The 72089-nt window shown below is 40.9% G+C and overlaps 1 protein-coding gene across 2 annotated transcripts; it reads right to left on the minus strand.

The window, feature by feature from the left end:
• Nucleotides 1–16281: 16281 nt before the first annotated feature.
• Nucleotides 16282–35619, minus strand: ITM2A (integral membrane protein 2A). Of its 2 annotated transcripts, XM_027839538.1 has the most exons (6): nucleotides 35204–35616; nucleotides 28742–28867; nucleotides 28186–28380; nucleotides 26474–26584; nucleotides 20324–20474; nucleotides 17121–17302 (listed from the first exon to the last, which is right to left on the minus strand). In XM_027839538.1, exons 1-6 carry the CDS (start codon nucleotides 35282–35284, stop codon nucleotides 17214–17216), a joined length of 753 nt encoding a protein of 250 aa, XP_027695339.1. In that variant the 5' UTR covers nucleotides 35285–35616; the 3' UTR covers nucleotides 17121–17213. The 2 variants fall into 2 exon arrangements, with proteins under 2 accessions (XP_027695348.1, XP_027695339.1); XM_027839547.1 differs by lacking the exon at nucleotides 26474–26584 and having other exon boundaries at nucleotides 16282–17302; nucleotides 35204–35619.
• Between the last annotated feature and the right edge of the window lie 36470 nt (nucleotides 35620–72089).

Raw genomic sequence — 72089 nt, forward strand, 5'->3', positions numbered from 1 at the left:
ATGAAGTATCATTGTCTCACTCTCATCTTATTAATGAAGTTCAGATAGAAAAAGTCCTGGGACAAGTAGCTGTGCTGTTATTATTACTGTTTGACATTTAATGTTCAATGAACTATTGCAGAGATGGATAAAATAACTGCTTTTTGTGACTCAATAAAAGTATTAGGAAGAGGGATAATGAATATGATTTTTGTATTGGTCTGTGCTTAGGATTTCACAAGTGTAGGAAGTCCCATTGTGTGTGGAAACTTCTTGGCCCAAGCAGATCAGCAGGTTAGAGAGTTGCCTAGGACACTGAGAGGTTAAGATATTTGCTCAGGATCACACAGCCAGGATATATCAGAAGCAGGACTTTAACTCACTGACTTCCTGTCCCCGAGGCCGGCCCATCATCCATTTTGCCCCAATGCCTCTCACTCTTATTATCATCACCCCTAATTTATTAATGAGGATACTGAGGGTGTAAGGAGGTTAACCAGTCTGCTCCAGGACACACACAGCTAGTGTCCAGAGCAAGATAAACTGCTGATTGCTCTTGTTTTATTTAGCTCCATTTTTCCTAAAGTCCCTTCCCCTCTTGATTTCAGTTTGTCTAACAGGGGTGGGGAACCTGCGACCTCGAGGCCACATGTGGCCTCGAAGTCGCAGGATGACCATCCCTGGTCTAAGAGATTGATGATGATGATGATGATGATGATGATGATGATGTAGTAGATGTAGTAGATGTAAAATAAAGAACCCAAGATTTACGAATGGAAATGGATCCTTTGGTATTGCTAAAACACAAGTGATCTGAATGCTTATATGTGCCCTTGAAGCTATTTTCCTGGCAGGTTTTATAAAGCAGACTAAGGTAATTGGCACTTTTCATTCATTCAATTCACGTAGAATGTAAGCTACTTGAGGGCAGGGACTGATTCATTTTTATTTTTCTATTCCCAATGCCTACCATATGCTTTTGGAAATGAATTATATCAAGTGTGATAAGGTTAAAACTATCAAATGGTGGCTTTATTTGATAGAAGTTATTTGTATTTGCTGCAAGAGCCACCTCCTGGTGAAATTTTGCATTGGAGCCAAATGAAAGATTTAACACCACACTTTAGCCAGATTAGCCGGGATTTTCAGCTTTAGTTTCTGATACATAATACAAAGGAAAGCAAATTTGACATTAAGAAATCACTGCTGGACCTTAAGGACTAGGGCACTGCAACCAATTTCTTCTCTACTATGGACTCATGCACACAATTTGGATCAAGTTCACTTGTGGGGGAGTCTGGCCACTTAGAAAAGAGGTCAGACTCCTTTTCCTCACACTCTTTGGATACTTACATTCCCCAACCTGGGGAAAAATTGCTTAAGGCCTAGGTTTAGGGTCTAGTGTCTCCCCAAAGGAAAGTGGGGTGGAAAGTAGAAAGGTACTCAGTCTACAATATGAATCAGATATGGGACAGGTATTTATTTCTTATAGGCCAAAAAAGACTCAAAGCACACATTGACAGAATAACTTGAAATGGGATTCAGTAACTTAACTTATAACTACTGTTCAATAGCTTGGGAAACTTATACTTAAACCTCATCAGAATGTAAAGTAGTTTGTGAGACCACTCAGTAGGCATGGTCACATTTCACCTCACTTCTGCACTGTCCAAACAACTCATGGTCATCTTCCTGGATAATTTTCTCTGGTGAAGAAAATCCCCTTGATGCCAATCAGCTGGACCCAATGGACCTCCAGACTTCTTGAACTAAGTTGATCTATAAGTCTTGAGAATGATGTTTGCTTCCCTACCTGGGAAAGGAGAAACAACGTGGACAAGGAAGGCAGGCAGCCCAGGCACAAGCTTGACTAGTTGACTCCATGTTCCTTGAGAGAGTAGCTACAAGTTGGAGAACTGCCCTGCTCATCCCCAACCCTTCATGGAAAGCCTAGCAACAGAGAGCTCTACTTGCCACATGGAAGTCAAAGGAAGAGAGTAAGTCAGAAAGAATCTCTTTTTAACTGATATAATGCTTCATCCTCTGCCACTTCATGGGATAGAGAGGAACAAGAGACCACCCAGGGTTTGCTGTTTGAGTCCTTTCCATGCTAAGTTATCATATGGCCAGAAGCAGCCAAGGAATTGTCACCTGTGATGTGCCCAAGTGTTGAGACACCTGTGATCAGCCAGAAGTAAGGATAACTTTGTGAATGACCCTGGGCTGGCCCTTGTTACACAAGCATTACAAAATCAATACTAATAAGAATGTTTATGACCAATGCTTTCCAATAATTAATGAAATGAAATCATTTTCCTCATTAAGGTACCCTGTTTATGGATCAGAGGGTTTGGGGTTGAAAATAGTGGAGATCATCTAGTCAAACCACATTGGGAAAAACCGAGACCAGGAAGGTAAAGTCGCTTGCCTCAGGTCACATATGTAGTGAGCAGCAGAGCCAGGATTAGCACTCAAGTCCCATGACCCCAAACCTGGTACAATTTCTACTGTGTCAAAGCTATAAACTCATCTTTGTTCTGATGTTAGCGTAGGCTTTGATCTAACCTCACAAATAGGAGATATGTTATAGTTTTAGAAGGCAAGGAGTATCAGTAGTCTCTATCTAACTGTCCCCAAACCATATTTTACATCCCACCCCGTCATTGCCATATACCAAAATACCTGAACTTACTCAGTGTAGGTATCTTTTTTTTTTTTGAGGCAATTGAGGTTAAGTGACTTGCCCAGGGTCACACAGCTCTTAAGTGTCTGAGATCATATTTGAACTCAGGTGCTCCTGACTCCAGGACAGTTGCTCTACCCACTGCAGCAACACCTAGCTGCTCCCCCCAGTGTGGGTATCTTGCTATCTGCCCTGTCACCACCCGTCTTCTCTCCATAAAAAACAGCAGCATCTAGATCAGGTCCTCCAAAGGCACCCTGTCTCCCTACTCTCTGTGCTACCCTGGGGGTGAGCTATCCTGATTGGGTGAGCAAAAATGCACCTCAACTCACTATTACCATTGCTAGTAAGCAAGTTGAAGTGCATTTTCATTTACCCAAAGGAGGGCTGATCTACTTCCCAATGGTTCCATTCAATCCCTGTGACTACCTAGACCAAACCTCCCTTCCCTGATCACCCCTCCCCTTTAGGTGTTATATCCCCTCATTGGAATGGAAGCTCTTGAGGGCAGGGAGAATCTTTTTTTTTTTGTATCTTTGGTGCCTAGCATAGGTGCCTGGCACATAGTAGGTACTCAATAAATGCCTGTTGGTTGTTGACTGGAAGTTTGAAAAATCATCTCCGAGTACCAGGGAGAAACGGGCAAAAGTTTCACCAGGATGTCATAAGGTAAAAACAACATAAGAAGGACTAACATTGATGCAGTGCCTTGAGGTTTCCAAAATGCTTTCCGTATAATATCACATGTGAATCTCACAATAACCCTGTGAGGTAGGGTACTACAGGTATTCTTCTCCCCATTTTCCAGATGAGGAAACTGAGGCTCAATAAGGACAAGTGACTTGCCCCAGAAGTGTCTCAGGTGGGATTTGAACTTTCAGACTCCAAGTTCAGGACACTCTACTTCCGTCTTGTGCTGGCAAGTCCTGCTCCTATGCCACATACCCCATTTCTTCTTCCTTCTCCATGCATTTTCCTTCCAACCTTCCTGGGCAGAACAACTTCCTGAGTGATCTGTGCCATTCATTTATTCGTCAAAATTTCTTTAGCCTCCACTGTGTGCAAAGCACTGGGCTGGACTAGGTGTTGATTAAGAAGCCAAATTGTAGACAAGACTGAGTTCCTGCCTTCATGGGACATGTAGTTCAGTAGGGACATAAGGCTCAAGCTCACAAATTCTCTACATTCCTGTTCCCACCCCCCGCCTCGCCTATTTTTATCAATGAAGGCAGGGACTTCTGTACCCAGGAGTACCAAAGCAGAAATGTACAAGTATACAAGTATTCCCAGAACACAAATTGAAGAGCACTTCCCTACACAGTGGCCATGTCTCTAGTCACCAAATGACCTGTGGGCTCTAACAAATCCACTCTCCCCTTCTGCCTCCTGTAACTGGGCAAACTCTCTTTCCACAGCTTGGATTTCTTTTTTCGGACCATTCTGAAAGGGGATCAGCCAGCTGGTGAGCTCTAAGGTGGGAAGTGACAATTTAGGAATGACATGCTTACCCTGTTTGCTAGGTGCAAAGCCCCAGGGACCCAGAAGCTACAGCTGTCTTCTCTACCAAGGAATATGCCAGGGAAATTCTATAATAAGGGAGCAAATTGGGTTCTGAAAGGTTGAATTTAATTGATGAAAAACAATTAAATTGGGGGAAACAGAGGCACTATGGGAGAGACTACTTGCTTACCGGAAGATATCGCTATGAATATTTTGCATTTTAATTTTAAAAAAGAATATAATCTCTGACAAACTGCCTCCTATGTATAGACTCACTCCTACTTCCATCCCCCACAGTGCTTCTAAGCAAGTTTCTCAACCACCTAAAACTCGATGTCCAACTTCTGGACAGTAAAGATGTTATGTTGACTTATAGGGTATTTGGACACAATACCAAGCCACAGTATTAATGATATTTGCCTCTCTTTCTCAAGTGAACACTGTCTCAAGGGAAAGTTCACTTTAAGATCTTTTTGATGGTAAAGCTACATGAAAAAGAAAGAGTCGGTAGGCAAAATAAGGCAAAGCACTATGTAAAATGACCAGAGGAGTCAGTAATTTTTTTTTTTCTGAGAACACTCAGTACTCTTTGCATCTGAACATTCTTGCAATGTTCTTTCATGTCCCTGTTATTTGCGACTGGTAAGTGCCTACAAGGCCAGAACCATGTCTGTTTCAAGTTGTTTTGTTCAATATCTATTTGTAGATGATACATGATGGTTTGTTTTGGAGAAAGCAGCAAAACCAATTTTCTAAGTTATGTAATAGATTACTTCAACAAAGGTACAAGATGAAAGATGAACATTTTCATATATCATCCCTCCAAGAGAACAAATGGTACAAAAAGTATTCAAAATAATGATTAGAGATATATTCAATAGCTGGGAATTAATCAACAAAGCCACAGGGCTTATATAAAGATAGCTATAAAGCATTTTTATAGAAATGAAAAAGAAGAAAACAACTAGAGAGAAATCCAATGTGCATGATTATGTCAAATTAATATAGTCAAGATGACAATTAACCAAAACGATCTATGGATTTAATGCTGCATTGAGCAAAATACCACAAAACTAGAAAAAACAATAATAAAATTCATATGTTAAGAACAAATTGTCAAGAATTTTAAAGAAATATTTTTAAAGGAGGATTTATACTACCAGGATCTCAAATTTATTCTATAAAGCAGTAAGTGCCTAAACTTTCTGGGACTAGATTAAAACATAAGTAATTAGATTAGGCAATATTGAGAGAGAACCAAATACAGTATACATGCATGCGTGCATGCGCGCGCACACACTCACACACATACACATACTATGGGTGATTTGGCAAAATAAGGCAAAGTACTGAATAAAATGGATATGTGTAACTATCTATCTATCCATATATGTGTTGTAAGCTCTTCAACGACAGGGACCGTTTTTTGCCTCTTTTTGTATCTCCAATGCTTAGCACGGTGCCGGCACAGAGTAGACCTTATTAAATGTTGATTGATTATTGATATTTATTAAACATCTCTACATATATACATTCTACTGTTCATTAAATCCAGGATTATAAAACACCCAGGAAAGTATTCATTATTCAACAAAAATTCATAAGAAAACTGGATCAGGATTTGGCAAAAATTGAAAGCAGAGCAATATTTTACATCATTCCTTGCAGTAAAGTCCAAATGTATCAATGATCTAAATATTTTTAAAATGCATTATAAAGAAAATTAGAGGATAATAGGGTACTTTGCTACATCTTTTTGTAAACTAGAGAGGAAATACATTCTTAACTACTTATGACTTAGAAGATATTATAAAGGAGGCAAAATAGATCAATTTGATTATATAAGAATAAAAAGTGCTTTTGCACAATGAAAAATGATGCAGAAGTAAGTAAGGAAAGTAGCATACCAGATAAAATTTTTGCCTCAAATATTTCCAGTAAATGTCTGACATTCAAAGTCTATAAGGAACTGACACAAATTTATGAGACTAAAAACCATTTTCTAATAGAAGGCAATTCTCAAAAGATGCACAAATTATCAAGCACTTAAACATTTAAAATATCTAATAATTGAGAAGGAGTGGCAGTGAGGTGATGCAATGGATAGAGCACCGGCCCTGGAGTCAGGAGGATCTGAGTTCAAGTCCGGCCTCAGACACTTAACACTAGCTGTGTGACCCTAGGCAAGTCACTTAACCCCAATTGCCTCACCAAAAAATAATGATAATAATAACAATAATAATAATTGGGAAGAAGAGGGTGTTAGAGATAGAAGAGAGGAAAGAAAGGAAACATACACAAGCAAGATAGCTTTGAAAGTTACATGGTGAATTTATATATACTTTTAAAAAAAGCAAACTCTACTTAATAGCAATTGGCAATGTCACATCCAATGCATTCCTGTTCTACAATGTATACGGAAATGCACATTTTATTTGTGTTTGTCAAATTCAGAATAAAAAGAAATAAAAGATAAAATCTCTAATAATTAGAGAAATGCATGTTTTGAAAATTAAGATTTTCCTTCATTGCCTATACCCATGAAACTGTCAAAATAATAAAATAAGACAAGATTCATTGCTGGTGTGGCTGTAATAAAACAGGCACAGTAACATGCTACTGGTGAAGATGTGAGTTGGTTCAACCTTTTTTGAAAGCAATATAGAATTATCTGAATTACAAAAATATTCATAAACTTTTGCCTAGTGGTACCACTACTGAGATTATACCATAAGGTGATTACTGGAAGGGAAAAGCAGACCTGTTTAAAAAAAAAATTCCTAGCAGTGCAATTTGTAACAGTAAAACTCTCAAAACAAGCCAGGTACCTGATGATTGGGGAATAACAGGACAAATTATGGTATGATAATATAATGGAATATTACTTTACTATAAGAAACAATGCATCTAAAATTCAAAAAATATGGAAAGACCTCTGAAGTGATGCAGAATGAAGAAAGAAGTAAAAAGAACAATATTCATACAGACGCAATTACATAATTAAAGACAACAATAACAGCATCAACAAATGCATGTTAAATACATGGAAAAGAAATTCAAAGGAGGTCTTGGAAACAGTGTATAATTAATAGGCATTTCTAGTCAATACAATCATTCATGATTTTTATAATTCAGGACAATGACATTAATTATAGTAATTTCATACAGGAGTTCAACTGATGGAAATCAACTGTGGTAACAAGGAGTCCAAAAGAGCCTAAAGGCTGCCTTAGCCAGCAAACATCTGACTCACTTGCCAAGCCGGAGATATGGCAGCCAAGGGCAACACTGGCTTAGAACATAAACTTGTATGTAAAATCTTATGGAGAAGGGTAGTGGAAGATTATGAGCAGTATCACCTCATAAAACAGAGAGAAGCAGTGAAGGGTAAAACCAGTTTAAAGAAAGCTTGGCAAAAGACCCAACTAAGCAAAGTTATCCTGGGGCATTTAAGGTTGAATCTGAAAGGAAGACAACAACCAGACGAGATAAAAAAAAGATCTCCAAAGATTTCTGTGGCAAACCCTTTTTATTATCTTAGACAGTGTAGCTACCATGCTTGGACTTTAACGTCCCAATCCTGGATGTGATTGTAAGAAGTAGAAATAGGACTAGAAAGATGGGGAAAGCAGCCGACTAGGCCAAGTATATACTGAGGAGGCCTGTGATAGAAGGAACATGATTATGTGGCATTAAGAGATCACTTTAAAGGCATTGAAAGGAGGGGAAGATAGCAAGGGAGAGGAAAAAATCTTGGACTTTATTAATGCCAAGAAAAGTAGACTGAGGAAACATCAACAGTCATGGGTTTATTTGCTTACTTTTCCATCTATAGAATTTTAATGAGAATAATTAACCCACTCTTCGAGGACTTCTTTGGTGAGGCCATTAGAAGGGGACAGGTAAGCTTTTGCAAGCAATATTATACAGTAGAACACATAGCTGACGGAAAAATGTAGAAAATACAAGCTTCTACTGTATTCATTGTTTGTTGACTCTAAGAAAGAGTCTCCTGGGATGGGTAGGTGTGGCTGGGCTATGGTCTGCATTGTTCATGGAATACCCACATTGATTAGATCACAGAACAATTTAAGTTTGTTTTTTCTCCTCTTTTCTTCTCATGTTATTGTTTCTGTATTTGCCAACCTGCCACTTGTTCATATTTTAAAATTAAACTCTCGTTCAAAAACTTGCTTTATAGTTTAGCAGAAATGGAGACATATGTGGTCATTCACCCAGCATTGGAGAATAGAAAGAACAAGGACCAGAAATCAGAAGACCTATGTTTCTGTCCATACTCTGACACTGACTCACCGCCATTCGGCAAGTCATGTTCCCCTTCCCTCAGTTTTCTTCTCTGTAAATTGAGGAGACTAGATGAGACTCTCAAGTTCCCTTCCAGACGGTACAAAAAGATGTTTTACAAAGAAGCTGACTTTTGATTCTTTGGGGTTGGTGGGGAGCTCATTGCTAGATTGATCATCCTCCCCTGCCTTCCCTTCCTCTTCGCTGCTGGTCTTTGGGTAGTTTCCCCCAATCATTAGCACTTCCACCAGATGGCAGGCATGAGCAAAATGAGAAAGGCTAAGTCTACAAAACAGAACCTGGAACAGTTCTTAGAGACCCACCTAGTCGAACTCTCCTTTTACTGAGAAGGCAATCGAGTCCCAGAGAAGGGAAATGACTTTTTGAAGGTCAACTAGTAAGTGGGAGACTTCAGATTAGGATATGAATCCAGTTTCGAAGATTCCAAATTTAGTGCTCATCTTGCCATAACTATTTTTCTGCCCCTACCAGACATTCCCATGAGAATTATAAAATGGTCAGTCTAAATTGCACCCCCTTCCTCCCAAAATACCTAGATGTTTGGAGTCAGGCACACAAAATATATAAACAAGTGACTGGAGTTTTCATTTTACATCCAAACATTTTGAGCATAGTATAGACACCCGAAGCGAAGCAAATCAGATTATTTTTGCTACTAATTAGCAGTTGTAATAAAATATTTAATGGGAGATTTTTGGATTTCAGTTAGCCATACTATGCCACTGAGCCTCCATTACCACAGATGACCAATAGTTGACTTTACCTTTAATCTACAAAGAAACTCTTAAGAATTGATAAGGATTATAAGGTTAGTGTAATCCAAGCACTGGAATAAGGGGCAAGAGAGGCTTCCAAAAAATCCCTTCAGATTCCAAATCTGTTACCCTTTGCCTCATTCCATGGCAATTTAAAGAGAAAAGAATAATGAATTTCTAACTTCCCAGGTCATTGGTTTAAAAAGAAAAGGCTCTATGGAGGACAAATCGTATTTAAATCATTTTCATTTTTATTACAAAAGCATTGGCGAAGAGTTGCAGACAGAGTGGTGGTGCAGACGTGAAGACCTGCTTTTGAGTTCTGCTTATGACAAACTAGTTTTGGGACAGTGGGCAAATAGCTCCAGACAATTCTCCAAATTATAGACAGGCTCCAATCTTCACTGAAGGGTGTTTCCACATTGGGAGTTTTCAACACCATTGAAATCATAGGTCTAGACCTGATCAAAAATAAATGAGTAAATCAAGGCATAAGGCTTAATAACAAAAGTGGAAAAGAATGTCGTATCACAATTCTAATAGGCTTCGGATAACGTTCTACAAAATATGCCCCATAAACAGCTTGCTCTCATTCTTTGGCACACATGTAAATGTCTAACTGTGTTACAGCATATCCTATGCTGAATTCCTCCTCTGATGCCTTTGTATGGAATGGACGTGACTTGAGTTCTTGAAGGCCATAACAGTGGAACTCAAGCTCTGACAGGCTGTACCAAGCTGGGAAGACTCTCAGTGCCTGGGAACAGGCTGTCATCTGAGTATCAACCTCGCTAAATTTGGAGACGTTCATCACCAGAAGGTTGGCCACCAGGTGATGATTTTTTTTGGCCATAGGAATGTGGTCAGGCGTAGACAGAGCCCAACAGACGGGCAGACAGATAGCGACAGATGGGCAGAGATGTAGACAGGCAGACAGAGTGTGACAGATGGGCAGAGAGACACAGACAGACAGACTGGTACAGCTACTCAAATTTTATAATGGCGGGTTGGCTTCCTCAAGGGGATCAGGTTAGGAAATGGCTTCCTTTGTACCTAAAACCAAAGGAGAGTCGAATTCTAACTTAGGAGGGGAAAGGCACATGGGTTGATGGGGAGAGAGACATGAGGTACACACACAGGAATGGGCTACGTGGCAATTTGTATAGAAGAGAAGCCAGAACTGCAGTAGGTAGGGAGAGCCTTACTTGTTATATGATGCTGGTCAGGAAGAATTGGCTTTTGCTAGGTACCTGTGCTAGAGGTACTCTCTAAAAGTTACCCAGGACTCGACCTTAACAGAGCAGAGGAGAGAGATGCCATCTTTTCTAGTGACGTCTTCAGGTTCTCTTCTTTTTTGCAAATTCAGTGAGCTAAATTCAGAGTCTATAAAGTAGAGTATTTGCTTATGTGGATGGTGTATAGACCTGTGGTTTTGTTGATGAAAGGATCTCCCGGATGAATAAACTCCTACCAATGCAGTTCTGTACTTTCCCTTCATTTTATCATCCCAGAGAGCTGCCTAGAACATTAAGACGTTAAGTGACTTGCCCAGAGTCACACAGCTAGTAAGTGTCTGAGGCCATATTTGAACTCAGGCCTTCCTTACTCCAGGGCTGGTACTCTATCCATTGTAGCATCACCTAGCTGCCCTTCAATGTCTCCCTCTCTCTCTCAAATGAGGGGTTAGACTAGACCTTTAAGGTTCCTCCTAGCTCTAAATCTGCAGTCCTAGCAAACATGAATAGATGTTGCCATTGTTCAAAGCATGTTTGGAAGCCCTCCGTTGACATTATCTTCAGAGCCAGTTTATTATTTTGTATATTTTCATTTTACTTAAAAATTTTCTTTTTTTATTATGAATGAAACATCAACAAACATGAACATTCCATATACAAAGAACAGAGAAAGGATTGTATATGAAACCATGACTCTTTATTCTGTGCCGCTTGTTTTTTTAAGTATATATTAAAGTTAACACAATAGTAACAACACTGCTTTGCTTGTCTGTGTCCTTTTTGGAACTTCCTTCTGCTCTCTTCTGTGTATTTTTTTAATGTTGCATTAATGTTTTTTTGTACCATTATACTCCCTCAACAACTCTTCCCACCCTCCTCCCCCCCAAAAGCCTTCCTTTTTTTTTTTTAACAAATAAGTATAGTCAAGCAAAATAATTCATACAGTGGTCACGTCTGAAAATATGTCTTGATAAGCAACTCTAGTCCATCACCTCTCTACCAAGAAGAGGAAGAATGCTTCATCATCAGTCTTTTGGGGTCATGATTGGTCATTGTATTGATCAAAGTTCTTAAATCTTTCAAAGTTATTTTCTTTAATATTGTTATCACTGTATAAATTGTTTCCCTGGTTCTGCTCACTTCATTCTGTATCATTTCATATATGCCCTTTCAGAATCTATCCCTTGAAATTCTTGATCTTTCATATTGCCAGAAATAATAATAATAATTATTATTATTGTTGTTATTATAATTATTTTGTTGAGGTCTATCAAGTGACCTGTTGGTAGTTTGGTATGGCACTGAATATGTAAATTACTTTAGGTATTTTTTTATTGCGTTGGCATGACCTAACCATAAGCAATTAATGTCTTGCCATTTTTTTTTATGTTTACCTTTATTCCTATAAAGTGTTTTGTGGTTGTGTTAATATAATTCATATGTGTCTTGGTAGGTTGACTCCCAAGTATTTTATACATTCAGGGGATATTTTGAATGTAATTTCTTTTTCTATATCCTCTTGCTGGTAATTTTGTTGATAGCATAGAGAAAACTGATGATTTTGGACATTTGTTTTATTTCATACTACTTTACTGAAGTTAATGTTTTAATTAATTTTAGTCGTCTCTCTAGGGTTCTGTTAGTGTTGTATCATTCTGCAAAAACATAATTTTGTTTCTTCTTTGGCTGTGCTATTTTCTCAATTTCTTACTCTTGTCTTATTGCTATGCCTAGGATTTCTAAAACTATTTTAAATCCTAGTGGCAATAGTAGACATCCTACCTTTTCCTGGAGACTTAGGTAAGATCAGGATCTTCTAGTATTCCTCCATTACAGCTCTTGGTTTTAGATAGACACTGTTTAACATATTAAAGAAAGGTCCATTTATTGGGTGTTGTGTTTCGTTGTAAGCTTTTTCTACATCTATTGATAAAATCATGTGATTTGTATTGCTTTGTTATTAATTTGGTCCATTACTTTGGTAGTTTTCCTAGTATTAAACCAATCCTACGTTCCTGGTATAAATCTCCAACCTGCTCTCAGCATCTAATCTTTTTCCTCTTATCTTGCAGCCTCTTTGCTAATATATTTCTCAATATTCATAAAAGATATTGGTCTTTAGGTTTCTTTCTCTGCTTTATCTCTCCCCATTTTAGGTATCTGGACCATATATGCCTCATCGAAGGAGTCTGGCAGGATACCTTCTTTCTCTATTTTTGCAAACAATTTGTATAATATTGTCGCTAATTGTTCTTTGAATGTCGTTACATGTTGTTCTTTTTCTTTTTCCCTTTGAGAGTTCATTTATGGCTTGCTTGTCCAATTAATTTTTTTTCTAAGATTGGATTATTTAAATTCTCTACTTACTGCTTGTTAACCTGGGCATTTTACATTTTTCTAAGTATTTATCCTTTCATTTGTGATCTGTTTTATTGGTATTTAATTGGGCAAAATGGTTTCTAATAATATTCCTTATTTCCTCTTTATTGTAGTGAATTCTTTTTCTTCTGAAGTATGTATATTTTGAGTATTTGTTGTTTTTTTAAAACAAAATTCTTTGGAATTAAGCTAGTCTCCAATTACTTTTGATGGTTTTTTTTGAAGGCCTCTTTATTGAATATAATTTTATTGATTTGTAGTTAGTAAAGCACATGTTTACTATTTCTGATTTTCCGCATTGGCTTATGAGGTTTTTATGCCCCAGTACATGGTCAATTTTTGTCAAAGGCACCATGTTGAGAGAAGTATATTCTCTTTTCTATTCTCATTAAATAATTGCCAGAGATCTATCATATTAAACTTTTCTAAAATTCTACTCAGGTCCTTAACTTATTTTAAAAAAATCTTTTTTATTAGATTTGTCTAGGTCACAAAGGGGCACACTGGGTTTCCCAATTCACAGGCAGTTTATGATATATTCCAGAATAGTAGTGCTACTTGACAATTATACCTCATTTTGAGGCAAAAGCTGAATTATCTAAATAGGTTACTCAACTAATTCGAAAGAACAGGTTCTGCATGGTCTTCAAGGGTGGATGTTATTTTTAGAATCAGTCAGAAGTCAAAGATGTAGTGCCTCAGAATATTCAAAAGACTAGGCACCAGAGTTAATCTCCAAGAATTCTGAAATTACTCTGAACAATAGCAGCTTTTTGGAAACAAATGGATAGCCTTCCAAGGTGATTATTTTGAAGGTAGTGACATTCATTTAGTTAAGCTCTGGTGCATGTGTATTAAAGAAAAACATCAGTCTTATTATTTCACATATTCACATAGAGAGGACAAAGTAAATAATTTCTTAGAGGTCTCTTCCAGATATGATTCTCTTGAATAGCAATAAAATAAAAAAAAATCTGGACTGTTTAAAATCTGTGCTCTGTGGTATAAATGGAAATGCTTTTTTTTTTTTAAAGCTGATTTAATGTAATTTTGCAGGCAACAGTAATAGTAAATACCTAGTCAAAACTTCAGTAGAGGGATTTATATAAGAAGACTTGTTTGAACTGATGTAAAGTGAAGGACCAGGAATACCACATATACAATGATGACAGTATAAATAGGAAGAACAATAAAAAAAAAAATGATGTGTAATTATAATGATCAAGTTCAGTCCTAAAGAAGAGAGGAGAAAAATGTACTTCCCTCTCGTTCTTAAAGAGGCGGGAGACAAAGAGTGTGGAACATCGCATAAGCTATCAGAGTCTGTTTGGCCTGTTGGTTAATTTTGCTGAGCTGTTTATTTTTCTTCTTATTCTTCGTTAGAAGGGATGGATCTCTGGGGTAGGAAAGGAGAGGGACACATCTGGAAGTAAAGGTGATATAAAAAAAGAGATCAATAAAACTTTAATAAAGTACAGGGCTTTAATGTTCGTAAAGGGCTTTCCTTGTAACACCCCTGTAAGGCAGAGGATGCTCACTTGACCAGAGAGAGGGAAAAATGTAAGAGCCAATGAAAGAACTCTGTTTAATCAGACTAATGACCGTTTCCCACCCTACGCTATTCTCACATTTTCCCTTCCTGCCATTTAAAACATATCCTGTGGGAAAATACCTACTAAATAGGTAGCTGCAGTTGTCTTTAATGGATAGTTAACTTGGTTCAGATTTCTCAGTGAAGGAAACAAAAAAGGGAAGAATGCTTATTCTCTCGTATGATTGGCACCGTCAATTTATTAAATGGTGCTATCCTTCTGAAAGTGTACAAAGATCAGAGTAAAATATTGTACTTGTCTCAATTATACAATTTATAAATAACTTTAAAAAATACCATCTGGATTTGCATGGAAACTTATAAACCTCAGGGAAAATCAAATTTTAAATTGTTACCACTATTTGGAGTTAAAAGAATGAGAACTGGCTTTCAAACGCACACTACAAAGGATATAACCTAGGCTGAAAAATACACGGGAAAAAGATAAAAATGATTGTAAATTTTAACCAAGTGGGTCCCCCCCCCAGCATATTCTTCTACAAAAAGATTTCTCCAAGTACAAATGAGGGGATTATTTTAAGTGCCTACTACCTGGTTTTTGCCATTTTCTCATTTATTCAAACACTCCTTTTTATCTCGTGGTAAAGGTGATCATTCACTTCTGTTCATAAATATATACCCCACTTAGATAATTTGACACAAAAGCTGGAAACAGTGAATTTGACTTCAGTGGTGAGATAGCTCCGGTCTAGTGCTGGTCAATTTTAGACTGCTTTAGGTCGTAAAAACCTATAGCTAGAGCTCATGTGCAGGCAAATTCTATAACCTCCGAATGAGGAGTCATATACCCTAAGGATTCCTGATAAATGTTTATTGTGCTGTTGATGAAGTAATTTTGAGGCTATGGTTAGGCTGGATTTTAAGAGACTTTTAAACTATTGAGAAGAAATGCAATATAAACATAGCAGAAAAACACTGAAGTAATGTAATTATCTTGGCATAAAATATGGGGAATGAGATTCATACTAAAGAAAATTAGGAATATGATGGTCAAGACTACTAGTTTTTGAAGGTCATGGGCTCCATCCAAGGAAAAGATGTTTTTGGTAGGTTATTAACACTCGTTTACCAACCCTCTTTATTTAAATAACAAATTGAAAAGTTCAAAATCTCAGATAACAAGGGATAAAATGGTGCCATTCTAAGTGGGATGAAAATCATCTGATTTATGCTTCAAGTATGAGTGGTGAGAATCTATTTATAAGGATTAATCTTCTCAGAACAGTTGTACAAAAAAATTATAAAAGATCAGAAGGAAGACACCTTTTTCAAAACAGGAACATAGATACTATGAACAGTAAAAAGGCAACCTGATCCTAGGCACAACAGAAATAGATTACAGTATTAGCCACCTTGGTAGGAGGCCAACTTGGGAGGAAAGTCTATACCCTATGGTGAATGACCAGCAGGGCTCACCCCACATGAGGCTCCTAGAAGAGCAGCTGCCTTGGCTGGGGTTCAGTTGGCAAAGTTAGTCTTATTGACCTACTGTAGCTACATAGACATTTATTTTCCTTATGTGGAGAGAAAGGTTGGAGGACTTGAAGCCTGGAGATACTCTAAAGATAGAGAACACACAAACCATGGACTATTTGTAGAGAGAACAAATGAAGACTCAAAGGGAGTCTGGAATTTGAAAGCTTGAGGGGTGGGGCAGGGGGAAGGAGTAGTAGGCAAAAGGTTTGAGAGACAATATTCCCACTAAAGATGAAAAGGTTTACGTAAAAGTACAAATATTGGCTAGATAGGAAATACTGAATTATTTCTCGTGCCCCAAACATAGCATCTGTGATGAAATAAAAGTAACACTTCTTTTGGAGAAACATTTATTGTAAGGGTATCAAATTTATGTACCCATATAAATGCCTTTACAGTGTGTAGCACACATACAATTCTTTGCTGGATTTACGCTACAGATCTCAGTGAAGAAGAATCAGTTCATTAAAAACAGACCGCAGTGAAAACGACTTGCTCATAAGAAATTCTGCTGATCTAAAAAGTTTACATATAGGCCAGAGAAGTTAGAACTTTACGAATACAATCATGTTCATAAAATGGGCCTTCCTGGAATTAACAAGTTGTTATTAAAAATCCTGTAAGCAAATAGACTGGATTAAAAACTTCTTCAAAGTATCTGTAAGTGAACATAACCGGTGAGCTGAAGAATACTTGACAGATAAAAGATTTAAACTTTTGGAGAATTCAGGGAAGTTACCAAATACAGACAATTGCAAAGTACAGTAAATTGCACAAAATGGAACCCCCCCCCAAATTAAGGTGTGCAACTTTAGGTAGTTTTACATGCCTGACAAAAATCTTATCTGTATTTAACAGTTTGTTATTAAAAGCCAGAGGAAGCACTCTGAGAATTATATAGCATGGGCAAACCAAGTAACATAACTTTATTCTGGTTTGGATTTCCTTTCTTAAGAAAAAAGATTAGAGTTTATTCTTACCAAGATGCTAGCTAACATTTATTCATGTGGTTACTAGAAAAAGCTAATATTAGTCAATGATTAAGTTTGCTTATTTTCTATGTTAGTTTCAAACAACTACGGATGCTAATTATACTAAGTATAGCAAGAACTTGCAGTGGGGAATCTTCTTTTCTTTAAAAAATATAAGCAAGACACACAAAAAAGCGTAACAAATAAGGCTTTTGATTATCACAGCACAATTTAATTTCGAAGTCACATTGTAAAGCCCCACTTTATGATTATTGGAATTCTTTCACTTGGAGGCTTTCACTGCCGACAAATTCTTGTCTCGACAACAAATTCATTGGGAAAATGTCTAATCTTCAGGCATCGTTCGGCAGAACGCTTCTGGAAGCCTATGTGAAAATAAACAAAGTTGAACATTTAATTAGGAAATCTATACATTCAAAGGATTTTCTCTAGAAAAAGAATTCACCTGAGTAACTCAAAACTGTTGCAAAATAGCAATCGTTTATTTTTTTATAAATTCAAATAAGATATTAAGCAAGATATTAAGTGTCTCTCACTTTTTATGTGTGGAGCAACAGAAACTTAGAGCTGAAAGGGACCTCAGTCCAGCCCACTCATTTTAAAAACAATGTGAAGTAACTTGCCCAAAGTCACGAAACACAGCCAGGAATAGCACCCAATTCTCCTGACTGGTGTTCTTTCCAATACACCACATGACCTTCCCTTAGATCTCCAAGGTCCTTCCAGCTCTAAAAATTCTGATTGTAAACATTCAAACCAAATCTCATGGCCATAAAACCAGTCGAAATCTGGGACAATTTCAGTGAACTCATCTTAATTCCTTCTTTAAGACATATTGCAGCTGTCCTCCAAAACCCAAGGAAAACAAAACAAAACAAAACAAAACAAAACTCTTAGCTGGGAAGAATAGAAAACTATTCTACCGTGCTCCTTTGATGGCATTTTTCAGCATGCTTAAGGAGCAGAAATACACTGAAACTGATTAACATCATTTGACAATGTTACACTTTAGTCCTGTAGAGTAAAGATTTGAGTCGCATATGGAAAAGAGCATTTTAGTTAATGCCCAAACTAGAAACGAAGCCATTTTCAAATGGTGTGGGCTATGTGATTAGATGTGAAAATTATATTAGGTGTATTTCACCCATTTCTCTTAGCACCTCTCTTTCTATGAGGACGGGTACCGCCCCTTCTGCTAACAAAAGTCATTCCATCAGCTCCTATGGAGAACCTATTTTGCACTTCAGGACTCTAGGGACAATGTCTCCATTTTCAAAAAAGGGATTAAGAGTAGAATCTTCAAACTGTAGGCCAGTAAGCTTGATGTCAATTCCGGGCAAAATTCTAGAAAATATTATTGAGAGGATGATTTAGAAGCATTATAAAGTGTGCAATGATCATGAAGACCTAGCATAACTTTGCCAAGAATAAGCCAGTTTAAAGAATCCTACAGATAACTGAGTGCCCGGATTTCAGCGACATCTTGTCTTTGTGGGCATGGAGAGATCTTGGCTATGTGGTAGCCAAACCCAGTAATCAGTCATTAATGGGTTGATGTCACCTTGGAGAAAGAGTGCTGTAGGGAGCTGTCTTTGGCTCCACGTGGTTTAACATTTTTAATTAATTATTGCTTCTTTGAAGGTACAAATAGTACACTTAAAAAATCTGGAAGACAGGAAAAAGCTGGTCTAGCTAATGTTAGATGACAGTCAGGATAGAGATAGTTTGGAACAGTGGGCCAAATCTACTGGGAAAAAAGAGAAGAGGTAAATGCAGAGTCTTATCCCTGGGTTAAAAAAAATCAACCAAGCAAGTATAATATGTACAAGATGTGACTAGGCATGTGAAATTTTTAAGGGTTTTAGCTGGACTGCAAACTTAACATATGTCAACAGTGTTGACACAGAAGTCAAAAAAGCCACCTAGAAAGAGAGAGGGGAAAGATGGAAGGACAACGTGATAGCTATCTCCCATGACTATGAAACGGGATTAGATACAAGTCTAATTGAACTAGCAGAAGGTGCAAAGGGGAAGAGTTAAGCTCGATGGAGAAAAAACTTCTAACAATCAAAGCTATCCCAAAGTAGAATGAACTGTCCCTGGAAGTAGGGGATTTCTTTCTAACTGGAGTTCTTTAAGCAAATGCTGCACTGATCATTTGTCTCAGGGATGTTGGAGAGGCAAATTCTGTTCAGATACAGGTTACACGAGACAGCCCCTGGCTCTTACAACTCAGACTCTGTGATTTAACATGGAGGCACTAAGAGAGATGTAAGACAGAGGTTCTGCCCTCAAGGAAGGAATAACAACCTAGAAATGAGGCATGAAACAATACAAGGCAGCAAGCAATACAGATATACCAGAAGGAGCTAGAGAAGGGAAAAAAAAAAAAAAGATGATTTGGGGTTAGGGAGGTTAACAAAAGGAAAGGGGACTGACATTGGCATTTGAAAGATAAGCATGATTTGAACATACGAAGAAGGGGAAGGGGCAGAAGACATAATTCAGGGCCTGAATTCCAAACGGAAGTCACTTCAACAAGTAAAAGATCACTGATCAAACTACCAAAAAAGAGACCATGTTTAGGGTGGTGTCCAAGAATGCAGTTATTTTTGGATACTTAAGCAACAATTCTTAATTTTTGGGGGGGGGGGTAGTAGGAGAATTAGTGTCAAAATATGACTTTGCTAAATAGCTATACGGTATGGTAAATTTTCCACTATGCTTTGGAATTACATAAAGCCCCCTTTTTAGTTCAAACTGCATGCAAATTCAAAAAGCAATAATTAATTAAACTGTTAAATGCCTCTGGTAAAGTTCTGGCATGTACACCACAAGTATTACCAATGTAGCAGCAGCTTCCTCTAACAACAGTCCGTCCTCCTCCTCCTCCCCTCCATTTTCCTGAACACAGGGGTTTCTTGATTCCCAGTCGCTAGTGATTGCTCTAAGACCACCCACCCACCACATATTGCCACAGAATGCTCTGTAGTCTTCCCCACCGCTGGAAACTGAGTCCTTATTTTTTCATGCCAACTGAATGGCCCATGAAACTACACTGCAGTGGAACTACTTAAAAATAAAACAAACCAAAAAAGCCCAAACCACACTCAAAAAAGTATTTCCCATAAATAGGAAACCCAGTGATTTGGAGGGAGGGGAAGAGCTGCTATTGATGTGGTAGCAATGCTTTCACTTTCTGAGCCCTTAAGCAGACTACAGTGGTGACTAGTCTCAACTGAGTCACTGTAACTTCTTTATAGAACTATAGGAAAATTGCTATGACGTGCAGAGTCCAAATGTGAATGGAGGGAGAAATTTTGGTTAAATTGACAAAATGTGAATGGCAGCAAAAGGAGGGCTAAGCCACAAAAACAAATACCCACCAGTTATTGGCTCCCGGCGTTGCAGTCTGAAGGTTTTCTTCCCTCCACAAATCTGGTAAATAAAGATGCCAAGATCAGAAACGTCCTCTATTTCTTCAGCAGCTACCAACTCTTCACGAACCAAGTAAGTCTGAGGGAGGTAAGATCCAGTCTAAGCGAAGAAAACAAACAAACAAACAAACTCAAAATGACGAATTCCTAAAGGCACCGTCATTTCGACTTTGCCCATAATGGAAATCAGCTCATAAAGTTAATATAGAGTAAAGCATTATTACACAAGACTCTTTTAATTACAACAGGACCCATTAATAAACAAGTTAGATCAAAAGCATTATTATTCGAAACTTTTTTTCATACACCAGGGCCCCATTAATAAAAAGTTAGATCATATCTAAAACATGAATCAAATCATGCCCCTCAAAAGGTATCTACATTCTGAAAAACCTTGGATAACATAGCTACTTTGATTATACAGTGTCACCCCTCTTTGGGGGGATTCCACATAGCTAGTACAATTTCTGTGGTAAAATATTATCAGTATAGGCAGTCCCTGACTTATGAACACAATTTTTATATTTAGCCAAGCCAGATGGATGAACAATGGGGCAGTCTGAGTAGAGTCCCATTTCCAGTTCATACCACCTGAGGATACCTTGTCTTATAAGGGCACAAATACTGTTGGGGGTGAGGAGTTGTTTAACTTGAAACAGCAGAGTACTAGACACGGTGACGTCAGCCAATTTGGTAATGGCTGTCACTACATAAGCTGGTCTGATTCGGGGGTAGGGAGCATGTGTCCTTTGGGGCAGATTAGGACTAGGTTAAAGAGCCAAGGTTTGCATCTTGTCAGGCTGGCAGTGAAAATGCTACAGGAGGTTCATGATGCATAACGAATGAGAGAAGAGAATGGTTATTTACATTGTACTTTGAGAGAGGGAGGACATCAGGGTTAAAGGAGATGGGGAATATATTCCTGCCATCCACGATTTTAACTTAGAATGTTAATATATTAGGCTACAAATGGTGGTTTTAAAACCAGAGAATTCAAGTATACTATGGATTAAATAAGCTATTGTGAACTGACCCTTGGTAGCTGGCTGCCATTTATAACCCTGTTCCTATGGGGAAACTGTGTTGAGGGTTCCCAACAAATGTCAGGAACACAATCTGTTGTTTTTTGATGCCTTCTGTTTTTACACTATAATCATTTCTGGATGTATTGCATATCTCCCTTTCTGCACTGCCACCGGCCCACCCCACCCCTCCCCCATCCCTCCTAACAAAGACAAAGTTAAGCAAAACCAACAGACACAGTCACTGCATCTGCCAACGTACACCAAGTTATACACCCATAGCTCACCACCTCTCTACCAAAAAAGTCTGTTTCCTCATCAGTCCTCTGGAGTGGAGATGGGTCACTGTAGCCAATCCAAGTACAGCTGCCTTTTAGGGTTGCCATTTACATTATTGCCTCCTTATGGACATCGTTCTCCTGGTTCTGCATCAGTTCATATACAAGTTTTCCCAAGTTTCTCTGAGTTACTCATATTCATTGTTACTTACAGTGTGATAATGTTCCATTACACTTTATATAATAGTTTGTTCAGGCATTTCTGAAAGGATGGGCACCCACTTTGTTTGTAGGGTTGGTTTGGTTCTTCTTCTTCTTTTTTTTTTTGCAACCACAAAGTGCTGGTCTGAATGTTTTGCCAGTAGACAATTAAAAGCTTTCCTTAAAAGTAGTTTTATTCTCTTAAGTAGATTAGCCTCACTCCCAGAAAGAACATTTATATGCTTAGTGAAGCCTTTTATTATCGATAGCACAGAAGCAACCTTAAGCCTAAGTGAAGGGAGCAGATTCTAAAGTAGTGGAGGGTGTCCAGATTAATGAGGTTTTATCCTGCTTTCAATTTGAACATGCTCTCCTTTGGAATGGAACGATGTATTTCTAGGTTATAATTTTAATTGTTGCATTTCACACCTGAAGTTGTTGGCATTGCTTTTTGGAAGCCTCAAGAAAGCACTGATCATTGACTACTGTAATATCTCTAAGCTGGGCTAAATTCTGGCCTACTGAAAGATGGGTCTGTCCAAGCTTCCAGGAGTCAGAGGGGAGCTATATATCTAGTCTAGATATGCTTCAGTAATATCTTTTGCCAAAGGTACCAACCACCAGATACTGTGCCATGCATTATATACCCTTTCCAGGAGGGCAGGGTTAGCCAAGGGTTGATGTATGTGATTAGGTGAGTTAGTCATCTCTAAGAGCCAGAAGGGGCCAAAACAATCAAAGTCTGGCTTCCATTCTCTAGACCAGGGGTGGGGAACCTGCAGCCTCAAGGTCACATGGGGCCTTTGAGGTCTTGAGTGTGGCCTTTCGACTGAGTCTAAGTTTTACAGAACAATTGCTTTTATTAAGGGGATTTGTTCTGTGAAGTTTGGATTCAGTTAAAGGGCCACACTTGAGGACCTAGAGGACCTATATCTTCTTTCTCAACTGCAAAGACCTTTAGGGGCTGGCTGATTCCCTCCCTTCTAAAACCCTAACGATGTCCTGCCTTCAAGTATTTGGTGAGGGCCTCACTGGCTTCTGCCTCCTGAAGTCTGTGTTGTTCAGTAAATATGACAGCATGGCGATATTACACACTGAAGCATGAAGCCCCCAAGGGGATCATAGGACACACGTAGGGCTAAATAGGGCTCTAAAATAGCAGAACTGTCCCCAAACACTGGAGGGAATTAAGGGGTGAACACACCACTTTGCACATGGTTGTATTTCATTATTATCAAGCTTTTCACTTGGTTCTTTCCAACTCCTCTTTAAACAGACTTGACTCTACTAAAGGGCACAAGCATTTGGGGGCAGGAACAAGAAGGAGAACATGGATAAATTCCCTGGAGTCTGGAGATGGGGAGGGTTGAAAAAGGGAGGGCGTGGAGAAAGGTTCAGGCCATAGCCCTAGTCCCATGAAGCAAAACAAAAAAAAAAAAAATCTCAGGCTGGTTGGTCAAGCTTAAGGATAATTATGGGAAACTATGTACTATCTCCATGGGGCCTGTGTGCCTAGGGCCAATCAGAACAGTGAGTTACTGCCTTCTTGCAGAACAGAGACAGTATGCTTCCTGTCATAGCTAAATCTGGGCCTTGTAGCTTTGGAGACAGAGAATTACGCTTCCCTCGGTGACATGCTGATACAATGGAAAGAATACTGGCCTGAGAGTTGGGAGATCTGTGTTTTAACTCCAGCTCCGGCACTCGTCGGAAGATCTCTCTTCCCTCATGCAGCTTAGTTTGCCTCTAAAATAAGAGCCTTGGAGTAGATGATCTTGAAGATCCCTTCCAGTTCTGATGTTTTACAATTATTCTGAAGTATTATGGAGGCTCATCAAGCAATAGATATTTTGATCCCTCACTTTTAAAGAGGACATTACTTTATAATGACTGCTGCTATCTACAGAGGAAGATCTACCAGGCCTGGTGTATGTACCAGGTGCTTTTTTTTTTATCACTGCCTACACTCAGAACCCAATTGTGGTGGCTCTTGCTACTATTCCTGTTGATATCTGTTACTTTGCCTCAGGTCCACGATCTCTATAACTTTTCATCTCTCAAAGAGCCTCACTTCTGATTTCTGTAGACCTGGCTTGCCATACATCTCCTGTCAGTGTTTCAAAAGACATGATGGTCTTTTTTTTGTTTTCTGTTTTTTGGCTAGGCAATGGGATTAAGTGACTTACCCAGAGTCACACAGCTAGTAAGTGTTATGTGTCCGAGGCTGGATTTGAACTCGGGTCCTCCTGAATCCACTGTGCCACCTAGCTGCCCAGACATGATGGTCTTTGCAAATTTATTTTCAACTCTTTTGTCAGTCAGCTGCTATCTAGTTTATGTGTGTGTACATATACTTTGAGGGCACAATCATCAATATGTATTCATTCCTGGGATTAGTCAAGCCACTGATTTCTGATACTGATCTTAATGGACAGAAAAGAAAGGTCCAAGAGAAGTAGAATCAAGAGAAACAGAGCCCGAGGGCCAAATACTAGGTCCTATGTACTGTCACTTCTTCAGGCTGCTTTGACTAGAATGAATAAAAACAGGTTGATCAAGCCACACCCTCATCCACACCAAAAAAGCAAGCCAGTGAAGATAGCAATACCACCTGCTACTGAAAGGGCAAAGTCTATGGCTTGCCTTGGCTTCAACCTTTGAAGCCAGTGTTGCATCAAAGACATAATAAATAGGAAAGGCCCTGGAATTAATGGCAAACCTGCTGAAATCTTTAAGCAGCTGGGGAGATACTACTCTGATCTATGAAGGCCTGAAGAAATAGCCTAAGGGCTTCAGAGATGCCGTTATCATTTATGAAGGCAAGAAAACTCACCCCAACGATAATTTTGGGCATAGCTGTGGCTAGACGGATCTGGCCGGAATCTTTTTGGATTGGCTACCAAACACATACATTCTTGGAATGGTAACGTACAGCAAAACACACAATACAGTCAATGTGAACTTTATAGCATACTAAACACAGTAAAAGTATTGGGAACACAAAGACATTTAAGTTATATTAATTGATTTTTACCAAAACACCAGATGCCATCAGTACACTTGATTCATGCTATTTATGTACCACGTAAGCTTAGCTACCCAAGACTAAAGGTATGGTTGGTTGTGTCTGTCAAAAGTCTGCCTCATCTGATTTATTTCCTCTCTACAACTGAAGCAATGTCTGTTTGCAGAGGAGGACCAGTCTCTCTTTAGCTCATGATCACAATATAAGAATTATAATAATATAGCCAATTCATGAACCGTTCATTTCTATTGCCAAACCTCTTTTAAGCCCCTCTGTCTAGGTGAGAACTGTTAGCATATGAGAAAAGTGCAGAGGCTGGCTCCCCGGTAAGAAAACTTGTGAAATTCAAGCATGTTTTTATTCCCTATGGAATAAAACCAAGGCAGCAGGCCTTAAACAGTTAGCTTTGGCAATAGGCTAAATGAAAACTCAATTCATGAATTAACTGAAGTTTAATCTTCAGTCATAAAGCCGCTCTAAAAATAAAAGCTATTAACCAAGGGCTCTCCATACATTGTCATCTGATCCTCATAATGACCCTATAGGGTAGATGGTACAAGGAGTATTAGCCTGATTTTTACAGATGAGGAAAGTGAAGCTCAGAGAGCCTGTGACTGCCCAAGGCCACAAAGCCACTGAGTGGCAGAGGAGGGATTTCAGAAAGCAGGTTTTTGGATTTTGAGCCCAGTGGTCTTTCTACTATATCTTAGTATTATTACTACATGGTAGAAAGAATTCACAAAACTGTAGATTTCATAGAATAAGTTGATGCTAGAGATTCCATAATCCAAGAACTTGTATGATAAAATGTAAGTCCTTCCTGTGTCTCACTTTAAAATTTCTATTAAAAACAGACCTATAAGGCTTTCCAGCACAGTGACTGACCACTGCTGGGAAAGCATTTTAGGTGGTACTCACACAGGTAATAAAATTTCCAAAATACGCCCTGGAGAGTGTGAGTGGTGCCTTATCTATTTCTGATAGTATAAATATTTGCTGAAATGAATGAACAATTTAGGAGAGCTGAATCGTACAGCAAAAGAGAAAGTTGGGGTGGCGGCGGCTGTGGCAATGACAAAGGTCAGCGCTTGAACTTGCCAGGGAAGCAGCAAGTAGAAACCGACGCTGACTACAAAGAACGCTGACCTGGGGAGCTGACAGACCTTGAGTCGTAGGTCACCTGCTCTGCCATTATCTATGCCATCTTGGGCAAGTCAGTTCATGCTCTCTGGGGTTCTCACTTCCCTTCATACATAAGATTAGAGAGTTGACTCGATTTCTAAGAAGGTCATTCCCAGCTCTGATCACCTGTAATTAAGAAGAGCCTATTTCATGTCACTCGTGCAGCTCCATGAAATTCTAATGGAAACCACCGTTTTAGAGAGAAGTTTAAAAATTATCTCTGAAACCACCGCTTTAGAGAGAAGTTTAAAAATTATCTCAAGAAGCCACGTTAGAAATCAAATCTCTAGTCTGTTTTCTCAGGATCTCTTACCATGTTTCCAAATAAAAATGGTGACAAATCAATTTGAAACTATACTTACACCAAAACTTCTATCCACAAAGTACATACCGAGAGTTTGGCAAAGAGGTCCATAAGATTTCTTGGAGGCATAACAATGGAAGTATTGAGAGGGATTACATAGCAGTTGCCCAGCTGCAGGTCTAGGTAAGCAGTCAGAAGCTATTGAAAAAGTTAGTCATGATCAATATAATGATGCATCAGAGTGCTGACAATGAAATTTCTGTTATTAAAACTAAACAGCTACAGCCTAAGTCAACTAAGCTGTGGGTCAAGACAAAACATTCAAATTGTTGGTGAAAACCATGAGGACATATTTCTTAATTGACAAGCTCGACTGTTTCTTCCTTGGGGTGATTTAGGAAATGTTAGGGGGAAAAAAAAAGAGTCCGGGACAATTTCAGGTCACTGGGGCAACATTCTCCCAGTCTCAAAACCCGGAAGCATCTTTGACTCCTTCCTTTTGTTTATCCTCCCCTCCCCCTTGCCCTCAACACCTCTAATCATCATTAATTACCATCGATTCCTCCTTTAAACCTTTTGTCTGATTTTTTTTTTAAAAACTCCAATGTGGAGTCTTCATCACTATTTCCTACCTACAGTAGAGCTTCCTGACTCCCCCACCAAAATATTACTCTGATGATTCACTGGGGCACGAAGGTGACCCTGGGGTCTTAAAGGCTATGCTAGCAAAACGCAGGGCCTGGCAGGTTCTATCAAGAAGGAAAGGCTTCAAGAAGAAACCCAACAATGTTTGTCACCTGAGAAACAGCCGAGAAGCAATAAGTTCTGAAAGGCCCACGAATAAGAGAAGTCGGCCACCAGGTGATCAATATTGTTTTGGTCACAGCAACCAAAAGACCTTTACCATGTTTAGGGAATAGAGAAGCCGAGATCTGTATCAGTGGAGAAGCACCCACCCCAATTTTCTTTTAGAAAAACCAAAGTTGGCTCCCTAAGTATCCTCATTATTTCCAGTCTCTCCTCCCTCCAAGTCATCTAATACATCCTTATCCGTTTAATCTTGCTTGCTATGTCACTTTCATGTCATTAAAGGTCTACAGTGTCTCGAGTTCAAACTTGTCTGCAATTCAAGGTGTTCTAACAACTGCTCCATCCTACCTTGTGTCTCCCTATCAGATATGGACCCTCCTGCTTAACCTAGGTTCATTTATATACTGTGTCCTTTATTCACAAAATTCATTTCTACTTCTGAGAATTTTGCTCACATGATTCTCTCTACCTGTAATGTCCACTCTGCCAAGCTCTGTCAAAACCTGAACTAGCATAAATAACCTTTCCCTTATTTTGAATTCTAACATATTGCTGTGAATCTTTCTCTAGTTATAGCAGAGATTTTGAAAGTGGACTAAAACCGGTGGAATGTGTGTCTCCCTCCTTGGTTTCTGTTAAAATTCTCATCTGGCTTTCTAGATGTAAAAATTAGAACTTAAAATCAGGTATCCCTTCCTTTTTTAGGAGGAACAGCTTTGTCATTAGTATGTCACATGGGAGATCACAGGAGCTGTCTAGTGGCTATTGGAAAATGTTTGATTTTCAGGAAAGGACTTAAGCTAAAATACCTAACAAACTGAAGCCAAAATTTATTTCTGTGGAATTTAGCCCTGAGCTCACAGTCTGCTGCAAAAGAACATTTTAGGAGCAGTGAGAAACAAACTACTATGTGAACTCAGTGAAAAGATGTAAATGGAATAAAGCAAAAGCAGCTAGTTATCAGAGTAAATGTTGAATATTAAACTTACTCTATCAAAGTCATGAACAATGGCAGCAGGGTCACTATCAGAGAATTTGGGAACAGGAACATCAATGATGGCTATGTTTTCATCTTCCCGAATGTCGGCTTCTTCAGAAACAGGGAGGAAATAGGGCTCTGTTTCACCATCCATGCCATTATCGTCATTTTCAAAGTAGCACATTTCCCCACGGAATACTCTGTGCTAAAAATAGAAAGAAAAAAAAACTCTAACATTTAAAACAGTGGAAATTTAGAATTGTTCCTCACACTTGCAATTCTATCAATTCACTAGATTGTTGTTATCTCGTAGGCCTCCTGAGGCACCGTCTTAACATTTGGCACAAATCCATGTTATGGCAGTCTGTCTGGATGCTATTTTTAAATTTCATAATTATGTTATAATGAACCTTTAGAATATGGAGAATCCACAAGTTGCTCCTTTTAAGAGCTGTATGGAAGTTTTTTTAGGTGTCATTCAATGTAAGTGCTACTAAAATAAAAAAACAAAACAAAAAACAACAACTTTAAACCAGCTAAACTTTAAAAAACTAAAATGACTTTACCCTTGGCATGAAGTATTTATAAATGCAAGCTCCACCAACAATAACTCCTGTTAAGATGAATGCAAGGCCCAGGAGGGTCAGCAAGCATCTTCCAGATGAACTGTCATGCGTCAGAATTTCTAGCTCCTGTGAAAATAAAGGAATAAAATAAACTTAGATGCTTCTGGGTAGAAGATTTACCATTCATTTGAAACGATACTAAACCTATATTAAGTCACACTGCACAAAGTGTGATGCATTTTAAGTAAACTCATGTTTTGAAACATCTTTGCTCAGAGATTTGCAAAACGTAGATATCAGGTTATTGTCAAGACACACAGCCTTGGAAGCAAATTAAAACTGCCATAGTTAACCATCTACAATGTTATAACTGTCTAGTTAATAAAAAAAAATCATAGAATTTCCCAAGTCTCCAAATAAGTGACAGGGGAAAAAATCCTTCAGGAGAGCACCCAGGCATTTTAAGAGTCTTTTGGAGAAGAGGAAAGAGTCTACTGCAGTTATGGTGTTGCTGCCATATTGCACACTTCATAAAATCTACCCCAAGTCTGTGTAAACCATTTTATGAGGAGAGACAGATGGGGCCAGCAAAGCTGACAGCCGAAACTTTTGTTTTGAGTAGATGTTATTGATGTTCCTAGTGGTTCTCCAACCAATGTTGCTTCTAAAGCGATTTCTAGTTCATCACCATTAAGAAAATGTGTGAGCATCTTGAGCAAGCACAAGATCTTTCTACCTTTTCCAATTCCAAAGTACCTTATCACCACCTTCTCTTACATCATTGTACTCGGGAGTCTGCTTAGGATTTAAGCCTTCAGACACATTTTAACTTGTAAAGAAGCTGCCTATGGGGTTCAGGAAACTATCGTCAAGATAATCCTTGCCACTACCTGCTTTGCAGAAAAACAGTGAGGTCCTTTCATGTCAGCATCAGCAAAGTGCTTTGGGTTCTTCAAACAAAGGGAGTTAAGTTATTTTTCCGTACAGCCCTTTGTAACTACAGTTTTTGTTTGCACATGAAAGGGGCTCAGTGAGCAGGCTAGGGTGCGATATAAGCCACGTATTGACTTCGGTGTTTCCAATGGCCATCCTGTTGCCCCAAAGTGCCATGCCTTACATAAACCATTCTTTTGTTCTAAGGTTATTTAGCACTTTTCTTCCCAGGGCACTCTTAACTTTCCCCCCAAGATTATCCCTTAAGTCTTCTCACTGGTCACAGAATCACAGAATCACAGAATTGTTCTTTGCATCAAGAGAGACCTTAAAGGTCATCCAATCTAGCCCTCTTTCTTTGAGAAGGGAGGAACCCGAGGCCCACATTAATGCCTTGCCCCAAATCCCACAACTAATCAATGACAGAGCCAGAACCCGAACCCAGGTCTCCTGACTCCAAAGGCCAATTCTCTTTTCTTCTCTTTGTGCTATGTTCCTCTGCTTAAAAGCCTTCAATAGTTTTTTAAGCTTGTATTTAAGAAACTTCTTTCAATCTTGTCCGACATACTTTTCCTGCACAAAACCAAACCGGAGAAACTTGCTGACCCTAAAACACACCTTGTATCTATGCCTTTCGTCTATAGATTCTGCACCTGACAGGAACATACTACCCATTTCTCCTTAACTGTATCAATCCTAAATTTCCTCTTTAAGGTCCAATCTAGGTCTCAACTCCTTCCCTGCCTACCCCAACCCTGAAGGGGCTTCTCTCTTCTCTGAATTCCTATAGCAGTTACTGTCTAGGCAGTCCATTTGGCAATTAATCATTTCCTGCCTTTTGAGATCTACCTAATAGTGACTGAAATCCTTTGTTATTTAAACTTCTTAACTATTTCTAGAACCTCAAAGGCCATATGGTCCAGCCCATCCATACCAGCCTCGAGATTTCCCCTTATAAAAATCATCAACAAGAGGTCATCTATTTGGCCTTCTCTTGAAAATGTTTAGTAAAGTGGAGCCAGGAACCGTCCAAGGCAGCCCATTCCATTACTGAATAACTCAAATTATTAGGAAGTTCTTCCTCAATCAAACCTCAATCTGCCTGTCTCCAACGTTCACCCATCATCACTTGTTCTGTCCTCTGATGTCGAGCCAAACAAATCGAATCCCTCCTTCCATGTTCAACCAGTTATGAACGTACCTAATTATTATCTAGTCTCCTCTTTGTCCTCAGAAAATAGCATGAAAAAACTATCAGATGTTTTCATAAGGTAAACAAAAAAAATCAAGTCAAATCTATGTAAGCTCCACATACATTTACATGTCTATGTATCTATACACACACAGCATTCCTGTGATCGGGTCTAATAACCATGTCAAAAAAAGCAATGGACTTGGCCTGGCATGACTTGTAGTCCCGTGCTGGCCTTCTGTGTTTGTCACTTCCTTTTCTAGATGTACATTAACTATCTCCATAATGTATTCTAAAATTTTGCCAAGAATCAAAGTCAAGTTTCTGGGGTTTTCAGATTCTACTCTCTTCTTTTTATTGAAAATCGGGACATTTTTTCCTTCTCCGGGTCTATGGAGCCTCTCCCTTTCTCCAAGATCTTTGAAGGATCATCCAGATTCATTAGCAATCACATCTGCCAGTCCTTTCAGTATGGGGGGGTTTGTAGCACATCTGAGCCTGGTAATCTGAATACAGAAGGACAGTTTAGCTATTCTATCAGATCACTTTGGGTCTGCTAGGCTCACAGATTTAGAGCTGGCAAGTGCCTTACGGACCACCTAGTCCAGCCCCCTCATTTTACAAATCTGGTCATTTATCTTGCTCAAGGTTCCCCAGATAGGTAGTGATTGTCAGAGCTGGCAGCACTATGGAGTGGGGAAAATGCTAAACCTGCAGTCAGGAAGCTCTAGGTTCAAAATCCCACCCCTGATATTAGATGTGTGACATCTGGCAGGTCACTTACCTTCTCTGGCTCTCAGTTCCTCATCTGTAAAATGAGGTAATGGATTAGATGGCCTCTGAAATTCCTTCCAGCCTGAAATCTATGATCCCACAACCCTTTCAGAAAGGACTATGCTTCTTTCGTGTTTTCCCAACCCAATAAAATATAGGTTCCTTGAAGACAAGACTCCCCTCATTTTTTTGAGGGGGGAGGGAGAGGATGGAAGATGGGCGCTCTATCCCCAGTGTCTAGTCCAATAGTAGCTATTTGATAATTGTTTGATGAAGTGAATTTCTCTTTTTAGCTTAATGGAAAATCAACTTGGCTGAGCTCTCGTGAGAGGATATTCATCCTTTGGTCCATTTGTTCATTTTCCTTCCAAAGTTGTTTCTTAACTACTAGGCTTTTGGGGAAACAATTTTCTAAAGCAAACGTGATGACCAGAGATCACTTTACAGATCTGAACATTGAAGGTAGACAGATTAGCTTCCCCAGGATTAACCAGTAAGAATTTCTTCCTTAGGGTTTTTTGCATAGGAAGGGATTCTCACTTATCCAAAATCCTCAGAAAAGGAAAACAGAATGCAAGTTGTCCTACTGATACTTGTTTAAAGAAAACAAGTTTTCTCCTCCCTCTCCTCCATCCCCCTCCCCACACCATCACAAGGAATCTTCCTTTTTTGTTTAAAATTCCCTTTGTGTCTTTCTTAGATTCTCAAGAATGTTCACAGTCACAGAAGTTACCAATACATGGGCATGTGATTGCTAGTTTATCCTGCTGACCACAGTGGTGAGAAAGGCTTTCCCAGTCTGGCAGAACCCTCTTTTTTCAATCTGAATATTTAAGATGGCCAGGTACAAAGCTAACTGTACAAGTGACTTTATAATTCAGTGAAATCAATCATTTTCTTAGGAATTGGACTCTCAAAGGTCCTTGGCAACTGAGTAACTTATTAACTCTGAGCGACTTCCCAGGGCAGAGGACCAGGAGGCTCGTCCTGCCCATTCTGTATGTCACAATATGGCCATAGCAGCATGATGACATAAGGACAGAATTAGGAAGTCAGCAAATCTGGCTACTGGTAATCAGTGGGTAAATCTTTTAGGCTATTAAGTCAATCAGGTCTGAAAGATTTCTTTCATTTAGGTCCTTGCCATGACAATATAACATCTGTAAGAATTACCTACCTTGACAACTTTATGAAAATAAATCTGAGGGATTAAAGGGGTGGAGGGGATAAGGGAAAAGAGGGCACATATCAGATGTTTACCCTTTGACAAAGGGTAAACAATTTGTTTTTCTTTCTAAAAAGACCAAGGAATTGGGATTTTTTATGTTCACAGCTGAAAGAAATTTAATAGACCCTCCTATCTTGAGTGATTACTTGTCCAACTTATACAGTTATACTTAAAAATTCAGGTATATAAATCCTGATAAACCAAGTACTGCAGAGCGTGACTTAGAATCACAACAAATCCAGGGTCTTTAGAGATCATCTAGTTTCCTGCCCTCACACAATTTTATGGAAAAGGGTGATTTTATAGATAACTTCTCTGAAGATCAGGGAAGATAAGTGACATGTCTAAAGTCATCTAGTAAGTGAGGAAACTCAAAACCCTCAAGGGAACCTTCCTTTATTGCTACTGAAACGGATGAAAAACAAAACTTCCCTTCACTTTCAGTTCTCCTTCCAACAATTCAAATTTTATTACTAAGCATATTATAGATCTCTACAGTTTTCTCAGTTCCTCCTTGGGTTTCTGCAACCTAGGAATAATTATCTTTGCCTGCATTTATTTCAATTTGTTGGGTTTGGGCTGACTAGCTGCTAATTTATCTCTGAACCACTTTTACAAGTCACAACCTCTGGACTGTTTTATAATAGTTCTATTGTAAAGCTGCTCAGAGGTTGAATACATCACTATACATGTTGCCAGGTATTAAGTCAGTCTTCCAAAGTGGCCAGGTCAGAATCCCTTCAGAGATTATTGATATGTATCACCTGATATAGAAACAATCATTGTTCAAAGGGTTACTTCTGTTTGTTTCTCATTATTCTCCTAGAGGACTAGGAGAGCTACTTGTTTTTTCAGCTAATCTAACTACAAGTCAGAGCTTTCACTGACTAGGAAAAATTTAAGAGGATTACTGGGTGGCTATATTTAACTACTGGAGTCCTATTAGGCGTCCCAAAATCTGGCCAAGTTTCACTCAAATAGTAAATTTGGTGACAGTTATATGTTGAAGCTGTAATTTAATGAAAAAAACTTCCAAGCATGCAGGAAGATGTTCTTTGAAAACATTTTAGAATGTTTTCAGGAACTTGTGCTAGTTTCACTGAGGTCTATGTAGTGCTGACCTGGCTGGCTGCAGATGAGAATTCCGCAGAGAGCTTCTCAACATTTCAGAGTAACTTAGCCTACCCAGAAGACAGTTTACTTCTCTAACCTATGCTGCTGAATATGGAAATTAGAATGTACAAGGACCTGTGGATACAACAGTTTCCTGAGAGAACACCTACTCAAGTAAAATAAAGTTTTACTAAGAAATAAGGAGAGGAAAAAGAGTGTACGCATTTTGGAAATTAGTTGCCTTTTAAGTGTTTACAGGAAAAACAAAGTGGATTAATAATATCTTAACATTTTGGGAAAATCCTCTGGCTCCTGGCATAGTTCTGCAAGAAAAATGAAAATGAGACCTGTTTTTAGGTCTAAATTGGGGATTGAAGGATGGCTATTTGGTGGGGGGGGGGAGAGGGGGAAGCAGGGAAACTCAAGTTCCTCTTTGCGGAAGACGAGTGTTTTCTTTTAGAAACGCCACAGGGAAAACATGCAAGGCTCCCCGCAGGAAGAGGGAACAGTAAACACCCCAAATTTATATAATGACAAACTTTTAACTCTAACAGCTCCTCTACTGGATGGTCTGAGAGCCTCTCCTCAGGGAGGGGATCCTTTCTGTATGGAAGAAAAAAAGACTCACAAACTCTTTAAGTCAAAGGTGTACGGGATGCCTCTCAAGTCCCCCCCACCCAGCGCCCAGACCCGGGGAGTAAGATCTCGGATCCGGACATCTCTCAAAGACAGAAAGGCCTTCTAGCGTCCTCCCCAGCATTCCGGCGCCCGGCCCGGCCCCCTGCTACTCCACCCCTCCCGTCCGTCCATCCCGCGGACCCTCCTGTCCTTCCATCCGTCTGCCCATCCGCTCGTCCAGGTCGCGGGTCAGGATCTCCCAAGGGGTCTGTCCCCGCCCCCCCCCCCCCCCCCCCCCCCCCCCCCCCCCGCCCCAACTGCTACCTGGGGCCAAGAGCTCAAACCACCCCCGAGGCCCTGCGAAGGAAAGGGAGGGGGGCGCAACGGCGTCGGGTCCCACCCAGGAGCTCTCCCGTCCCACCTCCCCATGCCCGCCTGGCAGCCGCCACCCTGGGGGGCCAAAGGCGGGAGCTATCGAGTGCCCGCCAGCCGGCGGAACAGTGGGGGGGGCGCTCTGAGGAAGTCTCCATTTTGTCCTTCGACAAGTGCCCCTTTTCAGCCCCGGTCCGCCCCGTGCCCCCCGCCGGCTTCCCGTCGGCCTTACCCTCTCCGCCACCAGGGCCTCGACGTCCTTCTTGGGGCCAGGCTTCTGCACGAAGGGCGTATTGAAGGAGATTTTCACCATGGTGAATCTTCCGCCTTCGGCAGCAGCGGAGGTGACAACGGCGACGGCGGCACGGCTCTGCGACCAGGAACGCTGATCTGCGAGGCACGGACGGGCGGACAGGAAGAGGCGGTGGTGAGACGAGAGGAGAGACACAGACACGAGACGAGAGATCGGGAGAGGAGGGGAGACGAGAGGAGACGGGGGGAGACGAGGGGAGACGAGAGGAGACGAGAGGAGACGAGGGGAGACGAGACGAGGCGACACAGAGGAGAGGAAAAGGCTGCTCGCAGCTCCGAGACAACCTCCGCAAGTGGCTGCCTCCCGCCTCCACCTAGAGAGATGTAGTTAAGGCCGCCCCGCTGCCGGGTGCGAAACGAGGCGGGGCGGGGGCGGGGCCTGCGCCGCGGGGGCGGGCCGCGGCTCGCCCCGCCCCCTCCCGGCAAGCAGGCCGGCCGGCGAGCTGGTGGGGAGGCAGTGCATCATCCGTCGGTGCGGCCGCCGTCGTTCAGTCCATCCTGGCGGCAATCGCCTCCGAACCGCCTCCGTCTTCCGCTCGCCCGCCCACTGCACCCCGCAGCTCAGGGCCAAGTGCGAAGAAAGCGCCTTGTACCCTTCCGCGCCTGGCCCGGCCTGGCCTGGAGTCTTCAGCCCTCAAGTCTTCTGCGCTGGCCCCCAGCGGCTTGCGACGTGAGTTGTGAGCTTCACACACACACACACCCACGCGCACACACACACCACACACGCGCGCGCGCACCCGCATACATTCGTACGGACCCCCCCCCACTCCACTCCCACTCCCCAAATGTGATCCAAATGTCCACTATGGCTTTGAGCCACCCTGAAGTGAAAGGGGACGTCTAGCAGCTCTCTAGGGTCCCTTCAGCTCATAGCCCTCTGTCTCTCTCTCTCTCCCATACTCGAAGAATCCCAAGCCTCAGCCTCTGGGTTCCCTCCCCCTCCCCCTCCCCCCCCACCCCGCCTGTAACTGCTGAGCCCTTGGCTCCCACGGGGGGACGGGGTGGCAGGGAGATATGTGTGTATGTATGTGTGTCTGTGTGTGTGTATATGTATTGGGGTGGGGGGGGGGTGGATGCAAGGCAGTTGGAAGAACTGGGAGAGAGGAAGGGAAGGAAGGAGAGGAGAAAAGCAGGGAGGGAAGGAAGAGCGCAAGCCCAGGACAAGGCGCTAAATTGAAACTTAATTCTTTATAATCACTCTACTTATAGATCTTGCTTAGATTAAAAATCCAGGAGGAACATTATTTTCAAGACCAAAAACGGAGACCTACTTAAAGCGTGAAGGATAAATCGCTTTGTTAGACCCTTGTTAAACGTAAATTGAGCCTTCTTTTTTTTTTTTTTTTCAAAATATGAGGACTTCTTCCCCCCACCAAAAAAAATCCGGTTTCTATGGTCTCTCTATCTCTGTCGCACATGTACAGCATTCAATTACGTGAGGTTTGCCCTGTTTAGGATGTGCTAGCATGTGGGGGTTATAAATAGCCCTGCCACCTAAGACAAGAGAAGGCTCTGTTTAAAACCTAAAAACCAAGTCTGTGCCCCAAACACCCGGCCAGCTATAAGCCAAAGAAACTTTAATATGCTAAGAATCTAAACCCCTCTATCCAAGTTTTAAAATAATACCTGATTCATCAGAGATCGCTGGGACTTTCCCCACTGGAATTTGAACACCAGTCATGCCCACTTCACTCTGGGGGCTTGTAACTATGGGCCAAGGTTATCTAAAGTGGCCAGAGTCTAAGAACCCCGATCTAACAAAGGGAGCCCCTGTATCATAGGCAGGCCTTGCCTAGGTTTCTAGGGACTGTGAACGGTTGCCCATCACAGTACTCACCCCAAGCCTAATGGTAATATCAGCAAAGTGTGAATTACATTAATTCAGTGGCTTAAGTGTACTTTTTGTACCTTAAAAGCAAGTGGAAATATATTTTCACTTGTAGGGGACCTCTACCCTGTCAGTAGTCCTAAAGCAAGCTGCTCAGATTGCAGTGAACTGGTTTAGAACTGCATTTGAAAAGTGTCTGACTTCAGTACTAAAAAAGTACTGTGGCCCACCTGTGAAATACTCAGGGCTATAATCGTAGACCATATTACTCCAGAGCTTTGCAACGTCCTTAGTCAGCAGATTGCATAGAACAGCACCCTGTCTATTTCTGGGTACGATTTGGAGTGGGGTTTTGATCTTTATAGAAACCATCTTAGCTATTTCCCTACATGCTTACCCAGAGCTTAAAATCAGATCTATAGCTGCTGACCAAAGTCAGAAGCGGCAGCAGGCACCTTGTATAACAGCTACTTGTTCCTGGACTCCAGTTAAGCTTCTCTCAGGAAGCTATAAGAAGGAGCAAACATTTTTTTTTTCTTAACTTAGCAGTATAATACAGTGGAAAGAACTGGATGTGGGATCAACAGAAACCAGCCTGGGTTCAAATCCCGGGTTTGATAATTACTAGCCGTGTGACCGCAGGGTAAGTAATTCCAGCTAACTGAACCCCACTTTTCTCATCTGGAAAATGGAGATTGTAACAATTTATATGCCTATCTCACAGGGTTGTTGTGAAGAAAGCATTTTTTAAACCCCAGAACTATGAACTTAGCTCTAGAGAAATGTGAATTTTTGTTGTGAGATGTAAAAATCCATTTCATACTAGTGTAGATTAATAACGTGGCCATGCATGTATAGGCTTTCCAGGTTTCCAGGCGATGACGCCCCACCGTCCACTCTTTAGTTCATAAAATGTGAGAATTTTAATAAGACAATTATTTTTTTTTTTTATTTGTGGAGACTATACTCCAAAGTGTAACTTTCCTAGAGTTCTGAATTCATTTAAGCCTAGCTTTGGTGACTTTTTGCTGCTTTTTTTTTTTTTTAATATAGTCTCAGACTTATCTGATCGTACTTTTTTGCATGCTTGGTCCAGTCTTGAATAATATACATGAGAAGCTCATGTACAGCCAAGGAACCTCCTGAGAATACTTTCATATGCCTGTTTGGTGGTAGCCATAACCTCAGAATACAGCTCAGAATGATATTAAGGGTTTTTTTTAGTGACTTTTAGCTTGACCTTCTGGGGAAAGAGATATAAGGGTACTTGTATTTTTAATCAATTATTACTGAATTGGATACTCTTCTACCCATGTGTTCTGCTTTTCTAATGGATCAATTTCCCACTTTGATCAAGAACGGGTCATGCCAGACTAACCTCATTTCCTTTTTTGACAGGGTTATTAGACTGGTAGATGAGGGGATTGCTATCAATTTAATATAACTAGTTTTGAGCTAAGCATTTGACAAAGACTCGTGTTTTCGATGTATACAAAATGGAGAGATGTGGGCTAGATAATACTACAGTTAGGCGTATTCACTGGTTAAATAACCAGACCCAAGAGTAGTTATTTATGAATCTGTGTCAACTTGTAGAGTCAGAGTTGTTCTCCTTTTTTGTGTCATGGATCCGTTTGGCAGTCTGGTAAGGCCTGATGGCCCCTTCTGAGACCTTTTCAGAATTGTGTTTTCAAGTTCATTAAATAAAATATGTAGGATTACAAAGAAAACCAATTGTATTGAAATACAACTATCAAAGTATTTAAAAAAAAAAACAGTTCGCAACTGTGAACTGTGGGATGATCTTTCAGGAGAGTACCCCCAAGGACACTGCTTTAACTTTTTCATCAGATCACCATAGATGGCATGTGCTTATCAGACTTACAGATGGTACATAGCTGGGAGGGAGGGATCAGGGAGGGGTTCAATGGAAGAGTTAAGATCCAAAAATATCTCCGCACACTAGAATGTTAGGCTGAATTGAGTGAGATGAAATTTAACAGGTCTCAATGTAAAGTTCTACAAAGCAGTTCAAAAAATCAACTTCACAGGTAAAAGATGGGGTTGGGAGGAAGGGTTGGGGAAGTGTGTGTATGGGGGGGGGGGGCCAGGGGGGGGGGGTTGGAGGCATGACTACAAAGCATTTGACCTGAAGAATGATCTGAGAATTTTCAGACAATATAAGTGCAATATTAAAATGAGTCGGCAGTGTGATATGGGGAGCCAAAGAAGCAACAGGTTATCTTTGGCAGCATCAAGACAAGTATAACATTTAAGAAGAGGGAAGTAAGAGTTCTACTGTATTCTGTCCTGCTCAGAACCATGTCTAGAGTATTATTGTCGCATTCCCAGGAGAGCGTTCAGAGGAGAGTGACCAAGATAGTAAAGGTCTTTGATTTCTTGCCATAAGAGAATCCGATGAAGGAACTGAGGGTGTTTAGCCTGGAAAAAAATTAGACTCAGGGGTTATGCTGAAAGTTTTTGAAGGGTGTTCATATGGAAGATGGAATAAATGTATTTTTTTCCGCTTAGCAAAACTAGGAGGGAAGACTAGGGAGCATGACTTTGTAAAGGAGAAAGTTTGGTCTTGATGTAAGGAAGAACTTCCTAACAATCCGAGGCATTCAGAAGTAGTATGTGATCAGAAAGTAATGGATTTGTCTCCCTCGGAGTTTTTGAAGTAGGCTGGATGACTTCTTGGCAGGGATTTGTGGAGGGAATTTTTATTCAGGTGCGGCTTGGGCCACTTGCCTCGGAGGTCCTTTCTAACTCAAATTCTGTGGTGTTGGAGAAAACAAAATTCCCGTGTTGTCCCATGATTTACTTTTTAAAATTCCTATACTGTACTTTATTTCAGTAATTGAACATTTATTAAATGCCTGCGATATACAAGAACATTGTGCTAAATGCTGGGGATATAGTTTTCTCTTCTACTTTTCATTTAATTTGAATTTCATTGAATTTCTTTAATTTATATCATACTTAGCAGCTAGTATAATTGAAAAAGAGCACTGAACTTGGAGTCAGAGGACCTGCCTTGAAATCCCAGTTCTCCTTTCTAACTGTGTGACCTTAGGCAAATGTCTTGCCCTCTCTGGCCCGCAGTTCCTTTGGGTATAAAATGAAGGGATTGGAGCGTTTAGATCTAGAAACTCCCCTCCAGCTTTAAAATCCCAATGATTGTGATGTGTGAGATCCCAAAGTCTCTGACTCCAAAGTCCAGCAGGCATTTGGGACAACTGGAACAGGTCCTAATATGGATACCAACAGTGCAGACAGCAGATGAAGGTTCAAATATGGATTGCCTTTAGGCTGATGGTATTACTCCACCCATGCTGTGATCAAAGAGAAGTTTGAAGGTCATGATTTGGGAATCTCCTAACTGCAACTCCAGGTTGATAAGAAGTTATGGTTCGGACCCAGGGAGCAGTTGTTTTCATTCTCAGCTTGCCTAAAAGCTTTTCTAGTTCAGTTGGTAGTGAACTGTGTGTCCGCGAAAGTCTAATTAATTCTTCATCGCCGCCGTTGGTTCTGTGAGGATGGTGGAACGAAAACTGCCTGACAAGTAAGTGACCCTGGGCATCTTGAGCATTGTACTTTTCAGTATGATCATTGAAATTTACTAATAACTTAATAATGTGCACGCAAAAGAATGTGAGGTACAGATCTCACCCAAGCATTCCAGGAAAGGAAGGGGCCTTTCCACTATGGATATGCGCTGATTTGGTAGTTGACAAAGGGGAAATGACTTCTTTCTGAAACCTTAACTTGAGGGCTCAGTTAAATTTTAATTTTTTTTTAACCATTCCAATGTGTTTTAGAATAATTGGCATTATTTAAGTATTTTATTGTGTATGTGTACAGTATTACTGTATATTTCAGCATGTTCATCTGCGGATATGTGTAATAGTCATAAACTATTAAAGCTTAACACTGCAGTAAGACTTTGGAGCACCCTGGAAATATGTGGAGCTGTAAAGAATCCAGAGCTGTATTTTCCTTATTTTGGGAAACTCCTGGTATGGAAACTCCCTCCATTGCTGCAGATCAGCAGCTCCTAAGTTCAGTGATTTCCTAATGGTCATGTAATGCTTATGGGCCACAAGTAAGATCTGAACCCAGTCTTCCTGACTCCAAGGCTGTAATGCTGTACATTATACCGCACTATGCCGCTGCTCACAATATTTTAAAATATCAAATAGCTAAGGCAGTGAATACCAAAGACCATTCTAAATTATGATCCCGATAGGGAATTATTTCCCTCCTCATTGGAATGTCAGCCTCTTCACCTCCCAGATTTCTAAATGCCTTCCACCAACTGGACTCTGAAATGCTGATTTCATGGAACATTGTTGGTGTGAACAGGTGGAAGCCAGAGGGGCTTCTGGCCCATCCTGATTTTGAAAAAATTGATTATTAAACCTGCCTATCTTTCATCCTACTTACTCATATGAATTTTGGGGTCCAACCGCAATGGTAATTTAAGTAACTTAGGAACGTCGATACTGGTGTAGTACCGTGGAGAGAGTGTTAATGAGAGGGGCAGAGGATCTGGCTTCGGGTTTTGTTTTTGGTGGCTAGATCTGAAGTCCTTTCCAGCTTTCTTGATTAGTTATATGTGATCCTGGATCTACAACTGAAAATGTGTGTGTTTACAAACTTACCCTACATTTTGTTTGCTGCTGCTCGATGAGAAGCAGCATGGAGTGTTGTTTAAAGAATGCTGGGCTTGGAGCAACGAAATCTGGGGCAGAATCCTGCCTCAGACACTTAATAACTATGTGACCCCTGGGCAAGTCACTTTCCCCTTTCTGAGCCTCACTTTCCTCATCTGTAAAATGGGGATAATAGTACTTGCACGCTTACAACCTAGGCGTGCTATAGGGGAAGTCTATATAAATAAAGTAAACCTTTAAGGTACTATGGAATGTGAATTGTTCTTAATTTAGATAAAGGAATTATTATTAAAAAACAATAGGAAAGTATATGATTAAGGAAATAATCATCTTCTCTTATTCAAAAGCACCCCAGGAAATTCGGTCTCCCTGGAGAAAATTATATACCATGGAACTAAGTACAGGAAGCTTGGAGGAAGCCAGGAGGAGATGGTGACTACTGATTAGCTAGGTAGTCCCTATTAGATATTGTAATGACTCTGGTCAGACTGGAGGTATAGGATGAGTCTGCCACCCACACAGCAGTTTCTTTTCTGGCAGCTCTGCACATTCAAAAAGAAACCCAAAAACTTTTGAATTCTCAAATCTGCAGTCCAAATGCAGCTAAAAACCTCATGGAATCAGAGCTTCTCAAAGAGGCAAGAATTGCCTCTGGAGGAAAAATGACACACTCCTCTTTGTTCTGTACTTAAAGCTCTTCACAATCTGTCTCCTAGCCATCATTCCAGATTTATTTCATGTTATTCCTCTCCATTCTACATTCTGGCCGAACAGGACTTATTGTCATCCCCGTGCTTGAAATGCTTCCCGTCTTAGCATGAGGCTTTCTCAGAACCCCAATTTCAGTTTGTAGCGACTTCTGCATTTGTTTTGACTTTGTATAGACTTTGATTTTACTTATCTGTATATGTTGTGTTTATTCTCTTTTTCCACAGTAAAATATATGCTTCTTGAGAGCAGGGACTGTTTTTATTTCTGTTTTTGTATCACCAGCTCCTTAACACAGTGATCGATAACCATGTCATAGGCCATTAATAATGCTTGTGGAATTGAACTAAACAAAGATGAATTTCAAGGGGCCATAGCAATCATCTAGAACCATCACTTACCCTTAATTCAAAATAAATATACATATTATATATATATGTATCTCAGAATATATATATACACACATGTATATGTATGTATGTGTGTATATATATACATATACATGTGTTTATATTATGTATATCTATATCTATATCTGTATATATAAACTATTTGTGTATGCAGATAATCCAAAGAAGAAAATTTTCCTCTGGCATTGACTAAGAACTCGCAGTTTGTTTTGTCCTCATGATCTTCTGGTTTTTTCATGTCCCATCACCCCCTTCACAGAAAGCTTTGCCCGACACCCTGCATGGCACATGTCTTTGGCTTTGTATATTGTTAAAGGTGGCAGAATGAGGATAAGGTTTTTCCTGGGCCAGTCCATACTGTACCTTGAACTAGTATAGTATTGACATAGCCCCTTCCCCCTTCGTTCTTAATATTTTTATTTCCTTTTTGATTTTGCCTAAAGGGGTAGTAGATATGCTCCAGGACTCCATGCCTGAAATAGGAAGGACAAAGACCTGGGGAGGGTTCTGTGGGCTAGGTCCCCACCCCACCCTTTGGGAAGTTAGGCTGCTGCTATGACCAGCAGCTGGAGAATGTCTCAAGGAGGCAGCCTAGTAGAGAGAGAAGGTAGTGGGTGGAGCCTGCTGGTGCTAAAAATAAACTGAGGTTCATATAAATATAATTAGCCTGTAACTATGCAAAAAAATAAAAAAAAAAGACTGTCCTGCATCCTTCCCTTCCCTTTCCACCATCTTCTGCCATTCCATTTAATTTAATGCACATTTAATTCAAGGTTCCCAAAGATCTCTTCCTAAATCCATGAACTTAGGTCATTCCCTGCCTCATTGGATGCTGTCTGGCAGCCCCCTAACCCTGGATATTCTCTGCTCTTGGGCTTGGCCTGTTTGACCATTTCTGCCTAGTCTCCTTTGCTTATTGTTATCTGTGTCCGCCTCCATACCAGAGCTATCCCCCATGGTTTTGTCCTCTTGAAACCTCTTTGCTTCCTTCTCTCAGTGATCTCATCAGTTTCCATGGATTCAATTATAATCTCTGCACATGACCCTCAAATCGATAGAACCAGCCCAAATCTCTCTCTGCAGTGCCAAGCCTGTATCACCACCTGCTTGCTGCACATATCTTCTTGGACTTCATGTACGGATTTCAAATTCAACATGTTAATTGTCTCCCCCTTTTTTAATTTACTGTTTTAGATTTTTTTCTTTATTTCTGTCTTATTGACATCTGTTGACTGTATCTCACGGTAATTTCACACACGCCCCTCCAGACTAAACCTTCTCTTTATGGTGAAGAAAAACAGTTAAGCATCACCCCCCCCATCAGAGGTGAGCACATCTGACATGGTATAAATATTTTGTCCTAGAAATCATCTTATTCTTTGCAGTGAGGGAGTAGGTATGTTTCATTGTATAGTCTGGGATCTTAATTTTAAAAAAAAAATTGATATTCCTTTTTTTTCAGTTCTCAAGTTTTCCTTCTTCCCTCCTCCCCCACCTCTCCCCTGCCCCCTCGCCATTAAAAAAAATTAAAAAAGCAAAGGCTTTGTAACAAATATGCATAGTCAAGCAAAACAAATTTTCTTATTAGCCATGTCCAAAATGTATGTATCATTCTACATCTGGAATCTATCACCTCTCTGTCAAAAGTGAGATGGGATCAGGGTTTGAGCCCCACTCAGGCACTTACTAGCTGCTTAACTCAAAGCAATCCCTTAATCTCTCTCAACTCCAGTTTCCTCATCTGTAAAATGGGGAGACCTAGGCGCGCAGCAACCCCCCTGCCTCACAGGCTCTGCACGAGGGGATTAAATGAAAACGCTTCATGTAAAGTGCTCTGCAGACCTTAAAACATTAAATAAACGCCAGCTATTATTATAAAGCAAAACCTTCCCTGACCACAGTCAGTAATTACTTTTAAACCCTCGGGACTCTGTGATGTTCTGAGGTCTCTTCCAGCTCCAGATGATATTATTCTGGGCCTGGAAAGCCCGATCTCAGGCCTCAGTTCTCATAACTTCTCTATGAAGCTTGCATCGTTTCCATTGTGAGGAGCTCTTCTAGAAATGGGAAAATACCATTGAGTTATTCAGTCCACACATGTGCAGTGAGGGCAGCATTCACTTCAGCACCTGTTCGCTTGCAGACATGCCTGCCAGAAAGAGAGCTTCCAAAGGAGGAATGGGAAAATCTATCTGTGTTTGGCTTCGGGAAAAAGGCTTCCGATGGGTTTTTACATGTATAGTTGAACAAATCTTTAACCAGCTAAGAAGGCATTTAGCCTTAGGTTTTAACCTTTTGAGTGAAATTCAGCATTCGATCTTCATGCTAATTTTAAAATCTCAGCATTTCTGTCACTTCCAGTTTTGTTTTTGCAAGAATGTATGACACCCTCGAAAGTCTTGCGTTTTGTTTTCTTTTGTTTTTCCTAAAAGGTGAAGTGCTACTTTAAGAATCATAACTGGAATTCTGATGTCAAAATGCTCCCTTTGGGCTCAGGTTTAGAACTGTGATATATGTGTTCTTTAGACTTGGCAGTCTTTCCTATCTCCAGTTCTCAATGTATTGATGATAAATGATCCCACATTTTTGTCTAACGGAAAGAGCACTGGACTAGAGAGTCAGAAAGCCCAAATTCTAATTCTGGCTGGTACCACTTACTAGCTGTGTACATTTGGCAATTCACCTCCTCTCTCAGAGCCTGTTTCTTGAGCTGTTAAAAAAAATGGGGACCACAATCTCTATCCAGTTTGCCACAAACGAGGTTAACTGGAAAGTACTTTGTAAACGAGTAAATACTGTAACAGTGTAAAGTAAGGTGGCATGTATATCTCTAATAGGGCTTGCTCCCTATGTATATGGAAGAATGTGACATATACTGGTAGCTCAAGGAAGACAGTTTGGTGGAGTGGTGGTGATAGAGCTGGCCTTCAACACGGACAAGTCCTGCCTGACTGTGTGATCCTGGGCAAGTCATTTTACTTCCCTGGGCTGTAGGCACCTCCGTGAAGACTATAAATTGTAGAGATGGGGCTGAGCTTTTTTTCTCACTTAGGAGTTCTCTATACCACTATCCCATCCCTTTCCTTAGCAGCGCAAAGTCCCTAGAATAAAGCAAAATCTCCTCCATTGTCTCTGAAAGAAATGAGCCAGGCAAACAGATTATGTGGGAAAGATCGAGTCTCTGTGGAACTAGCTAGGATAGTAGAGGCAAAGTTGATAGAGTGTTGGGGTTAGATTCAGGAAGACTTGGGTTTGAATACTACCTCACACACTGTCTAGCTGTGTGACCCTGGCTAAGTCACTTTTCTGTTCTGGGCCTCAGTTTCCTCATCTGTGAAGTGGAGATAATAATCCGTGTAGTGCCTGCCTCACTCCTAGGTTCTACAGTCATTCAGTTAATTAGCAAACATTTATTAAGTGTCTGCTCAGGGCCAGGCGCTGCGCCAGGTGCTGCACAGACCTTAAAATGCTATATGAATGTCAGCTGTTAATATCGTCCAACCCGTCATGTGAGCACGTCCACATTTAATATCCAGTGCAAGACAATGCTTTGAGTTGCATTGGTAGTGAAAGGGATCTTTGTGCAGTTTTGTCACCATAAATCAGGGAACTCACAGCTGGAGCATGATAGTTGAGCAAAGATTATATCAGGGAGAACAGGTTTCTTAAGGGTTTCTCATGTAAGTAGATCCTCTCCATATTCCTGTCTGGAGTATGAAGGTCACAGACCTGACACTGGCCAAGGAAAGGATTGGCATGATGGAATCAATATAATTGTAACTAATCAGGAATTCCTTCTGTAAACCATCCCTGATCCCCTAGTTGTTAAGTACCTCCCCCCCCTTGGACCTCATGTTGACTCTTGATTTTCTAACTTGCTTTTTAACAATTGTGTTTTATATTTGGTTGTATTGGTATTTTGTCCCCCTCTTGAACTTTAAAGTTCTTGAGAACAGGGATCGTGTCTTACCTAAGATTTCTAGATCTCTCAGGACATAACCCACTACTCTGTGTAGCGTAGTCGCTTAATAAACGTTGGCCGTGTTTTGTGTTTGTAACTACAACGGGGCATTGACTTGCTGTCTAACTTTGGATAAATCACTTCTCCTCGCCGAGCTGGAAGTTGAGAGGGTTGGACTACATGGTCTCTAGCTGAAATTCCATGGTGTTGTCATTGTAGCCTCTGCATGCCCGTGGCATCTTGGAGTTGGAGGGGTCCTGCATTGAGTCTGTACCCGAGCAAGAATCCTCTCTGTCCCATTGCTGACAAGCAGACACCCAGCCTCTCCTGAGGGGGAGGCTCCTACCCCCAGAGACGGCCCATTCTACTTGGTAGTTTTCAGAGAATTTTTCCTTGCAGCTAATCTAAATCTACCCCTCTGCAGCTTCCACCCATTACTCTTGCTTCTGACCTCAGAGGCCAAGCAGATCAAGTGTAATACTTTTTCCACATGGCGACCCTTGATACACTTAAAGACTGTTACGGCTTTTAAGTCTCCTCCAGCTTCCACATTCCCTGTTTATTCATCCCGTCCTTGTATGGCATAATGTCCAGGCTTCTCGCCTTTTTGGTTGCCCCCTTCTGGATGCTCTCTGGTTTATCAATATCCTTCCTGAAGTGGGAAATTCAAAACTGAATATCGTACTTCATATGTAATCTGATCAAGATAGAGGGCAGCAGGATAATCGCCACCTCCTTTCGGACACTCCTACCCTCTTATTGCAGCCAGAAATCATTAGCTTTTGACTCACTCACGTTGAATTTATAGCCCCTGATAACCCTCCTAACGTTTTCACATGCAGTATTGTCTAGCCACACCGTCTTCATTCTGTACTTCTGTAGTTGATTCTTTGAACCCGAGGATAGGATTTTACACTTGCACCTATTAAATTTCATCTTAATCGATTTGACCCATCATGCTAGCCTGTTGAGATTTATTTGTATCCTGACTTTTTCATCCAGTGTGTTAACAACACCTCCCAGCTTTCCGTCATCTGAAAATTTGATAAGCATTCCATCTGTGCTTTCATCCAAATAACTAATAAAATGCCAAGTAGTACAGGGCCAGAAACGGTGCCTAGCGCATACCACTAGAACACTTCCAAGTCAGCCTATTGATGACTACTCATTGGATCTAGCGTCCTGAGAGCTTTTGTGAATAAAACTGGAGTATTGCAAGCATATGAATAATGAAAAAGATAGGTTCAGATTGCGAGGATTCTTTTTCCCTTCAAAACCGGTGTGGTCCTCATGTTTGGATGTCGCAGTCCCTGATGCTCTGTATGTGAAAGTCAAAATAACATTAAAGAAAATAAGGGTGGGAGGAGACTAGGCCTCGTACAGTTTGAGAAAATTCCATCCTGGAGGTGACATAGTTTGGAGGCTGCAGAGGGATTGAGTCTGAAGATGGCTGAAAGAGAGGAGAGAATAGCAATGCCAAGGACAAATGACAGATTTTACTACCAGATTTACCAGAGGTTACTACCAGAAATAGATGATCAAGAAAATAATCAGTTCTAACCCATATACTGGTGATTTTCCATTTCTCCTAAATCTTTAAGAGAAATCTATGCATGTAATCACAGGTATCCTTGATGAAGGTTTAAGAAGAAAACAGGCAGACTTTTGCAAATATATTCTACAGTGGAGCACATCTTAGCAGTCACCCAGTTGAAAGGTGCAAAGAATAAAAGTTTCCACTCTGATTTTTGTTTACTATTAAAAAATTTTTATTCAGTATCATAAAATGCTGTCTTAAAGGCTATCCTCCAAGAAGATGCACACATGAACATACACACACACACGCACATACAGCATGCATAGGTTAAAATCATATGAGATTCTTTGAAAGATGCAGCATCAAAGTTAACTTTGTTCTACAGTTCTCTGATATGTCTAGCACAAAGTACAAAAAGAAGCGATAGTTTGCATCAAGCCTTAGAACATTGCAGAACTTCCTAAATGAAATCCATAGTCACTTAATAATTAATAGTATAAAAACATAATAGAATATTATTGTGCCATAAGAAACAGCAAATGTAAAGAATTCAGAGAAACTTGAATGACTTGTTTAAATTTTGATGCAAAGTAAGCAGAACCCCGAAAACAATTTATACATTTCCTTCAATAATGTAAAGCAAAACAACATTGAAAGACATCAGAACTCTGATCATGGCAGAGACCAGTTTCAACTTTGGAGGACTTGGGGTGAAACATGCCTTCCTCATTTTGGCAGAGCGGTGGTGAACTCTAAGTGCAGAATGAGACATTTATTATAAGATGCAACCAATGAATTAATTTATTTAGCTGAACTGTATTTCTTTGTTACAATGGAAAGTTCCATGGGGTGGAGGGAAGGGTTACTGACAAGTGATGGTACTGTTTAAAAAAGTGTCAATAAAATGTTTTTAAATCATTTTTTTAAAGGCTCAGCCTACTTCTCCACACTGGGAAAACCAATTGGTTGAAGAAAGCCTGCCATCCACACTTTGATACACAGTTGGATGGACAAGTGAAGAGCCAATAGAGCAGTATGTATATTTACACATTATAGATTGCACATAATATAGGCACATGCGATGCACCGTGTGTATACACCACATGTGTTACATATAACATGTGTTGTGTACATGTGTGTGCATGGCGTGTGTTGTATATACATATCTGCATGTGTGTGCCTTGGATAGACACTGCCAATGGACAGTGAACTGGGCCCAGAATTAAGTAGGAGGAAGAGAGTGGGCTGGATTCCATTTGGGAAATTTCACAATGCTTTTAATGACTCAAAACTTCTTTCTGAAACAAAGGCTCCTTTTTTTAAACCAGAATTTTTTTTTGGTGATGCTATATGGCAGCAAATTATGGAATAACATGTTCTCTGAAGGATTTAAGTTGCAGGCCACCCAAAAGGTATGAGAAATGCACCACAAAATACACCAAAAGCTGTATAAAAGATATCAGCCCAGAGTTGTACGGATGGAAAAGGAGATGGGCTTGTAGTATAGAAAGAAAGGGAAATAACAAATGGATAGCCTGTGTATTCCATTGGTGCCCACTTTAGTACGGTGGAAAGAACACTGGTGCTCGGGGTAGAAAACCTGGGTTGCTGCTTCTGACCTGTGTGACCTTGGGCAGTTCATTGACCCTTTCTGGGCCTCAGTTTCTTCATCTGTGGAATGAGACGGTTGGAATAGATGGCCAGTTGTAAAATAAAAGCAAACACAAATCAAGCCAACAGCTTACACAGCATGTTAGAAACCAGCTCCTGAGAAACCAAAGAGACTTGCATGTTATCCTATTGGTGAATATTTATTGGGACCTTTCAGGCTAGTGAGCTTTGTCCCATGAAGCTCGCATGGTTTTTTTTTAGTTCTTTACCTTTTCTCTATCATAGCCCCCTTGGGCAGTCTGGTGAAACCTGTGGACCTCTTCCCAAAATCATGCTTTTAAATCGTTGAAAGAAACACTAAATTTTATTTAGATGTTAGTGAAAATAAAGATATAATTTCTTTTCCCATTCAAGTTCCCTGAGAGACCCCCTGAAATTTATCCATGGATCCCCTGGGGGTCCTCGCTACTCTCCATTTATATTTGTGATGTGTTCAAGTATTAATATTTTTTTTGAAGCAATTTGGGTTAAGTGGACTTGCCCAAGGTCACGCAGCTAGTAAGTGTCTGAAGCTAGATTTAAACTCAGGTTCCCCTGACTCCAGGGCCAGTGCTGTATGCACTGCGCCTCCTAGCTGCCCCTAAGTATTAATATTTTGTAAGAAAAGGATGTGCAAATAATCGATTTGGGGATGGTATGTGATATCTGTAAGCATGGGACATATCGGCAGTTTTATGATTGTCAGGATTTGATGTGTTGAGGGGTCTGTCTGATGTCAGTACATAAGTGAAGTCAAAGCACTAATGCCCTTGCCTGAAGACTTTTTAAAAAGACATCTAAGTGAAGAGCTAGGGAAACACGAACATGTCGCAGTCAGTACTGACGAATTACATCTTTCTAAATCTTAATGTCTGCTCGGCTTTTACCTATAGGCTGGAACTTAGGCCTTTCACAGGGACGTTACACTGCCTTCTTTTTTGGTTGGATCGCTAACCAGTCTCCAGATCCCTCCAAGGGGTGTTTCAAGATGCTTTCAAAGTTCTCAGATAAAAATGAAAGTCTCTCTAAAATTAGATTTCCTTGCTTCAATTTCATCCTGAGTAATCTTCCCAGATTCGCCTCCCTGAAAAACTGTTTTCATTCTGTCACTTCTTTGCTCCAAAACTGTCAGTAGCTCCCTATTGCCTATGGAATAAAGTCCAAAATGGGTGGCCTGGCATTCAAAGTCCTTCATAATTCAGCACCACATGTGGTTCCTTGCTCCATGTTTCAGGCTTTTATTCCTTTAGTTCCACCCACCTGTAATAACCTACTCCACCCTCCTTTGCCTATCTGCCCCTCCTTCCCACACCTCTCTAAACCCTACCAGATTTCAAGCCCCACCTCCAGTCTAGCCTCTTCCAAGAAGTCTTCCTTGACTTCATACTTCAGTAGGAAGTGATTTTCTGAAATCCTATGGCAGTTACTGTCTCTTGAATCCATAGGACCATCAGAGATTCCACACCTTATCGAGTCAGAGGCACTGCAGGGTCTCACATACCCAGATCAGAGATATTCCACATGTGTGGTATCTCCTGGGATGAAGCTATGGAGCTGGCACTGAGGGTAAATTCAGTCTGGTTTAGGGGACGTGGGCACCAGGCATTTATTGATGTAGACACTTGGTCAGAATGTCGAGTGGCCTTCGTTGATGTTTAAAGTGACAAGGCGTGGAAGCTGACATCATTACCCCTGCACTAACTCTGCTGTGTTTCATCTCAGGACCCTAATCAACTGGTTCTTCTTCTGTCTTAAGGCTGAAAAACTACTACTTCCTGCTCTCCGTATTCCTGTGGTTTAGAGTCAGCTGAGGCAAAAATCCTTTCCCCTTATCGGTTAGTTATTCAGACACGTCCAACTCTTCATGACCCCATGGGCCAACTCTCCATACGGTTTTCTTGGCAAAGATACTGGAACAGTTTGCCATTTTGTTCTCCAGTTTTATGCAGGGAGGGGTTAAGTGACTTGTCCAGCAAGTAATTATCTGAGGTCGGATTTGAACTCTGCTCTTCCTGACTCCAGGCCCAGTATTCTCTCTACCAAGCCACCTAGCTGCTCTTATTTCCCTTATTGCCTTTCCCTTAATTCCCATACATTGCCACCCCTACCTTTTCTTTCTGTGGTCCTTATCCTTCTCTTAGATGGTGCCGTAATGGATAGACCACTGGGCCTGGAGTCAGGAACACTCTTCTTCCTGAGTTCAAATCTAGCCTCAGACACTTACTAGCTATATGGCCTCAGGCAAGTCACTTAGCCCCAGTTGCCTCATTTCCTCATCTGTAAAATGGACTGGAGAAGGAAATGGAAAACCACTCTGGTGGTGTCTTTGCCAAGAAAACCCCAGATGGGGGCACGAAGGGTCAGACCCAACTGGAATGACTCAACAACAACAGTCCTTCTGTGGCTTCCCATTCCATTATGCCCTCTGAAATCCCCACTTTATTGCTAACATTTGATAGCTGTTTAACTCTCCTTCATCCTCCGTGTTTCATCTCATATTGTCATACCCCTGGTCACTTTCAGTGTGCTGCTTCTCTCCTGTGCACTAACCATCCATGTCCCACAGGGTTTTGTCCTGGAACCTTTTGTTTTCTCCCTCTGTACTTGTTTGAAGAGGACTGTGACTTTTTGAAGAGGACTGTGACATCAGGAAGGTGGCGTCATGACTTGAGAGTGAATTGGATTTAAGTGAGACAGGGCTGTGCAGTCACAGGCCTCACTCTCTCCTCCGGAGCCATCTTCTGTACTATTTCACCCGGTGATCTCATCGACTCCCTTAGATTTAATTATCATCTCCATGGCGATGATTCTCAAATCTACTTATCTAGCCCCAACCAGTCTGCTGACTTCCGGTTTCACATCTCCAGCTGCCCATTCGGCAGCTCAAAATGGCTGTCCACTAGACTTCTTAAATTCAGCATATCCAGAATTGAATATATTATCTTTCCCACCAAACCCTTCCGTACTTTCAAACTTCCCTGTTACTGTTGAAGGCACTGCCATCGTCCCAGGCTCCCAAGCTCCCACCCTTAGGAGTCATCCAGGACTCCTCAATATCTCAACCCCCCATACCTGAGGCGTTGCCAAGGCCTGGCAATTTCACATTTGTAATATCTCTCAGATTTGCCCCCTTCTCTCCTCTGACATTGCCACCATGCCGGTGCAGGCCGTCATCTGTGCCTGCTCGTTGATCTACTTACCACAGACTGCTCTCCGTTCCAGTGCAGACTGCACTCAGAAGCCAAGATAGCTTTTGTAAAGTGCAGGTCCGACCATGTCACCTCCCTCCTTGATAACTCTTGTGACACCCTGTCACCTCTAGGATCAAATATAAAATCATCTCTTTGACATTCAAAGCCCTTCATAATCTAGTTGCCCCCCCCACCTTTCCACTCTTCTCATACCTTCCCTACCTTCCCTCAAAGTACCCTACAGTCAAGTGACACTGGCCTGTAAGTGATTCCTTGAACAAAGCCCTCTGTCTCTCAGCTCTGGGCATTTCCTTGCACCTGGAACGCTCTCCTTCCTCATCTCTACCTACTGGCTTCCCTTTTTGTTCGGTTGTGTCTGACTCTTCATGGCCTTGTGGAGTATAATGTCTGTGGGGTTTTCTTGGCAAAGATACCAGAGTGATTTGCCATTTCCTTCTCCAGTGAATTAAGGCAAACAGAGGTGAAGTGACTTACCCAGGGTCACACAGCTAGTAAGTGTCTGAGGCCAGATTTGAATTCAGGTTTTCCTGACTTCAGGTCAAGCACTTTATCCACTAAGCCATTTAGCTGGCTCTACTGACTTCTCTGGCTTCCTTCAAGCCCAACTAAAATCCCACCTTCTACAGGAAGCCTTTCCCAATCTCTCTTAATTCTACTGCCTTCTTTCTGTTGACTATTTCCTAGTGATCCTGTGTATAACCTGTTTTCCAGTTATTCGCAAATGATCTCCCCCATTGATTATTAGCACCTCAAGGGCAGGGACTATCGTTTGCCTTTCTTTGTATGCCCACCACTTAGCGCAGTGCTTGGCACAGAGTAGGCACATTTGAATTGACTGACTGACTTCCTTTTGCCCTCCAACACTCTGGGCCCTGAGGAAGAATTGACCAACTCCTTTCTCCCATCACTACTTCCAGACTCTCTCTCTGCTGTTATCCCTTTGTAATCTGTCTTACCTTGAAGTTCCCTGTTATTTATTTAGATTAACCCATCTGGATCCTTGTTTTGTAATCTAACAGGCTCCAGGTCATTCTTCTTTTTCAAGGAGTGACTCACAGCTTCCTTCCTTCCTTCCTTCCTTCCTCTCTTTCTTCCTCTCTTTCTCTTTCTTCCTCTCTTACTATTTTTAATATTTATTTTAAAAAATTTGAAATCCAAATTCTCTCCCTCTCTCCAGCCCCTCCCCCACCCATTGAGAAGGCAAGCAAGACGACATCAATTATACGTGTGAAATCATGTTAGTGAAATTCATATTAGTCATGTTGCAACAAAAAAGCCAGAAAAATAAAGTGAAAAAATTATACTTCACTTTGCGCTTGAGTTCGTTAGTTCTCTCTGGAGGTGGAAAGCATTTTTTATCGTGCATCCTTCTGAAGCGCCTTGGATCATTGCATTGATCACAGTACATAAGTCTTTTCCCTGTTGATCCTCGTTACTTCCCAGTGTTTTTCAACCATTTATACCCTTGTCCTTATTCTTGGAGACCTAATATACATATCGATAACCCCACAAATGCCCTGGTTTCAGTTTGGCACTTACCTCAACTCCTAGTTGTAGTTACCTGCTGAGTTAGTCATAACTCCATGTGGCATAGTTGAAGACAAGTATCACATCCCGTCTTAAGCCTTCTGTTCTTCAAGCTAAGCATCTCCAGATCTTTTAACCAAGTTTCATTTGGCATGGAATCAAGGCCCTTTACCATGTCAAGCAGCAGATGGTACAGTGGATAGAGCACTAGGCCTGGAGTTGGAAAGACCTGAGTTCAGTTGTGACCTTAGACTCTTACTAGTTGTGTGGCCCTGGGCAAGTCACTTAACTTCTGTTTGCCTCAGTTTCCTTGTCTGTACAATGGGGATAATAATAGCACCCGCCTTGCAGGGTGGTATGAGGAGCAAATGAGATAATAATTGTGAAGTGCTTAGCATAGTGCCTGATAGGTAGTAAGCACTATATAAATGTTAGCTATTGTTATCGTTGTTATAATTATCATCATTATCCTCGTTGCCTTCATATAGGTGCTTTCCAGCTTATCAATGCTCCTCTAGAACTGACCATAATATTGCAGATATGATCTGACTTGGACAGAAGACAGAGGGACCTTCTTATTCATCACCTTATTCCTGGAAGTTCAGCCTCCCTTAATGCAGCCTTTTTGACTGCCACATCACATTGGGGAGTCCACTAAAACCCCCAGATCTCTTCCAGTGAAATTGCTCTCTAGCCAATCTTGTATTTGTTAAGTTTTTTCTAGCCTAAATATAAGAGTTTATATTTTATCACTATTATATTTTTGATTAAGTAGTGTTCTATCAAGATAGTTTTGACTCTTCTCCTTTTATCCATTGTCTTAACTCTCCCTCCCAACTTTGTACCATCTGCAAATTTGATGAACATGCCATCTATACCTTTATCCAGATTATTGATAAACATGCTAATTGGCCCCAGGCCAAGCAGAAAACCATATCTAGCATTATTCCCATTGGACTGGGCCATGGCTTTGTATTCGTGCTCTGTTGCTTGTCTTTGCTTCCATCTTCTGTACATGTCTTTTTAAAATCAAAGTTTGGCGAGTTCCATGGGCTCTCACGTTGCTCTCTTTAGACAATGGCCCTTTTTCTTCCTCCCTGGAATTTTTTCTTTGTGTCCTTCGAATCTCATTCTCAAGAGCTTGCCAACCTTCCTTCTTATTTCCCCTGAACCATTTGAAATCGGTTTTCCTGTGATCTAGAATGCCAATCAGACAGTTCCAGGCTTTCTTTTCTTCTCTATCACCAAGTCACATGGTATGGTTTCCATCACTTCCACACTATCCAGTTTTTCTCTGTTGGTAAGAATCAGTTCCAGAATGGAATTTTCCCCTTGTTGATTCTTCCACCATTTAAGTATGAAATTCTTTTTGAGCCAAGTCAAGAAATTATTAGTCACTTTGCATTTGGCAGAAAGCGATCTTCTGCAGATGTCCAAATAATCGAAGTCCCCCATTGTTACTATGTAATGCCTCTCTGTGCCAGGTTTGTGATCCATTTCCCAGATTCCTCATCTCATTCCCTTTTCTCTACAGGTGGTCTATAGTATATACTGAAGACTATTGTCTTCATTTCTGAATCCACTGGTATTTGATCAAATATTCTTGATTATAAGCCCCCCCCCTTGGTTCTTGGTACACAAATAACTGTGTGTACACAGCACATGCCTTACATGTACATAAATAACTTATACCAGGGAGAGTGAGATCAGTGCTAAAGAAGGGTCCAGACAATGTACTGCTAAAAATTTGAGGAGGGAGAGATCACTTTCACTAGGCAGTGATCAGAGCAGTCTTCAAGGAGAAGATGGCACCTGAGTTGGCCTTTGATTAGGGGAGTGGGGTCCATTATAGTATTGGGGAGATGTCAGAAGGCAAGACAAGATTGAGGGGTGAGAGTAGTCCAGTTCAGCTAGAATTTTGAATATATAAAGGAGTGTAAGACTAGCAAGGTAGGTTAGATGTAGGTAATTAAGTTCTGCAATACCTGCAATAGCAGGGATTAAGAACCTAATCTTTTTTGTTAAGTAATGGAGAGCCACCATTTTTACCCCTGAGTATTGGAATGCCATAATCAGAGAGGCATGTCAGAAATATTGCAGGCCATGCCCATGACACTACCACCCTTCCCCCAACCCAGAGGGGCGAAGATATACAAGCGAGCCCCCTTTCCTTAAGTGCAGATCTGACCATGTCATTTCTCTAGTCATTAAATTCTAACCCCCCCCCATTATGCCTGGGATAAAATATAAACTCCTCTCTTTGAGTCTTAAAGCCCTTTATAACCTGGCCCCAACCTATCTTTAAAGCTCTTCTGCTTTGAATTCTCCTGAGAGATAGGGAAACATTGACCCTGTCCTGCACTCAGTGGTCCAGCCCATATTGACCTCCTCTCTGTTCCTCACACACATCTCCTATCTCCATGCCTTTGCATTGGCTGTCCTACATACCTAGAATGTCCTTACATCCCCCCTTTCGGAATCCTTCATTTCCTTCAAGGCACAGCTCAAGCACCACCTTCTTAAAACCTTTTCTAATCCATTCCTCCTCACTGCAACTGCTAGTGCCTTCCCTCCCAAAATATCTTATATTTAGCTTACTTTTATTCTATGTTCTGTTTATATATTAAATGTCTTTCTTATAAAATGTAAGTTCTTTGAGAGTAAGGATTCTTTGATATTTGACTTAAGTGCTTGTGACATAGTGGGTACTTAATGAAAGCATGTTGATTGATCGCTTGATTGACCGGGTGGCAATGTGAAGGACATATTGCGAATGAGATTTGTTGACAACTTAGGAAGACCAGTTAGCATGTTTTTACAGTCCAGGCAAGAAGTGAGGGCTTGAACATATGTGGTAGCAGTAGGAGTATAGAGGACAGGGTAGCTAGAACAAATATTATGGAGTTGAGATCAGTAGGGCTTGGTGACTCTTTAGATGCATGGGGTGAAGGACAGTATGTAGTGGAAGAGGATTTCAAGGTCATGAACTGCATATACTGGGATACTTAATATGTTGATATCCACCATGGTTCTTCATATAGGGCTGAGCGTGCATGCTGTTGGGCCTCGATGAATATTTGTGGATTTGGGTTTTGATAGGGTGTTATAACTCTAAAGGTGTGGGGATTGTTGAATCAGATGTCAGCACTGGCCATGACCCAATGATTAACATTGCTGTGAGGCAGCTACTTTAACAATTAGTCAGCATTGGTCTTGGGCCATGACAGAAGTCCAGGAATTCACTTTTTGGGCAACTTGGAGGAATGCATTTATGCCACAAATTGTGGGATACTCATGGTTAATAGTATGGTACTCCAAAGTGTTGGGTGCAGTAACCTCCAAGGTCCCTTATGATCCTCTGGTTCTAAATTGATAATTATCTGGATAATCAAGGCTTGCTGGTGGCTTTTGCTTATCTTTTTTTTTTCTTTCAGTGCCCAGGTGGACTTTTTAATGGATTTCCTTTAAACCTGTTTTGCTAAAAATAGAAATACCACAGTGCACCTGCAGAAATAACACATTTGGAGGTTCTTTCAGTTAAAGAGATTTGTGGCAACAAAAGGGAAAAGCTGTAGTGCAAGTTTTTCTATCTCTCCATCTCAGAGAGTTAATAGAACCCTGAACCTCTGATAAGATGTGTGTTTTCATGCATGAAGAAACCGAGCAGCATGAGATACGAAGTCAGAGTTGATAACATATATTCCCAAGTCACCGTCATTAGGATTTCATTTTTTTTAACTTCACATTTTATAGATTTTCTTAATGTTCAGTACAAACTTGATGAAGAAAACCAACTTGCAAATCATAGATCTCCCCTTACTTGTATTTTCAGTGAAGCCCAATCTGTATTAAATTCTACTGAGAGAAAAAGAAACGTTAAATTAAAAAAAATACAATTCTGGTACTTGGAAATTGGCTTCATACACAGTCGTTGCCTTTCTGTATCATATAAGTAAATGAAAAATTAAATTAAGAAATTGATCATTAAAAAAAAAAACTTACCCCAAAATTAAAACAGATAACATTTGTAAGCTTGATTGGTACATCACTGCAACCTTTGGCAGGAAGCACCTGTAAAGTCAGGCTCTTGTGGCATTTGGATTTTCTACAGCGTCTATAACAGTAGGTTACCAGATAGTTTGGGAAATCAGTAAAGGGAAAGGTGATTGATTGGCAGCCACGTGCAGTAGAATTATAAACTTGCAGAGTAGCAGGGACGTGGTGGGGAGAGGCACTACCTGTATCTGAGCAGGAGGAGTAGCCTCTCTCCGTACTATGTCCCCACAACTTCCCAGCCTCTATGTAAGGACCCCAATTGATGGGAATGACAAGAGCTAACATTTCTATGGCCCTTTCAGGTTTGCAAAGCACTCGACCTCTAGTCTCATTTGAGCCCCACAACAACTCTGAGATGAAGGTGCCATTTATTGGGGGCAAATTTAGGCCTGATAGCAGGAAAACTAATAATTTGAGGTGTCCAAAAAGTGGTGCAGCTTGCCTCTTTGGGGGTGTTCAATTAGAGGCTGGACAGCTACTTGAGGGGTATGTTATATTGGGGATCCCTTTACATGTGGATGGGGCTAAATGGACACTGGGGTCCCCTCTGTCTCTCAAATTCTGTGATTATCTCCATTGAACAAATGAGGAAACTGAGACTGAGAGAGGTCAAGTGACTCGGCCAGGATCACATGGTAAATGTCTGAGGTAAGATTTAAACCTGGGTCTTCCTAACTCCAGGTCCAGTATTATTATATTCACTTTACTGCCTGCCTACCCATTCCATTTGGGGTGAACTCTTTGATAGAAAGTTTGTCCTTTCTTCCAACCTAAATCTGAAATTTCCATTCGTTGTTCCCAGTTCTGTTCCTTGGGGCCAGCAGCGCACGTGTCTCTCTGTATGATAGCGTCTACCAACTTTGTTGCCTTTGAGGCTATATAGTAATCTGAGCAACTTTTCTGAAAGAGTAAATGTTGAGAATAGAAGAGAGGAATGAATAGAGGAATAATTGTTAGATGGGCTTATTAAAAAAAGGCTTTGCTCTGTGTTCATGGTATGACATGGAAAAAATGAGCAGAGGCAGAAATGGGAAAGTCTGCTGGGGTGAGCAGAGTGGAAGTGAGGGAATAGGAAAGGAGCAAAGAAGCTGTAAGGAAGATTAGAGGACCCAAAGATTAGACAGACCCACCAGGGAGGCATGTGCAGTCAAGGCAGCAGCTCCTAGCAGTCAGCAGTATGAGGAAGTCCAGGGAGGCAGGGAACTTCAGACAACTTGTAGACAACTGCCATATCACAGGGGGCAGGCAGAGCCACAAGGGCAGGGGAATCTGGCAGCTGGCAAGGTGGGGGCTCCAGTCAGGCAGGTGGTCAGAGTTGGGGGGTGCCTGGCGGCAGGTAGGATGTACCCAGCAGTGGGGCCTGGCGTTCAGAGGCAGAGCTTCAGTCCCAAGAAAGACGAGAGAACCAAGGCCGTCGCCCAAGCCTAGAGGAACCAAAGTAGCGAATGGGAAACTGGGTCAGGGACTTAGGAACAAAGGAATAAGTACAAGGATGCAATTGCAGGAAATGACTAGGTTGGGGTCTAGTCTCCAGAGAGAAAGGCGAAAGCTTAGGAACTGTAACCAGCTTAGCAGGCCAGAGGAGGATTTTCAGAAAGACTGATTTGATGCTAACCATTGAGTTGTGGGTCCAGGGGTCTCTAGATCTCTTCTGCCAGTCTCTTGTGAGGCTATACCTTTAGGTGGGTGCTAAGTAACTCCATCTGAAGAAGGTGGATGGCTATAGGGTCAGGAAACCTGTTGTCCTTACAGATACAGAACGACTAGTCTGTTCTATATTATTTCATTGATAGTCTGAATTTCATAAGTGGACTTTCCTTTTTAACATTAAAAATATGTAATAAATTTTTATTATAGTCATCCATAGGAATCTCATTAAAATGAAAGTTTGCCAAAGAATTTTCCTAAAGAGTTCTATATTCATGGCTCTATACCACCAAGAGAGATGTTTTTCATCTATTTTGGAATTTTTCATATTCATAATTTATTTATGCAATTGGCAGGGAAGCTAACACAATGGTCTTTCAATCCAGCATTTGGGCTCAAGACCAGATGCCTGCCTTGGAATGTAAATAGAGTGAAATATGTAAATAGACTAACTGTGAAACAGATAGTGTTATGGAAACAGTAAATAGAATGGTAAACAATAATATTCCAAAGGAAACATAAATAGAGAAGTCTGAGGAGATGACTGAGTTCTGCTTCTCCAAGGAAAAGTAGCTGTTAAATCCAAAGAGATTATTTCCAACGCACATTTTATTATTCATTTATTAGGAGTTAGGATTGTTTTTCTTTCTACACACACCGAAAGCTGGCCAGCATGACTAGGGCTGAATTCAGGCTTGGCCTGTGGCCTAGGGAAATCAGTATCAAGTGAGATAATCTTTGTAAATCACTCATCACAGTGCTTGGCACATAGTAGGCTCTCTCTAAATACTAGTTATTAGGATTGTTATGAAACACACTCCATCCCCAGTAACTTAGTTTCTTCCCCCCCCCCACCATCCTGAGGAATAAGTGCCATGCAGTGGGAAGATCTCTGGACTTGGCATCAGGGTCCCCGAGTCCTGGAGCTGCCTTTACTGGCTGAGTAACCTTGGCGAAGTTGCTTCATCACCTCTCTAGGTCTCAGCTTTCTTATCAGTCAGTGGGGATAAGAATCTCTGCTCTGCCAACCTCACAGGACTGGAGGAAGATCTCAGCAAGGGTCTTGTTTTGGGTTGGTTGGTTTGGTTTGGAGGGTAACTGTCCGAAGCCGGTTTTGCACTCGCTTCTCTCTTTCCAAATCACCAGAATCCCTTTTGTCCACTCGGCTACATTTCACTTATACAGTTTCTCCTTTTTCCTTTCCCCCTCCCCCCTTCCTATGTGTTGCAAACAAAGGACTTTCCTCCACTTGACTATTGTTTGCATTAGAACCAACAGTGAAAATCTTAGTATTTGGGAATCCTGCCAAGGACAAGTAATTTTCCATGAAATGTTGATGAGAGCATAAAGGTACATCTGTGACATATCCACAGAGTTCTTCAGTTTTCTTTAAAAAAAAAACCTCATATTTTAAAAAAGTTAGTGTTAAGATAATTACAAACATTTGTTTATAGGAATGTTTCAAACTTAATCCTGGCCCTCATTGCCTTCTCGAAGGTGGCTCCCGACTGCCACCCTCTGACTCTGCCCATTCTCATTCCGCTCTCTCCATGTCTCTGGGCTTCTGCTCATGCTATCTCCTGTCCTTAGAAATCATTCCCTCATCTCAGCATCACAGTCTTTCTGGAAGGCCCAACTCAGGTACTACCTCCTCCGGGAAGCCTTCCCTGACCCTCCCACTAGGTTTATGGGATCTCTCCTTAAATTTCCTATAGCACTTTGCTTGAATCTATCCTTTTTGCACTTTCTACATTCTGCCTTGTAGTTAGTTGTGAGAGCAGGCAGTTTATAATTTCATTCTTAGTGCCCAATACAGTACTTTATAGGCAGCTAGGTGGTACTGCAGTAGATAGAGCACCGGCCATGGAGTCAGGAAGACCTGAGTCCAAATCTACCCTCATACCCTCACCCTGGGCGGATCACTTCACCCTGTTTGCCTCAGTTTCTCATCTGTAAAACGAGCTAGAGAAGGAAATGGTAAAGCACTCCAGTATCTTTGCCAAGAAACCCCCAAATGGAGTCATGAAGAGTCAGACACACCTGAAATGACTCAACAACAACAGTGCCATATGTGTATATTAAGTGCATAATAAATGTTTGTCGAATTTAATTTAATAACTCGGAAAGTAAATGACTAAGTTTATAGGACCTAATAAGTAATATGATATAGGAGATAGTGAAACTGGTCTGTACTTTGCTCATTGACACTCAGACCACAAAATAGTTTGAGAAATGTAACAAAAGTTTCAGAATAGGAAAGTACTGTTAAACTACTGTGGTCTGTAACACGCCTGCTTCAGACCGGTGCTGATTTCATATGTAAAGCCAGTATTCATCTCACTAAATTCTTGAGGTCAGTACTGTATCGAGTTGATTATAGACATGCTGAGGAATTTTAATTGCTTGACATTTATTCCTGCTATTTGAATCTAATTTCAAGAACATCTTAAATCATCAAGTACAGTTCTTGTTGAACTCTGCCCCAATTTACAAACATCTCATGGCCTTAAGTAGATAGAGAATTTATTCAGAGCAACACCCTTCAGTGCTTAACTCTGTCAGGGCTCCCTGTCCAGAAGGATCTCTAAGGATCTCTACTCTCGTGATCTTTTGGATGGGTGGGGAGGGGTGGGAGGAGTCCCATCAACGGGGGTGGAAAATGAACTAGGGAAAAGTCGGATTTGCTGGCAATTCAGTATCTTTTTGATAACATTTTATGGAGGAGAAACCCGAGGCCTGGAGAGATAATGACTATTTCTAAGACCTTCTTCAGCTCAGCTCTTAACCTATGGAGTTGGGAGCATCCCTCCAAGTCCCAGGAGCGGGATGGCCACAAGCAGAGGAGGGCAGGAAGACACCCTTTCAGAACTCACAGAGGCATAATCCCTGGCATCGCTGGGGTGCATAAGGAACTGCCAGCCCTAGGAAAGCCAGCCGGACACCCAGCCTTCAAGAATGGGGCGACTGTTTTTGTGCAGGAGACAGAGCTGCAAGCTGGGCTGAGTGCTACATAAACAAGTGTAGCAGCCGCACATCAAAGGAGTGGCGTTTTCTTGGCCTAGCCGTGGCAAAGACTGTCTCTTCAGACACACCTGCACCCACATGGATCACTGTCAGGAGCCTGATCTCCCGGTACAAAGGGCCCTAAAATCTAAAGAAAGCAGTGTGCATGCCGAACACTGTTGCACATAGCTTGTTTACCGTTTTCTGAAAGTGGAGTTTTTCTAGTACCCTGCCACCAGTGGTTGCTAAGTAGAGACACACAAAACTAAAGCCAATGGAAACTTCTGAGGGTAAACTACTTAGGAAACAGAGAACATTTAAAAATCCTAATGCAATCAATGCATTTCTGTATTGGAAATGCTCACTTCAGAAATCCACGTGGATTCTCAGAGACCTGTGTGGACTTCCAGGTGATTTGAGTTCAAGTTTCTCTTTGTCTTTCTAGCCCTGGCACCTAGCAAAATGGCTCATATATAGTAGAGGCTTAATAAATGCTCATTGGATTAGACCAGGCTAGACTGAAAATTTTTCATCTGTGCATAAACGTATGAAGCTTTCAAATTGACAGTGTGGGTAGGTGGTTGTTTCTGTAGAGAGGAGGGGGATTTGGGGAGATTCTGAGAAGAGAGCACAATTTCCAAAGAAGGTTTCCAAATGTGTTTTGGGCAAGGGCAGCAGCATTGTTGGCATACATATATGGCCTCCAAATGGAACAGCACTTATTTGGATGTCTCCATTCTTGGGTGTTTGTCAAAAGGCCAGACTCATTATATTACAGTCACACCCCATCTATAGCATCATATTCTTATCCTGCAGCTGTTCATTTCAGTGAAAGGGATTTGACATTTGCTTTGGGGGTGGGGAGAGAGGGCGGGAATGGGAAAGTAAAAAACGTCCAGTGCTCGCTTAGTATAGAAGTGGTAACTCCTAGGACAGCACAAATATCTGGGACCTGTGGCTATGTCCCATTTTAACAAAATGGTGTGTCAGGTCAGTGATCTCAGTGATTTACTTCCTTTCCAAAGCCTGCCACTGAGGAGAGACTGTGCATCCTGATTTGTCTTATTCCAATACCTTTTCATGGCCCAGTGGTAAGCCTGGAGTGCATGAAGGCTAAAGCTGTGAAGTGGAAACCCCGGCAGGTTCCACTATGCTGCAAAAGCTTCTGAGCATGGGCAGAGTAACATCATGAGGTGCCAGCCAACTACAGAAGTACTCATTGGCACCAGGAGGTTGCTCCTAGGTGAGGAATCCTTTGTCTGTGGCAACCCATGAATGATCAGTACTGGTTCTCATTTTCTAGAGGCTTCTCAGCCCTCCACTTTACTCTGTGTGCATACAGCCAAGGGACATTACAACTGAAGTACTCTTCTATTTGTCTCTCAAACTCATAATTTTACCACTTTTAGGAAGGTACAAAAGACTAAGCGGGACCTCCTTTCTTCAGTTCACATTCAAATTCCAAGCCCAGTGCTAGCGTGTTATCCTTTCCTCCATCCAAGGAATGTCACCCTTCATTGAATGAATGACTACTTCATTTTGAGTATGAATGTGGTCAGTCAGTAATGTCACCAAATTAGCACCGAGTGTGAGTAAGCAGAGGCTACCGTAGAACAAGCATTGCACATAGATACTAGCTTAAGGAAATAGTAACTACAGCAACACTCATAACAATAGCTAACTTATGATGTGCTATGTGGTTATAAGGCTCAGCATACAGGAGCTTATTTGATTGCCAGAACAACCTGGAAGTACCTCAGACATAATCGGATCTCTTATACTGTACCCATTTTACAGATGAAGGAAATGAGGCACAAAGAAGTTAATTGTTGCTTGTTTTCTTTCATTGATTTTCTAATATTTCCTTTTTTATTATGGACCTAAGCATCAACAAACATGAACATTTCATTATACAAAGGGGAACAAAAAAAGATTGTATATGAAACCAAGAATTTCTATTATGTACATTTTTAAGAGTGCATGTAGAATTCAACATGGTAGTAACAAAATTGTCCTTCACATTCGCTTTTGAACTTTTTTTTCTTCTTTGTATTTAAAAAAAATATTTTGGATGCTTTTTTCATCCTTTTTTTTTTGCATCTCTGTTGCTACTCATAAATTCCTCCCCCCCTCCCATACATACAGCCAAAATAGAGGCCAGTAGGTATAGTCAAGCAAAACAACACATTGGCCATGTCTGAAAAATGCATGTCTCAGTCTGCACCTCTAGCCCATTACCTCTCTCCCAAGAGGCAGATGGAATAATGCTTCTTTATCATCAGTCTTCTGAAGTCATGACTGGTTACTGAATTAAAATTCCATAGACTTTCAGAGTTTTTTTAAATATGTGTTTTATAAGTTTTTAAGTTTTCTTTTATGTTATTCTAATCATCATGTAAACTCAAGTCCTTCTTTTGCTCATTTCACTGTGCATCTTATATAAATCTTCTCAAATCTTCTCAGGTTTCTCAATTTTGTTGACTGGCCATCGTAGGAAGCACGCTGGACTTGGAGTCAGAATACCTCGGTTCCAATCCTACGTGAGGCATTTTCCTGGCAAGGGTGGTGGGTGAGGATGACAGTGAGGGTTAACTGCTTACCAAAAAGAAGGGTTCAGATATCCAAGCACTTATTTGACATAACTTTGAGTTAGACAGAGCAAAGACAGTGAAAAAAAAAATAGCTCAGCTTGTTCTTAAAAATTGCTCCTTGAATTCAGGGGACAGGTTTTCTGATTGAGGTTATCTGTATTTTAAGATAGAAAGGAAACTGAATGCTCTGGTTTCTGAGTTTTCATCTGTTACGATACCCAGTACAGGAAGTAGTTGAAAACACCCAAGAAAGGTGCTTCAAGAGGAAGGAAGTTTACTGAACCAAGACACCTGGAAACATGAAAAGCCTTGATGCTATTTGAGTATTCAGAGAGTTCCTCTAAATGTATCTTTAAATCTGTCATCTGCTTTTTATAAGCTATTGCCTGAAGTTAGTGCTTGAAAACAGAAGGAAAGCAAGTATTATATATATGTATGTATGTGTGTATGTGTGTATGTGTGTATGTGTGTGTATATATGAAGAAAAGCGAGACATGCAGAGAAGGAGGTGTGAAATGATGACTAATTTAGTTGAAATTTGTTTTTCTTGTCTGGGGACAGTGTAACTTGATTATAGTAAAAAACAATTAGTCTGATTTTCCAGTTCCAGGGCATGTATGAAATTCCACTAAGTTCAATGTTATAAACACCCCCCCCCCCACCAAAAAAGTTGAAATGGCAAATGCTGGAGTGATAGAATGCAGAGAGCTTCATCTCTGCTTAAGACGAATGCCAAAATATTTGTTGTTGAGCCCTGTGGTAAGGAAATGACAGCAGAGTTTATAAGAGGCCTTTGGAAGTGAATTCAGGCCCTCCTATCCAACTAGATTGCTCTTAGCCCCCTTTTGTAGGGTTATCTAGACATTTCTCTCAAATTGCAATGTCGAAGTTCTTTTAGCTTCATCAATAAGTATAATCCCCATGTATATGCAGAGGTTGCATCTCAAAGGAGCCTGGTAAAGCCCTTCTTATTCTCCCTTTATCTTCTTAGTAAAATGTTAAATGACCTTGCTAAAGTTAGTTTTTTGATAAGCTGTGATGCCACGGGGCAGTGAGTGTTCCACCTCTTCTCCCCCATCTGAACAATATCCAGCAGGCCTATTGGCAGTGGAAGGCCAAGGCCACAAATGTGGCTGTGGTTCCTGGGGGTTCCTCAGGAAGGCCTTACCGGGCTCTCCTTAAATTTTACCCGATCATATAACGTTAGGTCTGAAAGACACCTTAAAAACCATCTGATCCAATCTCCTCACTTTACGAAGGAGGAAACTGAGGTCCAGAGAGGGGCAGTTACTTAATTCACCAAACATGTATTAAGCACTGCCTGTGTACGAGGTACGGTATTTAGTGCTGGGGATCTAAAGATATATGTGTACCACAGAGCTCATTCTCTAAGACCCTTATAGGCTGCTGTATGTCTGTGTAGTCCTTTGATAGAGAGTAAGATCCTTGAGAGCAGGAGAGGTTTGCTTGCGCTTTTTGTACCTTTGGCGCCTGGCACGGAATAGATGCGTAATGCTTGTAATTGATCTAATCGGAGGAGAATGTGCAAGAAAATACTGTCATAGTAAGGAGATTGAAAAAGGAAGAGATCTAGGCAACGTGCCATGTGCAGTATGAGGAGAGAGAGCTCATTGCCCCTGGGGAATAAGGAGGAGACGTGGATCTGGGAAAGCTGCAGGAAGGAGTTGGCACCTGAGTTAGCGCATACCTAAGGGCAGGCCTGCTCTTGGAGGGAGATGGCAATGCTGGGATGAGGTATTTCTTGTATATGGGCAGTATTATTATGGCATAAATAGCACTTTGATAGAAGAGTTTAGAAGAGGAGAAAAAAAAATTCATCATGTACAGTTTGCTTAGCCTGCCACCTATATACCCAGAAGATGAAATGATGTATATTTTTTGGTGATACTTGTTACTGAGTCAGACGACCAGGCCTCTGTATACGTGAACCACATGATACAGTAGAAGAGGCTTTGGAGTCAGAGGGCCTAAATTATTCTTAAGATTTCTTTCCAATTCAAAATCAGAAGTCAAAAGTCCACCCACTTCAAATTGAAGCCAAGGAAGGTCAAACTGTGTAGATGGGGGATATAGAGATAAAGGGAAATTCTTAGAATAAATACTTTCATTAAGGTTCACTTTTGTCAGTAACCTCATTCCATAGTTGTCAGAACATTCTGAGCTGGAGATAATAACTTATCTTAAAAATATGCAATTGTGCAAAGGACCAGCTAACCATCTATCTTGCAGGTTCTTATTTCCCTGGGCACCTCCTCTCATCTCTTCAGAACATGCCATGCTATCAGAAGGATGAGTTCAAATGCCAAGGGTAAGCATGGTGTGAGATTGGGGAGCAGGGGAGGGGGGAGGGAAGGGGAGGATTAACAAAGTAAGTCTTATTTTAAGGAAGCAGCTGGCTAGAAACAAAGTCAACTAGGCCGACTTTGCGGGACTGCATTAGGGTTGACTGGGGTGTTACCCTATAGCTCAGAGCCTCATGGTTCTGGAGCTGGTAGGAACCTTAGAAGACCTAGCCCAGCCCTGTCATTTTAACAAGGGAGGAAATCTAGGCTGAGCAACAAGAAATAACCTGAGAAGTGGCAGAGATGGGATTTGAACTCAGGTCCTCTGATTCCAGATCTAGCACTCCGTGCTGCACCAGGCAGCCTCCTGGGCTAGCTTATGGCCACCCCCGAGAGAACGCACAGCAAAGTAGCACTTGGCTGTCGCTCTCGATAGTGTCCCAAATGAGATCCGTCCGCAGGTGCGTATTTCTGAAACAAAGCACCCTAAAATCATGCTCAAGGTAGCTATTAAAATAGTATTACTATTAGCAGCGAGGTTATACTTGGCTAAAATGTTTTATTGAATTGTGAGTAGCACCAGGCATGCCCCTCAGCTTTCTGCACACAGTGTACTAAGCTAAAGCAGCAACTCAAAACGTGTTAGGAGAACAAACGGTGCAGATTGGGACCAAACCGTCCCCATGTTTCAAACTTTGTTTATGTATGTGTGTGTGTGTATCGATGTATACACAAGTATATCTGTATACTTACACATACCCGTGTATATTATGACATATACACACTTGCATGTATGTATTTATATGTGCGTGTATACATACACACGTGTATATGTACATACATGTGTATATATACCGATAGAGAGATACCTATACATATATACACACATATATATTTGATAACTGTATTTCAATATAATTGGTTTCCTTTATAATGCTACATATTTTATTTTATACATTTAGAAAGATAATTCCAAGGAGGCATCTCTAGGCTTCACCTAAGGGGTTTATCACACACAGACACAGACACAGACACACACGCACACGCGCGCACACAGAGTAAAAAACCTCTGCTTGTAACTTTAATAATTGTAGAATGAAAGCATCAAAGTTCATGTTATATAAACCAGAGACTAAAATAATTTAAACACTGTTCTGGACATAGGACCTCATTTCCAAATATCATCCCGGTATACCAATATCAAAGGTTTGGAGGGGCCCATATGTTATTTACGGCTGTGTATGCACGTGGATATATTTAGGCTTTTGAGACAGGCAGATTCTATCCCCCCTTTTCCTCCCTCTCCCCCCAGGTTACTTTCAAAAAGAAATTCTTTGGGTTTGAGGTGACCCAGAGAATGCTGCAGTTCACACACAGGTAAAGTTCTGAAGGTTTTCACCCCTCACATCCTGCTCTCACCCACAATATGTGCACCATGTTCAGGCGTTTTAATTCAAAAGCAGCTCTGTTAGATCTCCTTGTGTATGACTGAGCTAAAGAGATTTTCAGTTTCTCAAGTAAGGTTTTCTAGCTTAAGGTAGTCTGCTGTGATACCGGTTTTGTTACAAATGCCCCACCAAAATTAAAAAAAAAACCCAGTAACACCTTGTTATCCTTTAAATACAGAGAAATAGTAACACCTTGTTATCTTTTAAATATGGAGAATGAGATTGAACATTTTTTATCCCTGGAAGAAATGTGATTTTTTTTTATAGTTGAAATATTACAGCAAATTGTTTATGATAGAACTAGCTATGTGACCTTTTAACAAGTCACTTAACCTTGGTAGACTTGTCTCATTTGTGAGAAGGAGGAAGTTTGATCAGAATATCTTAGGCTTAGAGCTGGAAGGAACCTTAGAGGTCACCTAGTCCAAGAAGAGGAAACTGAGGCTCAGAAGAGCTTACTGAATGTCACATGGGTAGTGTGGGATTCAAGCCTTTAGGGTTCCTTCCAGCTCTAATATCCTATTATTTTCCAACCGAAATTAAAATGGTTTGACTATTATTTACTCAGCCAATATTCCTAGAATGATTATCCACAAACACTTATCGAACATAGGACCCTATGCTAGGCACTGTGGAAGACTACTTATGATATAGTTCCTAAAGAAGAGTGCAAGGCTTCATGAGATAACAGTCCCTGCTCTCAGGAAGCTTACACTTGCTGGAAAGACTGAACATAAAAGAGAATCATAAAATCGTAGACTCTTAGAGTTAATCCAAGGTAGTCTGTGCTAAATGCCAGATGAAGTGTACAGACCATAAATAAGGTGGAATTTGAGAGGCAAGAAGAGTTCAGTGTGGGTTGGACCCGTTGGGTTGGTTTTGTGAAAGACATGGGAACTAGCATTCCCAGCAGTTCTATCAATCTCTCCAATCAGTCGCTTTCTAAGCAATAGGTCACCAAACATTTACTAAGCACTTACTAAGTGCTAGTGACTGGGGTTACAAAGACAAAAGCAAAATTATCTCTGTCTGCAAGGAGCTTACATTCTGTTGGAGGAGACAACATGTTCACATATAGTTGTATTATGTATACACACACACACAGACACACACACACACACACACATACATTAAATATGAGGCCATTTTGAGGGGGGTGCTTAACAACTGAGGGGGCCAGGAAAGGCTTCCTGTAGAAGCTATTGCTTGAGCTGAGTTTTCTAGGAACCTTAGGAATCTTAAAATGTGGAGAAAAGGAGGGAGTAGATTCCAGGCATGAACGAGAGCCAGTCCAAAAACGCAGAGGTGGGAGATGAGATATATGAGGAACAGTTAGAGTGCCAGTTTGGCACCAGCACTTCTTAAACTGTGGGTGGGGTCTTGACCCACAGTTTAAGAAGTGCTCTCAAGTGGAAAAAGTTTAAGAAGTCCTGGGCTAGACCGTGGAGGGCCGGAAAGCAAGTAATGCATAAATAAAGCTAGATAGGTAGGTTGGGATTGGGTTGTGAAGGGCTTGAAATGCCAAACATTGGATTTTGTATCTGATTTCTCCTGCATCAGTCTAATAGCCGTGATACTCAAGGATTATCGCCGAAGCTATGGTGCTGTCTACTACTTGGTCTTCACCATGGAAAACAATTTCTCACAAAATAGGTTTTTGAAGCTGTCCGGATGTTCTGTGTTTCCAAAGTATAACTTTTTCCTTTGTCCTCAGCTGTTCAGCAGCACAGTGATTATCCTGCTACAGTCAGTCACTGCTCCTTAGGGATTATGGAATTGCTTTCATTGGCTATTCCAGTGAAACCTCTTTCAAAGCAAGTTAGATGACCAGATGGTAGGTATGGCTTTATTATGACCTTGTCAGACTACTCTCCCACTACCTCTACTCCCCATCTGCATATACCCTAAGCTCCGTCCTGACTGACCCACTCATTCTTCCCTGAATACTCCCAGATCTTTCTAGCTACATAATTATATGACTGCCCTGCTGCCATGATGTCATTGCTTGAGCCAGCCCTGTTCCAAAATAGGTTATTGCTTCACAGCAATCTCTTCATAGCGTTTTCTTATCTAGGGTTGGGGGTACAGTTACATGGTTGACATCATTATGATTGCAACAAGAATCCCAGCAATTCCCCTTTTCTCCTGAATCCAGCACATCGTAGATCACCTGGCCTTGCTGGGAGAAAAACACCTCCTGGAGCCCATTAGAACTGCTCCCGGGAGGTTCTGTGGGGCGTTTCTCTGGG

This window comes from Vombatus ursinus, unplaced genomic scaffold, assembly GCF_900497805.2.
Source record: "Vombatus ursinus unplaced genomic scaffold, bare-nosed wombat genome assembly UNPS02004691.1, whole genome shotgun sequence".
Lineage (NCBI taxonomy): Eukaryota > Metazoa > Chordata > Mammalia > Diprotodontia > Vombatidae > Vombatus > Vombatus ursinus.

What these genes read in the sequence shown, in the direction of transcription:
- ITM2A (XM_027839538.1), bottom strand. Translation starts at nt 35,284, where the DNA reads ATGGTGAAAATCTCCTTCAATACGCCCTTCGTGCAGAAGCCTGGCCCC. An exon ending in AGGCCCTGGTGGCGGAGAGG is followed by an intron (nt 28,868 to 35,203) that starts GTAAGGCCGACG and finishes TTATTTTCACAG; the next exon opens with GAGCTAGAAATTCTGACGCA. An exon ending in TTGTTCATGACTTTGATAGA is followed by an intron (nt 26,585 to 28,185) that starts GTAAGTTTAATA and finishes CTTTTTCAATAG; the next exon opens with CTTCTGACTGCTTACCTAGA.